The sequence below is a fragment of the Sceloporus occidentalis genome, unplaced genomic scaffold (genome assembly GCF_023333645.1).
Source record: "Sceloporus occidentalis isolate IW3139 unplaced genomic scaffold, rSceOcc1.0.p SCAF_1, whole genome shotgun sequence".
NCBI lineage: Eukaryota > Metazoa > Chordata > Lepidosauria > Squamata > Phrynosomatidae > Sceloporus > Sceloporus occidentalis.
In genome coordinates this window covers 217,064,173-217,134,558 of record NW_028316981.1, presented here as the reverse complement: position 1 = coordinate 217,134,558, position 70,386 = coordinate 217,064,173, and the positions used below count along the sequence as shown (strand labels likewise).

General features: G+C 45.1%; 3 protein-coding genes across 6 annotated transcripts in view; 2 read left to right on the top strand and 1 right to left on the bottom strand.

The window, feature by feature from the left end:
- The window catches only part of NOP2 (NOP2 nucleolar protein), a 24,927-nt gene extending 11,497 nt beyond the window's left edge, over positions 1–13,430 (top strand). Inside the window, exons 7-16 of the mRNA XM_089488915.1 lie at positions 966–1,165; positions 3,026–3,115; positions 3,209–3,296; positions 6,334–6,474; positions 9,156–9,295; positions 9,951–10,040; positions 10,666–10,788; positions 10,899–10,996; positions 11,093–11,223; positions 12,878–13,430. Coding sequence (XP_089345041.1) covers positions 966–1,165; positions 3,026–3,115; positions 3,209–3,296; positions 6,334–6,474; positions 9,156–9,295; positions 9,951–10,040; positions 10,666–10,788; positions 10,899–10,996; positions 11,093–11,223; positions 12,878–13,212 — 1,436 coding nt within the window. The 3' untranslated portion in view covers positions 13,213–13,430. The remainder of the gene's footprint in view (positions 1–965; positions 1,166–3,025; positions 3,116–3,208; positions 3,297–6,333; positions 6,475–9,155; positions 9,296–9,950; positions 10,041–10,665; positions 10,789–10,898; positions 10,997–11,092; positions 11,224–12,877) is intronic.
- A 6,667-nt stretch (positions 13,431–20,097) lies between these two features.
- On the top strand, positions 20,098–46,577 carry IFFO1 (intermediate filament family orphan 1). 3 transcript variants are annotated; one of them, XM_089488914.1, is made up of 9 exons: positions 20,098–20,999; positions 36,926–36,986; positions 37,073–37,168; positions 38,292–38,432; positions 39,381–39,565; positions 41,198–41,318; positions 42,686–42,781; positions 44,629–44,759; positions 44,986–45,447. In XM_089488914.1, the coding sequence occupies exons 1-9, from the start codon at positions 20,182–20,184 to the stop codon at positions 45,020–45,022; spliced, it is 1,686 nt and encodes a 561-aa protein (XP_089345040.1). In that variant the 5' UTR covers positions 20,098–20,181; the 3' UTR covers positions 45,023–45,447. The 3 variants fall into 3 exon arrangements, with proteins under 3 accessions (XP_089345040.1, XP_089345039.1, XP_089345038.1); XM_089488913.1 differs by lacking the exon at positions 44,986–45,447 and adding an exon at positions 45,456–46,577 and having other exon boundaries at positions 20,100–20,999; positions 39,405–39,565; XM_089488912.1 differs by lacking the exon at positions 44,986–45,447 and adding an exon at positions 45,456–46,577 and having other exon boundaries at positions 20,100–20,999.
- A 6,981-nt stretch (positions 46,578–53,558) lies between these two features.
- Positions 53,559–63,874, bottom strand: GAPDH (glyceraldehyde-3-phosphate dehydrogenase). Of its 2 annotated transcripts, none has more exons than XM_089488910.1 (12): positions 63,832–63,874; positions 62,341–62,406; positions 59,450–59,549; positions 58,458–58,564; positions 58,263–58,353; positions 56,900–57,015; positions 56,441–56,522; positions 55,735–55,886; positions 55,551–55,629; positions 54,639–54,722; positions 54,121–54,218; positions 53,559–53,781 (listed from the first exon to the last, which is right to left on the bottom strand). In XM_089488910.1, the coding sequence occupies exons 2-12, from the start codon at positions 62,361–62,363 to the stop codon at positions 53,712–53,714; spliced, it is 1,002 nt and encodes a 333-aa protein (XP_089345036.1). In that variant the 5' UTR covers positions 62,364–62,406; positions 63,832–63,874; the 3' UTR covers positions 53,559–53,711. The 2 variants fall into 2 exon arrangements, with proteins under 2 accessions (XP_089345036.1, XP_089345037.1); XM_089488911.1 differs by having other exon boundaries at positions 62,341–62,400; positions 63,832–63,870.
- Between the last annotated feature and the right edge of the window lie 6,512 nt (positions 63,875–70,386).

Below are 70,386 nucleotides of genomic sequence, written 5' to 3'. Positions count from 1 at the left end.
CCCTGTGCCACAAAGGGGTGGGTATCTTATCTTAATTTGACAAAACTCTTTTAAGGATTGCTGAGGTTATGTATATGTAAATTTTTGGAATATTTATTCTCTTTAGCATGGAGGGCAAAATGCAAAGTACAGGTTGCATGCAGCTCCTTAAAACCATGTTCACTAAATTTTTCATCATTCCCTGTCCCCCTGTCCCCAATTTTAGGCCCCGGACCCAGGAGAGATTTTTTTAAAAGCAGAAATTTGCTTCCTGGTTTTAAAAAGGGCTATTTGAGGCCTGAAATAACAAAAGTCTCCACACTTCGAGGGGCGGGGGGGAGAATATTTTTAGTAATTTTCTTTAAATAAAAAACAAGGTTGGGTGGTGCTGTGTTGGGTCCAAGGTCCTGTGGTGGGTCCAGGCAATTGCCAGTTTCTGCTTTAAAGAATGCAGCTCCATAATAGTGTGACAAATCACTTTCTGTCTTGTGCAGAGTTTTCATAGCCCCTCCATGATTGTGTGATGAAGAGAGGACTAGAACTGTTCATAGCACAACATAGTTTCTAGCCCATGGTGTTACTTCACAGAGTGCATTGTGCACTGAAAATTAAAACTAGCAGTAGTCAGAAAGTTTGTTCTTTACTTGGGCAGAGTCCCATAGCTTAGTGTTGCCAGGCTTACTCCAGCTAAAATAATTTCTAGTGTTAGGACTATGAAAGACCTTCCCCTGAGGCAGTGCTTCTCAATTATTTTCTGTCATGCCCCCCCCCTAGGAAGAAGAAAACATTTCGCGCCCCCCGCGCGACTGTAAATAGTATCATTTGTGTATAAAATTGTTATAAGTACACCTCTGCATAACAGAGCCTCGCGCCCCCCCTGGGGGGCCCACCCCACTATTTGAGAAAGGCTGCCCTGAGGGAACAATCTATGACTTGGCATTAGGCTGCTTTGTATGTTTGTTGTCGCTCCTTAACTCCCGGATCACCTGCTCAGCCCCCTGATCTCCAGCTTATTCATCAGCGTATAAAAGACAACATAGAGGTACTTCAGGACTTCAGCACCAAGCGCGAGGAGGGGCATTCACGGCAGGATTATCTGGCTCTTCTGCGTCGGGATCTTGCTGCTTATTATTCTTACAGTGACTTCTTAATTGGGAAGATGATGGATCTTTTCCCACTATCAGAGGTATTTTTTGTGGCCTAATAGCGTTTTTTCCTGACTGTTTTCCCCTTTTTGTAACCTGTTCGGCAGCAAAACCACAAGCAGGCACAGACTCAAAATACCAGTCCCAATTTATACAAAATCTGTTTGCCGTTACAAGTTGGATGAAGCTGTTTCCATAGATAATTATGTTAAACCTTTGTTAAACCAGCTTGATGTGATGTCTAGATTGACTCATGCTTCAGTCAAAGGGTGCATAAGAAGCCCTGCTAGATTAGACAGAAGTCCAGTCTAGTCCCAACATCTAACATTCTCTCTCCCAAATCCACTTTGGATTTTTTGTTTTCCATTTGAGGTTTTTTTTTCCATCTCACTGTAATTGTTGTGAAGTAACCCCAACAACAAATGTATTGATTAGTCAACTGACCATATCAACAGTAGAGAGGAATACTTAGAAAATACTTACAAAAGTAAAACTGGATCACTCCTAAAACTTGTATAAAATTAGCCAGGGGGTTAAAACACATAAAAGTTGAATAAAAACAAATTTGATAATAGAATGTGAAGCAACCTTCCTACTGGAGCAGTCTCACTGGACAAGATCAGAGTTTCTTGCCCAGGCCAGTTGGCAAGTCAATCTGTTAAAGATTTGTAGTCATACGAATATATATTTCTGCTTCTCTCCAAAGGTTCTAAGAGATTACCAGATTGTCTAAAACCGTAAAGCAAAACAGTTAATTAATCATATTACAGAGCAGGGCCTGCCTCTGTCTCAACTCTGTCTCTTCATGATATTTTCCCAAGAGACTGCAGTTCTTGAACATGGCCCCCAGATATGCCAAACAATGCCTTGCTTTACCCATATCTCCAGTAGAGGCATAGCTGGTTCATTCTTCTGGATGTTGCGAATATGCACTCGTGTAGTTGGGGTTGCTACGTTATACTATGTGTGCTTGTATGTCATATTCACAACTTTTTCTTAAACATTATTGTACTTGTTAAAAAGTACATAACATTAATCAACTAGGATCTATGTAACTTGCTTTTGAGAACCTTATAACTTATTTTCCAGAGGTAGAGTAGAGCTCAATCCCCATACTTACTGTAGGGCAATTCAAGTTTCCTAAGGCTTCAGTCTTTGTTATGGAGACAAAAATATTTAAATATCAAAATTTACAAAGTTATTGCCCTGTGATTCAGTAGGAGCAAATTAGATGTTTGAATGAGGGGATACAGCAGGATGTGCATGCAGGAAAATCTATCTAAGGAAAAGATGAAAGAATGCAAAAAAATCTTCCAACACGTATGAGGAGGTATCATAAAGTTTTAATTATCACCTTTATTTATTTTTTTTGACAGAAAGTTTGTTTTGATTTGTAGTTGTTAACTTATCTCTACGTAGTCACTGTCCAGATACCCATTTCCCCCCCAGCATTTCTTGATCCTTCGAATACCATTATTGTAGAGGTCTGCAGATTGTGCCTTCATGAGGATCTTACACTTTAGGCACTTCTGGCACAACCTGTTACAAATATAAAGGACACAGTGAGCTGATTTTCTCAACACAATGCACTTAGGAACCAATGATAAATTTCAAGTTATTATACCATAATAACTTCCAGGGGATAATTATTACTTTACGATACCCCCTGGTAAGGTGCAATCTGCAGACTTCTACAATATCAGGTATTCAGAGGGTATTCGAAATGCTGGGGGAAAATGTGTAAATCTGGATGGTGACTACGTAGAGAAAAGTTAACTACAAATCAAAACACACTTTCTGTCAATATTTTTTACGGTGATAATTAAAACTTTACGGTACCCCCTTGTACATGCTGAGAAAGTTTTTCACCTCTTGTTCCTTTCCCTCTTTCCTGCTTTTAGCTGGTAGAGTTCTTAGAGTCTAATGAGGTTCCTCGGCCTGTAACCCTCCGCACTAACACGCTCAAGACACGGCGACGTGACCTGGCACAGGTGCGTACATCTGTGGCTGTACACCTCAATTCTTGTTCGCTCTTCTCCTTTCATAGTGATATTTCATCACCTTTTTTACCCTTTGTCCTGCAGGCCCTGATAAATCGTGGAGTAAATCTTGATCCTTTAGGAAAGTGGTCAAAAACTGGACTTGTTGTATATGATTCCTCTGTACCTATAGGTGAGTAAAAAACTGTTTGTTTGTTTGTTTAATCCAAGCCTCTAAGATTGTCAGGTGCCAGGAGTTCTCTGTTGGTAGAGAAGAAACCATCCAGGAATGGGTTAACCTCTTCTGCTGCTCAGGCAAGGCAAGGAATGGTGTAATCTATAAATAAAATAAAACTTTTAAGCCTTTTTGTCCTCTTTCTATCCACCTTGAATCCCATGGTGGAATACAAATCTAATAAATAAGTATATTTTTCAGTCACGATCCTACCCCCTTTCCTCCTTGCTCATCTTCCTTCACATAGAATCATTCACCTTTTGCTTTTAACCATGGTTCCCTTTCTCTTCATTTCTCTGTATACTATGGGGAAACATTCATGCTCCTCTGGGAAGCTTGGGGCCAGAAAGCCCCAAACCTGTCCACATCTCTAAAAACATCAGAGCTTTCTTAACTGCCTCCTCTGGGAGTTGTAAAGAGAAGCGTCCATTTATCTGTCTCTGTGACGTGGCTGTCTCCTCCGGAGCAACCTTCAATCATGAAGAGACAGAGGGAGGCCCTGATCTTTCTCCCATAGTTGAGAGTGCCTTCTCCAGAGCTGCTTCTGCTGGTGTATAAAAACATCTGGATCTCAGTTTGTCCTCTGATACTGAAACAGTTGAGAGAGCTGAGATTGCAGCGCCAGAGCCAGACACTGTTTTAAATGTTGATCCTGGGGTGAAGGAGGGAGAGGACATGCCACCAATAGAAGCAGCCATCCATTCTAGCAGCTTAACGAGTTTGTTCCCTCAGATGAGTGATTCTCTTTGTGTTAAATCTAAACTGCCTGGACAGCTTTCTAAGATAAAAGTGCATGCCTCTGGTGGTGGTGGCCATTTTGTGACTCAGACTCGTGACAGCAGCCATTTTAGCTGGCAAAGTGTCTTATTCCCATCTTTGCCTGCACAACTGGCCTATGCCAGTTCCTATGATTGATCAAAACAAATGAGTTCAAAGGATTTTGAATTTAGTTGCTGACAGGGTCAATTTTGCTAACCAGCTATCTCCTTGTAGAATCATAGTTGGAGGATACCTCAAGGTTCATTCAGTCCAACCTTGTGCCATGCAGGAATACACAATCCAAGCCTTTCCTGTGACACGTGGCCATCCAGCCTCTGTTTAGAAACCTCCAAAGAAGGAGACTTCACCACTCTCCAAAGGAGCATCTTCAACAGTCAAATGGCTCTTACTGTCAGGACATTACTGCTAAAGTTGAGATGGACTCTCTTTTCCTGTAGTTTGAATCTATTGCTCCAGCTTTTGTTTTCTGGAGCTGCAGAAAACAAATTTGCTCTATCTTTAGCACCCTCCTGCCAAGAGATTTTGTCCCTCGCCTTCCAAGCCTGCCTCCCTGCAGACTTTATAGCTATACTGCATCTCCTGGGTGTCATTCGGGGCCCACATAGCTGCTCTCAGTCACATCAAATATCTGATTTCCCAAGAGGTCAGAGCATCTCTTCTGTCTTGGAAAAAGAAGTTCACTCTTTCCAGAGGAGTTCCGATGTGGCTTGCCTTAAGTGGGACCACTTTTGCCCAAGAGTGTAGCAAATCAAACAATCTCTGTAGCTCTTTCTTCCATGCATGTGGGACAGATTTCTCCTGTTTTCTTAACATTTTTATGTTTTTGATTTTTTTACTTTTCTTGCTTCTTTTCCCCCAAGGTGGAAGCACAGGATGCCCTTTTCTCTCCTTGGCCTCCGGGTCACCTATAAGCCTTCATTTTCCTCTCATCTTGAAGGTTCTGAGAACAATCAGGACAAAGTGGGCATGGATAGTATTAGTTGCTCCTAATTGGCCAAGACAGCCATGTTTCTTGCAGCTGCCGCTGCCTCTGATTTCTACCATCTCTCCCTTAACTTTTGTCACAAGGCCAGTGGCTCTACCTGGCCTCTAAAGTGGAGTCTTGCAATAGATTGGGTTATTCAGCCAAGATAGTTCATGCTGTCCTTTCTTCTCATCATAAATACACATTAGGATTTATGAGTTAACTTGGAGAGCTCTTCACAAATGGGCTAGTAGAAAACCTCCAGGTGTGTCCTCAGTGAGGATGAAGGAAATTTTGGAGTTTTTGCAGTTAGACATGAGTCTTAACTGTAACATCCTTTATGGGCAGATTTCAGCTTTGTCCTCCATCTTACTTCATGGCAAAAAAGTCTCAGTTTATAAAATGTCATCCCTTGTCTTGGCTGGGCAGCCGAAGAGGTTAACCCAGTGATGCTCAAACATTTTAGCCTGGGATCCCTCCGTCCCTTTTCATGTACATGTAGACATCGTGCTCAATGTAGTATATGGATACAAATACTTCATTTATTATGTGTATTTTCATTTGCACATTCATGTATATTTATATTTTAACAGTTTATAAGGAAATTACGTTGTTCAATTTGAATAGTTTCATTAAATTAAATTCAGTATTTAATTCAGTGCATGTGTAGATTTTACACATTTAGTTTAGGAAGGTGAGGGATTAGAGTCTCTAAGGCCCGTTCTACACGGGCGAAAAGTACGTACTAGCTATGTACTATGGTTACAAAAGGGCGTCCCTTCCGGACGCCCTAACCCTAGTACGTACCTAGTACATACAAAATGCCAGCACCCTATACACATGGCCTTAGTGCCCGCACATTGCGGGCCCTCCAGAATGGCACGTCGTGGCTCACTTATGATGCCGCAAGTGCGCCATTGGCGCCTTGCGGTGTCATAAGCGTGCCGCAAAAAGAAGCCTCTTTTTGGGGCTTCTTTTTCAGCCGTCGGGAAGCCTTGCCGTTTGGAGGCTGAGTCTTCCTGGCGGCGGAAACAGAGGCACCGGCAGACCGCCCTTTTTGGGCGGTCTGTAAAGCACCCCAGTTTCCTCCCTCCTTTGAGTTCCATCTCACTTTTTGAGAACCACTGGATTATCCCATTTCTGGATGCCTCCTTCTCCTTGGCAAGAATGGGTCTTAACATAAGGTTCCCAGTGTACCATCCAGCAGCTAGTTTCTCATTGTTTTGTCTGTGCTTTCCCTTTCTTTCCTAGGTGCCACCCCAGAATACTTGGCTGGCCAGTACATGCTGCAAGGAGCATCCAGCCTTCTCCCTGTCATGGCTCTTGCCCCTCAGGAGAACGAGCGGATCTTGGACATGTGTTGTGCCCCAGGAGGCAAGACCAGCTACATAGGTACTAGTTGAGGACTGGGGTGGGTTTTATTGGTTTATGCTCTTCCTTCCTATGATCCAAAACATTACAGGAAAGCTCTTCTCTTTCTGCTAATAGGAAATTTCATTGAGAAAAGTGTCACAAGGTTGACTAGGCAGAAGCTTATCCAATCCCCCTTTCATTCTTCTGACTCTGTAATGAATGCAGTGAGTTCCAATTTGAAACATCTGTATTAATGTAATTTGGTTTTGACAAGCGTTTAGCTGGATATCAGGCCAAACAATACAAGAGAGAAGTGAGAAGACAAGCTGGGCTTTGCTGGCACCCATTACAGTCCTCTCTGATGACTACTGTCACATCCCCTAAAGGCCAGTTCCAGAAGGATGAGATGTACTGAGAGCCCATGCTTTTTGCTGGCCGTATTTCTGTGTGTCCCTTTCTGTATATCCATTTCCCTGTGTTGTACCAGTAGATTTAAGTGGAAAACTAAAGTTCCTCAGTGATGCCAGAAATGCCATATATAAGTCAATTTCATGAATAAATTGAGGGCAGATTTTGAGGCTGGAATATGGATTTTTATATAACCCGTGTATAAGTTGGGGGTAATATTTAGGGGCATATAACAAAGGATGTAAAGGATGAACAAAATGGAAAGGATGCCAAAGCATGTTGCTATTTTCCTACCCAGCCAGAAGTGGAACTACAGTGGAGAGAATAGATAGGGTTGGTGCTTCTTTTAGGTTCTCCCAGGATGAACTAAGCTCTTGTCTTTCGCCACTCTATTCACATATGTGGATGGTTCCTTTTTTTGGTAAGAGTTAAGGTACAGTTCTTACATTAACTCATGAATATGTTGACCCAAGTTCTTTGGGTCGATTATGTGACTAAAATTTCTAGACTTATTTATGAGTATATACAGTAAATCTCATCCTTCTGGAACTGCCCTGTAGTGGAAGCGACAGTAATCATCAGAGAGCATTGTCATGGGTGCCTACATGATGCATGGACTGTACACTGCACAGCCTAAAACAGGCTTACAAGAGTTACTTTGCTTGGAAGATAGTGAGCCAAGCAGAGTGGCCATGGTTCAGATATGAATATTCCAGCAGTTAAAGAGAACAAGACCACACAGTTTCCTTTGGGAACTAGCAAGCGTTGTTCCCCTTCCAGCCTTGTTGTAAGAAGTGTGAAGGGAAATCTTGCCATAACTGCTTCTGCTTGTGAGAGCTTACTTTGTTGAGTTGTCTGGGTGCCTGCATTAGCTCCTGTTTTCAGCCACACCTTTGGCTCCAGCTGTGCAAATGCTACTGGGGACTTGGTGACTTCCATAGGGTATAGCTTTTGTGGACTGGAGCCCTCCACAGAAGATGGAATGGAGAGCTTTCTTTAGTATGAAACAGCTTCTACAGCATTCATCACTAAATCTCTCTCAGTCTGGTAGTCCTCATTAGCCTCTAAAGGTTAACATTGTCCCTTTAACCTATTTCGTATGGGTCTGGAGATGTCAGATCTGGTCATAGTGGCACATGCCTTGAGTACATTCCAGTTGACTAAAGTAATGTACTCTTATGTGGCCTTTGGAAACTTCAGCAGCTCCCAAATGCAGCTGTCAGTGCTGGCTGGGCCTACATACAGGAAATAAATATCTCCGCTATTGAAACAGCTTCACTGGCTACTGGTTCATTTCTCAGCACAATTTGAAGTGCTGGTTATGACCTATAAAGCCTTATGTGGCTCTGGCAGAGAGCTTTCTCTCAGTCCTGTCACTGTCCTGGGCACATCTGGTAAAGACACAGAAGAAAGACTTCTTGGGGCTGCTATCTTTTCTGTTCTTTTGCTGGCAGATTAAAAATAACCAGCAATTTTATTTAAACAGAGTTTGATTGGTTGCACAGATGGGGAGGGGGCTATGCTGTATTTTTAAGTTATGTTTTTAAATAATGTATTTTAAAATAATTCATACTTTTAAAATTAATTGTGTTTAATATGATAATTTGTTTCATTATACTTTTAACTTTTTTTGGCGGGTTTTTAGCATTATCTTGTTTTAACCTTGTAAGCCACCTGGTAGGATGCCAGGCTATTAAATAAAACAAATAAATAAAGGCTGGAGGGAGAGAAGCCAGTGAAACTCTATGCATTTGCTGGATCTTAAGCAGAACATGGTACAAGTTGAACTTTCTTTTCAGGGAAACTACAGCCACCCTTCAGTGCCAACATCTCTCAGTGTGTTTGGACCATTGAGAAATGGCAAGTAGGATAATTGAAGACATGGACTTAAGTGTGAATTGTCCTTCAATTTGTTCAGCCAACAGTGGTCCACACCTTTTCCAGTTGGTTATCTTTTTTATCCTTCCTGGGATACTTTGGGGGAAATTCATTCCAGTTTTATACCAAGCCTTCCATTGGGGGTTAGATATTAGATATAAAGTAGAAGGTGCCTGTGTAGCCATTAGCTGAATTTTTCTTCAAAGATTTTTGTCTCCTACTGATTGGGGGGAAGAGGCACCCAAGTTTTTTTGAACCAATGAATAATTATATGGAGAGCTGCTGACCTAAGTTTCAAGTCTCCTGTTCAAGAGAAACGGGGCTGCATAAAAAGAGAATAGCAAAGAAAAGATATGTGAGATGGATTTAAGTAGGAGTACAAGTAATGTGCCTAACAGTTTTAATTTACCCCCATTTTTTTGTCACTATGACAGCCCAACTGATGAAGAATACTGGTGTGATCCTGGCTAATGACAGCAATGCAGAGCGATTACACAGTGTGGTGGGAAACCTGCACCGCCTAGGTGTCACGAACACTGTTGTGAGCCACTGTGATGGGCGCCAGTTTCCCAAGGTATATAGTTGAGACAGCAAGGAAAGGTGCTGGGGATGTTTCAGGGGAGTCTCTGAGAGAGAAGTCTCTCTTGATACTGAGAGCAGTTTCTATCCTGCCAACCTTAAAGTCTAGCAGTGCCACTCAGTTCTGTCATTTGTTTTATCCTTCTCCTGATGTGTCAAACAGGACATGTTGAACATGTCTCATGGACAGGCAGAGATAGATACTGCTGCCTTGTCTCTTGATGCGTTGTGAGGGTTTTAAGGTTGATTTTTTGGAGCTCTAGGTGGCAACCTGAGAGGGGATAGTATGTGCAACCAAGGGAGGAACTCTCAATGCTTTATTGATTTTTTTGAATAACACTCCCCCCACCCTGTGAAAACAGAGGCTTGCACATATTCAAGCCCCATAGACTTGAATGGGGTGCGCCGTTGGGCATGTGCGCCATTGAAAATTGCGGAGGTCACCCCTTCGCGGATATTCACGGTCATGGATCTCACATCCGCAAGTTAGGAGGGGCAACTGTATATATGGAAACTAGTTAATTATTCTTTTGTATGGTTTTTAATCTATCCTGTTTTTTAATAGTTAATGAATTGTCTTGAGTCTCATTACTGGGGAAAGAGTGGGATAAACATTAATAAAATAGTAAGAATTTCTCTTCTGTCCTAAGGTACTGGGTGGATTTGACAGGGTTCTGCTGGATGCTCCATGCAGTGGTACAGGTGTTATTTCAAAGGACCCCACAGTTAAAACCAATAAGGTAAGTTTGGTACAATCACTGTAGTGGGACATTAGAGAAGGTGCTCTACCAAAGAATTTGCACCCAGAATGTGGGGTGGGGGGAGGAAAAGAAGAAAAGCTTGAAACTACACATCCTCCTTGTTTTCATTTATTGTTATCAACATCTCCAGGTAGGAACATCTTTGAGGATATATGAAGGAGGTGAGAGAGACAGAGACCATATGGATGGGTTGATAGAATATTGACTTGTTTACCTTGTTGGCAGCTGCAATCGGAAGTGCTGTTCATAGAACTGATCGTAGGGGAAGTGAATTTCATCCTGAATAGTGCCCAGAATCTGTTGCATTTTGTTTTCACTGAAGATGCTGGAAGTTAAACTTGAAACTTTATGCAGGCAGAATACTTGTTCTGCCATTAAATTAGAAGCCTTTTCCTAAACTGCCTATGAAGGGCTGACAAATGTAAGCCTCATGTTTCGTCTCTGCCATGAATTAAGTAGGTCGCCCTAAGTAAACCTCATGGTGGGAATGATTATGGTAGAGCTGAATACTTAGTAGTAGCAGTATTATTCAATGCTTGGATTACTTTGATCATTTTGGACATATTAAGCTTTGCTGTTATCAATATCTTTCTCTCTGTTTCAGGACGAGAAAGACATTTTACGCTGTGCTCACCTACAAAAGGAGCTGATACTTAGTGCCATTGACTCGGTTAATGCTGCCTCAGAAACTGGCGGGTACATTGTATATTGCACATGTTCAGTCATGGTAAGTGTCTGCCTTTCTGTCTATCTCTGGTTTTTACTGGCCTAGACTGTGTAAACTATGCTATGTGGGGAACCTGGAGAAAACTGACAATACATGTTCTGTTTTGGCAGGTGGAGGAAAATGAATGGGTTGTGGATTATGCCCTGAAGAAACGCAATGTCCGCTTGGTGCCAACAGGCCTAGATTTTGGTAAAGAAGGATTCACCAGGTATGCAACTCTTAATCCAAAACCAGGAAATTGAGGTCAGGCATCATTCTAAGGAGAGCCATTGATTTTTCAAAAAAATTCTTTGCATTCATCCAGGTTTAAGGAGCGTCGTTTCCATCCTTCTTTGAAATCTACGCGGCGTTTCTACCCTCATACCCACAACATGGATGGCTTTTTTGTTGCTAAACTCAAGAAGTTTTCTAATGCCATTCCCAAGGCTGTGAAAGGTAATGATTCAGAGGGTTTACTTTGTCAGGAATGTTGTTTGACTACCATACAGATTCTGCCAGAATTCACTAGTTTCTCAAGCATTCTGCAAACACAAATTACATGGTTTTGTTGAAATGTTCAGTGTCTTTGGTCCCAGTTTCTATTAAAGTAGGGGTCAGCAAAGTGGGGCCCATGGGGCTTTGCTTGATATAGATTCTGGTTAACACTAACCGTGGTTATAAAGACTATGTACTTTATATTTGAAGTGAAACCCAAATCAACCTAGTCTTTCTTTATGAGAAAGAGGTCCTTTATATTTAATGGGGCTTGCTTACAAGTAACTGTGGTCAAAACTAGACGGCAGTTTAAGTAGTCTGGGAGAGGATTGTGCATTAAGTGTAACACTTGTCTTACAGCTGTCTTACATTTTGAGACTTAGTTCTGGTTTTAATATAATCAAAAATAGAAGATGATAAAGTTGGCTGTTCCTTTTAATGCTGAGAGGCAGCTCCAAAAAAAGCAACACGTTTAATTTGACTTTAGTTCTTTTTAGGCACTATGAAATGGGCAAAACAAACACACAAGGAAGGGGAGGTTGCATGGAAAACATCCAGAATGAAAAGAGCATTTCTTCTTCACAAAGTTACACTCCCTTTGTAGAAGATTAAACAGGTGTATAATGCCTGAATGGGGCTATTATGCAAATGTCTTTCTGTTGACTCAGTCTGCTAAAGTGGATTGGAGAACAGAATATTCTTGTATTGGTTGAACCTGTTGGGGAGGGAGAAGCAAATGGATTAATGCTGAAATTTGTTGTATAGATGCTGCAGACCCTACCTCAGTGGTAGGAGCCAATGCTCTCCCCTAGACATAAAAAAATGAAGCTATAGAAAAACCAGAAGTCACTTACAGTTTTAGCTTTGTTTTTGATCAATTTTTTGACTTTAAAAAGAAAAGGTTTACAGGTTATGAGATAAAATAAAGCCCAAGATGGTGCACTTTTTCAGCAACCATGGGGCAATTCTCTGGCTTCGTAAGAGGAGGAATCCACACAACACAGTTTTCCTGCCTTTTCCCCACAGAGCAGGACAAAGCTGATGGCAGCAGTTCAAGATGGTGGGCTCTGCACTGACACCCAAAATAGCTGCCATCATCTTTGTCCTGCTCTGTGGGGAAAAGGCAGGAAAACTGTGTTGTGTGACTTCCTCCTCTCAACAATCCATAATGCACCTTCATTGTAAGTATCCAATGTGGCATTCTCCATTTCTCAAAATGTGGGGGAGGGGGTTGCATGTGGCCCACAGGCCTATTTTGCTGACCGAAATTTAGTAGCAGCTGAGACCAAAGACTCCCTTTTTAGAAAAGAAATTAATCATTGAGTTGCCCACTCACACATTCTCTCTTGCAACACACACCACACACAATTTCACACCAGGACTGTGATGCTTGCCCCGTATGCCACCTATGAAGCAATTTGGGGCACTCCTGTGAAAGCAGGCAACGGTTCCAAACAGAATGTTCTCCCCATGTGAGCTGTGCCCTCCCTCCCTCCTTCCCTTCCTTCCTTCCTTCCTTCCTTCCTTCCTTCCTTCCTTCCTTCCTTCTGTCCTACCTCACCTCACCTCACAGTTGCCTCCCCTGTTTTGGCCTAACGCTTAGTTCTCTTTGCAGATGAAGAGCCTAATGGCGAGCCAGCGGTGCAGGCAGAGCAAGCAGACATTGCTCCAGCAGCAGCTGAGCCTTTACCTCAAGGGAGGAAACGCGTAGCCTTGAAAGCTGTAAAGAAACCAACAGCAAAACAGGAACCTTCTGCAGCAACAGAAGCTAAGGCACAAGCTAAAGGAGACCCCAAAGGAGATAAGCAGAAGAAACAACCCTTGGCCTCACGTCAGGGCTCCTTTCAGAAGCGGACCAGGCCCTCAAAGGCTGCTCGGCCCTCTCCTGCGGGTCTGAAGGCTCGACCAACCCCCAACAAGAAGCGCAAGCTGCACAGAAGCCACCAGTAGTTGGAGGGACTGATTTGTTTGATGATTCTCTGACATCTACAAGTCTGTTGGGAGATCCCATCCAGGACACTTGTCCTTGAGAGACACTTGCAGGGTTGGTGCTCAGGTGCTCTGACATGGCTGGGGCTGACCCAGTTTTTTAATTTACTTTTGGCCCTGCTTAAGGGCAGAGACTGTCAAGTTGAGACCTATCAGTCATTAAAAAAAATTCCTACTTGGTCATGTTCTTTCTCTTGTGTCTGGCACAGAATTTTCTTTTCCAGTTCCCACTTTTACCTGCTGGTGCCCATTGTTGGCCTTGGGTTTCTCCAGGTGCACATGTTTCAGGAGTTTGTTTCATGCATTGGTGTTATCCTCCCACTTCTTTCCTCTGTTTAATCTTGGGGTAGGGGAGAACTCACTTCAGAACTTATCTGGAAGGCAGCAGTATGGGCTGGTGTCAGAAGCCATTCTTTGGGTGTGAGGGTCAACGTTCATGAGCAGGATATGGTTTGACTGTAGAGTAGATGAACCATTCTTCAGAGGAATAACACTGGACAGTGTTTGATCAGAAATACTCACTAAAGGTACCATTCATGCCCTCCATGTCCACTGGAATGGATTGGCTTTCCTCTCCAAATCCTAGAGCCATCTTCACTTTTTCAACCCCACTGTGAGGATGAGAAAGAGAGGCAGATTGGTGTGCTTCATGTATAAAGACAGATTCTCTGCTCACACCCATTGCTGGATTGTTCAGCAAAGTGTTTTGTAGAGTGTGTAACATCATATATGTTGGGCCCTTCAGAGCCATAGAAGTTAAGTTCCACACCCCATGGATGCCAAAAAATGCAGATGAATCCACCACTCATATTATTAAATGGCAGTGATGTGAATGCACACTCAAGTGTGTCTGTGTTCCTATTGCCACCAATTAATAATACAGATTGTGATGATCAGTGGACTGTGAATTCTTGGATCCAAGGCCCACTGTACCAGTTTCACACCACCTCCTCCCTGGTATTTTGCTTTTTAAAAAATTTAACTCACAATGCCCTCCTAAAGCCTTGGTAGGGGACATAGGTTCGGTTTTGCCATAGGAAAGCAGACCGTCTTAGGGCTAGATGATTTATTTTTTTAAAGAAAAAATCAACCAGAAGTAATTCCTGGTTATTATCTTTGTTAAAATTAAACAAAAAATTGGGGTGGAAAAATCTCCTTCAAACAGCTTTGAGACACTGCATGTGGCCTGCAAGTTGCTTGTTTCCCATTCCTGATATAACTATTTTCAGTACAGCTGAAAAAGAATATCAATTAATTTTATAAATAGCTTAATGCAAGAGCTGGAGCTTTTGAAAGTGCTGCGACAATTTTGAAATATGAGAATCTCAGTTCTTGATAAGTTTCTAAAACTATACCATTGCTATATTACGTGTGTTATAAATGCAAGCCTCTTAGGATCAGGAGAGTATGTTCTGTCATTTAATGCAAGAGTTCTCCAAAGTTCCTTACAGTTTATTTAACGTTTGTAGCCATATCAGTTCTGTGATGGAGGTTGGTTTCAATCATAGTTACTGGTTCCTCATGAGGCTGGTCTGTGGGTTGTGCTCTGAAGGAGACACTAGCTAGACTCAGTATCTGCAATGTCAGCCTTTCTGCCATCTGGGACAGTTATCACAGAGCCTCTTTTTGTCCAGCCTCTTTTTAAAAAGCTGCTCATGCCAGTGGTCCTTAGACATTATCCACTTGGGGAAGAAGCACGTATCTGTCTTCAACCTCCTGCCAGTTTGTTTGTTTGTTTGTTTGAACTGGATGACTAAGTTCTGGCATTATGAAATAGTGGGGAAGTTCTCACTTTCTTCACATCATGAGTGATTTGTGAAAAGTTCTGCCTGAACCCCTCCTCTTTCTAAAATGCCATTTTTCATTATAATACCCCAACCTCATGTCAACCTGGGTTCCCTTCATCTGTGCTGAAAGGGGATGACAGATTGTCCATGGTCTTCCAAGGCAGTAATACCATAAACTTGGACAAGGGAATTAAGATTCTGTCAGGTTTTATTTTCATCCCTTTTCTGTACTAAATCCCTACCGCCAGATTTTCATGTTTCATTTTTTAACTGTTATATAACAAGTTGACTCTGGCACTGGGCAGCTATCGCTGTGCTTCTGTCAGTGTTGGGCCAGTATTGAAAGAAAAAGAAAGAAAGAAAGAAAGTCTAGCTTCTTACTGGGAACAGCTCTTGCTGCTGCATTGCTTGTTCACATACTGTAGTGAGTTTTCCATCTAGGGAAAGGTAGTTTCTTTATTGTTTGCTTACGTTTACGTAACTCCTAGTTATTTATGCATAAGTTCAATAGCATCATTTTAAAATGCAAAAATGGGATTTAAAAGCTGGGGGGAAAACCCTGCAAAAGCGGGTTGATTTTCACACGCGTTGTTGTTAAAGTGGTGTTAATCTGAATGGAAAGTAGACAAAAGTCACTCCTTTTTACTTTTGGGGTTTTCTAAAAATAAGGAGTGGCTTTAGTCTACTTTCCGTTTGGGTTAACACTACTTTAACAACAATGCTGTGTGAAAATCAACCCGCTTTTCCTGTTTTTCCCCTGATTTAAACCCCCTGTGTCTGCATGGGATATCCCCTGTGTGATAAACCCCTAGGATTGGTGTCACCCGGTGTCACCCCTCCATCACTCTCCTCCCATTTCACACCATACAGACTCCTTAGTTATGTTTGTTTGCCTTAACGCTACTCATCAGTCATCAATCCCATACACCACTGAATGTCATGCTAAAAGCTGCGACAGAAACAAGTAGTGAAATGAGCACTAGACCTCCAAATGACAATATCATCCGCGTAACCTAAATGTAGTCGGCCCTCCTTATCCATGGGTTTTTTTTATCCACAGATTCAAGCATCCGCAGAGTGAAAACATGCAAAAAAAGTATACATTCCAAATAGCCAGGCTTGATTTTGCCATTGGATATAAGGGACACCATTTTGCTATGCCACTGTATTTAATGGGACTTGAGCATCCATGGATTTTGTAATCCATGGGGTTTCCTGGAACCAACCCCAGCGAATAACAAGGACCCACAGTATTAACAGGTATGTAGTGAAGATCTGGTTTTAAAAACATGATGTCCTGGGGCCTCCTGCCGTTCCTCCTCTCACTTGACCCCACTCCCACCATCCTTTCAAGGGTTTGCAAGGGGAGCAGCTGAATGCCACAGCCCAAAGGCAGCTCTGTTTAGTGACGCACACTCTCCTTGGTGCCATTGGATTTGCCCCCCCTTCTTCTCATCCTCCAAATGGAGGACCATTGAGGGGATTCCTCCTGGACAGAAGGATGGAGGTGGAGGGCCTGTGCGGGGAAAGGATGGAAGAGGACACGGAGGACATGTCCGGTGGAGGGGGAAGGACGCCTGTGTCACCCTATAATTGTAATTGATGTATTTTATTGTTGTAACCCGCCTGATTGGGTGGGCTATAAATAAATCATTATTATTATTATTATTATTATTATTATTATTATTATTTATAATTACCTTCCACACATTGTAAACTACTTAGGGAGTGCTAAAGTGCACTGAGAAGGGGATCAAGTCTAGTGGTTCTTCTCTCCCTCTGAGGCCTGGATCATGGCACCAAATGGACCGGAGGCAGGGCCCTGCTTCTTAGGCCAGGCCAGGCCTGGTGGAACTAGACCCACATCTCCCCCTTCGAGGCTGGATCATGGCACCAAATGGACCTGAGGCAGGGCCCTGCTTCTTAGGCCAGGCCAGGCCCGGTGGAACTAGACCCACATCTCCCCCTTCGAGGCTGGATCATGGCACCAAATGGACCGGAGGCAGGGCCCTGCTTCTTAGGCCAGGCCAGGCCCGGTGGAACTAGACCCACATCTCCCCCTTCGAGGCTGGATCATGGCACCAAATGGACCGGAGGCAGGGCCCTGCTTCTTAGGCCAGGCCAGGCCCGGTGGAACTAGACCCACATCTCCCCCTTCGAGGCTGGATCATGGCACCAAATGGACCGGAGGCAGGGCCCTGCTTCTTAGGCCAGGCCAGGCCCGGTGGAACTAGACCCACATCTCCCCCTTCGAGGCTGGATCATGGCACCAAATGGACCGGAGGCAGGGCCCTGCTTCTTAGGCCAGGCCAGGCCCGGTGGAACTAGACCCACATCTCCCCCTTCGAGGCTGGATCATGGCACCAAATGGACCGGAGGCAGGGCCCTGCTTCTTAGGCCAGGCCAGGCCCGGTGGAACTAGACCCACATCTCCCCCTTCGAGGCTGGATCATGGCACCAAATGGACCGGAGGCAGGGCCCTGCTTCTTAGGCCAGGCCAGGCCCGGTGGAACTAGACCCACATCTCCCCCTTCGAGGCTGGATCATGGCACCAAATGGACCGGAGGCAGGGCCCTGCTTCTTAGGCCAGGCCAGGCCCGGTGGAACTAGACCCACATCTCCCCCTTCGAGGCTGGATCATGGCACCAAATGGACCGGAGGCAGGGTCCTGCTTCTTAGGCCAGGCCAGGCCTGGTGGAACTAGACCCACATCTCCCCCTTCGAGGCTGGATCATGGCACCAAATGGACCGGAGGCAGGGCCCTGCTTCTTAGGCCAGGCCAGGCCTGGTGGAACTAGACCCACATCTCCCCCTTCGAGGCTGGATCATGGCACCAAATGGACCGGAGGCAGGGCCCTGCTTCTTAGGCCAGGCCAGGCCTGGTGGAACTAGACACACATCTCCCCCTTCGAGGCTGGATCATGGCACCAAATGGACCGGAGGCAGGGCCCTGCTTCTTAGGCCAGGCCAGGCCTGGTGGAACTAGACCCACATCTCCCCCTTCGAGGCTGGATCATGGCACCAAATGGACCGGAGGCAGGGCCCTGCTTCTTAGGCCAGGCCAGGCCTGGTGGAACTAGACCCACATCTCCCCCTTCGAGGCTGGATCATGGCACCAAATGGACCGGAGGCAGGGTCCTGCTTCTTAGGCCAGGCCAGGCCCGGTGGAACTAGACCCACATCTCCCCCTTCGAGGCTGGATCATGGCACCAAATGGACCGGAGGCAGGGCCCTGCTTCTTAGGCCAGGCCAGGCCCGGTGGAACTAGACCCACATCTCCCCCTTTGAGGCTGGATCATGGCACCAAATGGACCGGAGGCAGGGCCCTGCTTCTTAGGCCAGGCCAGGCCCGGTGGAACTAGACCCACATCTCCCCCTTCGAGGCTGGATCATGGCACCAAATGGACCGGAGGCAGGGCCCTGCTTCTTAGGCCAGGCCAGGCCCGGTGGAACTAGACCCACATCTCCCCCTTCGAGGCTGGATCATGGCACCAAATGGACCGGAGGCAGGGCCCTGCTTCTTAGGCCAGGCCAGGCCTGGTGGAACTAGACCCACATCTCCCCCTTCGAGGCTGGATCATGGCACCAAATGGACCGGAGGCAGGGCCCTGCTTCTTAGGCCAGGCCAGGCCCGGTGGAACTAGACCCACATCTCCCCCTTCGAGGCTGGATCATGGCACCAAATGGACCGGAGGCAGGGCCCTGCTTCTTAGGCCAGGCCAGGCCCGGTGGAACTAGACCCACATCTCCCCCTTTGAGGCTGGATCATGGCACCAAATGGACCGGAGGCAGGGCCCTGCTTCTTAGGCCAGGCCAGGCCCGGTGGAACTAGACCCACATCTCCCCCTTCGAGGCTGGATCATGGCACCAAATGGACCGGAGGCAGGGCCCTGCTTCTTAGGCCAGGCCAGGCCCGGTGGAACTAGACCCACATCTCCCCCTTCGAGGCTGGATCATGGCACCAAATGGACCGGAGGCAGGGCCCTGCTTCTTAGGCCAGGCCAGGCCCGGTGGAACTAGACCCACATCTCCCCCTTCGAGGCTGGATCATGGCACCAAATGGACCGGAGGCAGGGCCCTGCTTCTTAGGCCAGGCCAGGCCCGGTGGAACTAGACCCACATCTCCCCCTTCGAGGCTGGATCATGGCACCAAATGGACCGGAGGCAGGGCCCTGCTTCTTAGGCCAGGCCAGGCCCGGTGGAACTAGACCCACATCTCCCCCTTCGAGGCTGGATCATGGCACCAAATGGACCGGAGGCAGGGCCCTGCTTCTTAGGCCAGGCCAGGCCCGGTGGAACTAGACCCACATCTCCCCCTTCGAGGCTGGATCATGGCACCAAATGGACCGGAGGCAGGGCCCTGCTTCTTAGGCCAGGCCAGGCCCGGTGGAACTAGACCCACATCTCCCCCTTCGAGGCTGGATCATGGCACCAAATGGACCGGAGGCAGGGCCCTGCTTCTTAGGCCAGGCCAGGCCCGGTGGAACTAGACCCACATCTCCCCCTTCGAGGCTGGATCATGGCACCAAATGGACCGGAGGCAGGGCCCTGCTTCTTAGGCCAGGCCAGGCCTGGTGGAACTAGACCCACATCTCCCCCTTCGAGGCTGGATCATGGCACCAAATGGACCGGAGGCAGGGCCCTGCTTCTTAGGCCAGGCCAGGCCTGGTGGAACTAGACCCGCATCTCCCCCTTCGAGGCTGGATCATGGCACCAAATGGAGTGGAGGCAGGGCCCTGCTTCAAATGAGTCCAGGCCTTGTGGAGCTGGGCCTGCATCCCTCCCTTGGAGGGAGGGCCCCAGATCGATTGAAGAAGGGCTCTGCTTCTCCCGGACAGGGGTGGAGGACGCGTCCGGGAAATGGAGGAGGCGTCCTCCCTTGGCCCCAGAGGCGGACGTGCAAAGCGCAGCAGCCCTTGGAAGAGAAAGAGGAGGAGGAGGAGGAGCATCTTCAGCAGCAGCATCCTTGGTCCTCCTCCTCCTCTGGCTGTGCAGCATCCCTCCTCCTTCCTTCCTTCCTTCCCAGGGAGGCTCCTCCTCCTGCGGCGGCGGCGTTGTCCTGCTGGTGTCCGGAGCCTGGCCAGGGCTGCCATTGGCCTTCCCTGCTTGCCTTCCTCCTTCCCTCCTTGGGCCAGAGTCAGCCATGAACCCTCTGCTCCTGGGCCCCAGCCTCTTCCTCCTCCAGCAGCAAGAGCAGCAGCAAGAGCAGCAGCAGCAGCAGCAGCAGCCGAGGGGCTTCCCCTTCTTCTTCCCCGCCTCCTCGCCTCTTTCTCCGGGCAGCGAGGACCCCCTGGCCCCCTTCTCCTCCTCTTCTTCTTCTCCTGCTGCTGCTGCTCCTCCGGCGGCCATGGCCCTCCGCAACGACCTGGGCTCCAACATCAGCGTCCTGAAGACCCTCAACCTGCGCTTCCGATGCTTCCTGGCCAAGGTCCACGAACTGGAGCGCAGGAACCGGCAGCTGGAGAAGCAGCTCCAGGAGGCGGCCCTGGCCCAAGGCGGCAGCAGCGGCGGCGGCAGCGGCGGCAGGGCTCCCCGGACCAGGAGCCAGGCCGTCCAGACCGGCTTCGTGGCCCCCATCCGGCCCCTGGGGCTGGCCCTGGCCCACCCGGCCTCCTCTCCCCCGAGGCTCCTGGGCTCCCCCGGCTCCCACCCGCCCGGGGCCCCCGGGTCCTCCGCAGCCCTGGCTCCGCAGACACTGCAGCACCCGTCCTCCTCCTCCTCCTCCTTCTCCTCCTCCTCCAGGTTCCTGCCAGGCTCCGTCTGGTCCTTCTCCTCCTCTTCCTCGCAAGGGGGGCCCCGGAGGTTGGAAGGGGGCCCCCCCTTGGTCCAAGGCCCCGGGGTCTCTTGGCTCCACCACCCGGACGGCGTCGGGGTCCAGATTGACACCATCACCCCCGAGATCCGGGCCCTCTACAACGTCCTGGCCAAGGTCAAGAGGGAGAGGGACGACTACAAGAGGAGGTGAGCAGAACCACAACCGCAACACACACACACACAACACACACAGACACAACACACACAACCGCAACACACACAACCGCAACACACACAACCGCAACACACACAACCGCAACACACACAGACACAACACACACAGACACAACACACACAACCGCAACACACACAGACACAACACACACAGACACAACACACACAGACACAACACACACAACCACAACACACACAGACACAACACACACAGACACAACACACACAACCGCAACACACACAGACACAACACACACAGACACAACACACACAGACACAACACACACAACCACAACACACACAGACACAACACACACAACCGCAACACACACAGACACAACACACACAGACACAACACACACAACCACAACACACACAGACACAACACACACAGACACAACACACACAGACACAACACACACAACCACAACACACACAGACACAACACACACAACCGCAACACACACAGACACAACACACACAACCGCAACACACACAACCGCAACACACACAACCGCAACACACACAACCGCAACACACACAACCGCAACACACACAGACACAACACACACAGACACAACACACACAGACACAACACACACAACCGCAACACACACAACCGCAACACACACAGACACAACACACACAACCGCAACACACACAACCACAACACACACAACCGCAACACACACAACCGCAACACACACAACCGCAACACACACAACCGCAACACACACAACCGCAACACACACAACCGCAACACACACAGGACAAACCCCCCCCCCCCCCCAGGGCCTCCACTCAGCCATGCCCTCCACTAACAGGATCTGGACCACCTTCTGCCCAAGAGGAACCCCCAAAGGTCCTCCATTCAGGGTGACCAGATGTTGTCCCTTTCCAGAACCTGTCCTCCATTTCCATCTTCTCTCCAGAAAGAACTCCAAAAGGTCCTCCATTCAGGGCAACCAGCCATGTCTTCCTTTTCCAAGACATGTCCCACATTTCCACCTTCTCTCCAGGAGGAATTTGCCCTCCTCTTCCAGGATCTGGCCCACCTTCCCACCTTCTGCCCATGAGGAACCCCCAAAGGTCCTCCACTCAGAGTGACTAGGCATCCTCCTTTTCCGGGACATGTCCCCCACTTCCACCTTCTCTTGGAGTTCCTCCACTCAGATATGTCTTCCTTGCCCAAGATCTGTTCTACCTTCTCTCCAAGAGGGACTCCAAAAGGCCCTCCATTCAGGGTGACTAGGCGTCCTCCTTTTCCTGGACATGTCCTCCACTTCCACCTTCTCTCCAGGAGGAACCCCAAAAGGTCCTCCATTCAGGGCAACCAGCCATGTCTTCCTTTTCCAAGACCTGTCCCACATTCCTACCTTCTCTCCAGGAGGAACCCCAAAAGGTCCTCCATTCAGGGCAACCAGCCATGTCTTCCTTTTCCAAGACCTGTCCCACATTCCTACCTTCTCTCCAGGAGGAACCCCAAAAGGTCCTCCGTTCAGGGTGACCAGCCATGTCTTCCTTTTCCAAGACCTGTCCCACATTTCCACCTTCTCTCCAGGAGGAACTTGTCCTCCTCTTCCAGGATCTGTCTCACTTTTCCACCTTCTGCCCAAGAGGAACTCCAAAAGGGCCTCCATTCAGGGTGACCAGATGTTGTCCCTTTCCAGAACCTGTCCTCCATTTCCACCTTCTCTCCAGGAGGAACTCCATCATAAGGTCCTCCACTCAGACATGTCTTCCTTTCCCAAGACCTCTCCCACATTTCCATCTTCTGCCCACTCAGGGGGACGAGGGACATCCCACTTTTCCAGGACCTATCCTCAACCTCCATTTGTAGTTTGTTGTGGCCCCAGAGCTGAGCTCTGAGAGGACCACCCCAAGAGGAGAGCAGCACTCTGGTGACACAACAGACTACACTTCCCAGAATTCCACAGCATGGAGCCATGGCAGGTCAAGTGGGATCAAAGCAGGATTATGTCTGCAGTGCGGATGCAGGGTCTCTCCCGTTGTGACCTGGGAAGTTTGGCACTCTTTTCTGTGGAGGGAGCACTGTGATCCAAAAACCCTTTCTGCTCTTGAATTGGGAAGTTTCCAAAGGTCCTGCTGTCAACAACCTTGACCTGACAAAGCAGTGTTGCCACCCCAGCCTAAGAGTGAGAGAGATGTATATAAACAAGTCTGCATCCAGTGGTGTCATCAGGGGGGTGCGGACAATGCCGGGTGGCACCCCAGAAAGGGTGGTACAACCAGTGGGGCAGCACACCTGGGGAGAATGGCATGGCTACTGGGCAAGCACAAAGGGGCACTTTCCTACTTGCCCAGCAGCCACACCAAACCCTAAGTGGGTCTACCAGAAGCCATATTGCCACCTCTTTTATTTTGGGACTCCTATGGAAACATGCACGGTGCCCACATTGCTATCCGTTTAGCATCTTCTCCTGAGTCTCTGATGTGAGACCAGAAAAAAGTGAGCACTCACCTCAAGGACAGTATCCCAAATAACAGAGCAGTGGAACGATGCTGACAAAACTCCTTGTGTGTTTACAAAATCACATTACCAACTTCGATATACATTTCACATTTTAAAAAAATGAATAGCATGTAATAATGCAATATAACCAGTTGCTGTTCGAAATTCTTGGAAAGGTCCTCCACATATGCTCTTGACATGGGATGTGTGGAAGGAGTTCTATGTAGTCCAGAGATCACACAGAGACGGCAAATATGGAATCATTCAACCGCAGTTGGTTATATTGTATAATCAGATGGTACGAAAATAACTTTGGGTTATTGAGATGTAAAATGTGTGTCTGACTCCTACAAGGAGTTGTGTTAGATTTATTCCGTTACTCTGTTATTTGGGATCTCTGAAGAGAGAGCCATCTTGGATGGCTTCTGTGCCACATCTCTGCCGCCAGCGAAGGCTGACTCAGCCGACTTGGAGGGGGAGGCAGTGCGGAAACCCAAGCCCTTTAAAGACCTGCGTTTGCAAAGAAATATTATTTGTAGCTGTAATGTCTTATTTTTGTAGCGCTGTCGGTGCACATTGCGCTCTACAGACAAAAATGGTTTTGGTCTGTCTAAGCAAAAGTCGGGTCCTCAGCTTGAGAAACTTGCAGCCTACATTTAGACGGTTGCAGGGAGTGACAAGGGAACAAATGTACAGTGAAGATGCTTTTGGGAGCCAGCATGGAGTAGTGGTTTGAGCATCGGACTATGACTCTGGAAAAGAGGGTTCAAACCCCTGTTTTGCCATGAAACTCGCTGGGTGACCTTGGCCAAGTCACACTGTCTCAGCCTCAGAGGCTGGTAGTGGCAAAAACCCTCTGAATAAATCTTGCCAAGAAAAGCCCCGTGAAAAATTTGCTTTAGGGTTGCCCATAGGATGGAAAGAATTTGAAGGCACACAACAACAACAACAACAACAACAACAACAACAACAACAACATAGCTTTTGTGTATTGTTTCTTCCTGAAAATCTCAAGCTCAGGGGCTCCTTTTCACTTTTTAAGAGAGGTATGGAGTTGTATAAAAAGTGTCCTTCAACCATAAGGAATTAAGGCAAAGTTTTGAGGAGAGGTTCTCACTTCCAAAACTGCCTGGTTGCTAAAATGTTCTGAGAAGCTTTTGTCAGCCCACCTTCAGAAATGAGGAAGGCTGTAACCAGACCAAAAGGCCTTCTCTGTTACTGCACTTCAGTTATGAAGGAGGCAGGCTTGTCTGATTTCTTTCCTGCCACTTTCCTATCTTAAAGGTGCCTCTTTTTCACCTTTGAGATGTCTATCTGCCTTATAATGTGGTTGTTTTTTTTCTTTTTTATAGTGGTGACCCTACTGGGTTTTTCTAGGCAAGATTTCTTGAAAAGGGGTTTGCTGTTGTCCTCTTCTGAAGCTGAGAAAGTGTGGCTTGGCTAAGGTCACCCCTGCACCTAGTGACACCAGCTTCAGGGATGGCACTATCTGCAGCATATGGGCTATGATTTGAACCCTGGTCTCCAGAGTTCTAGCCCAACACTCAAACCACTACACCACACTAGCTCCACCTGCCTATTTCATATCAGCTGTTAAGCATCAGAAAAACTTATTATGGGGCTCAACAGACGGGTAGCTTTGTGCCGCCTGTCCTTGTCCCACATCACAGCCACCAAACAGCATGACAAGTGACAATGTACTGCCAAAAAGAAGCTGCCTAGAGCTGCTTCTTTTTTTGCAGCGCAGTAAAGAGGAAAGGGTGCCGCCATGACACCACTTCCTGCAAGCGACGTCTGCTTGCTGCATGGCGTGTGCGTATCATGGCACCCCTCCCATGTGGATAGGAGGCCATGATGGCATCACGGTCACTCCGCACTCCCGAACCCTAGTTTTGGTCCCAGGGCACCACAAAGCGCCCATTTGTACCAGGCCAAACTGATTTTGAAAGTCTATTAGACTAATAGGCTTTCTCCCAGTCCCACCACCATCCCAGGATCACTTGGTGAGGACACAAGAGACAGGGCCTTCTTGGTGGCTGCTCCCACCCTCTGGAACTCCCTTTTACAAGAGGCTAGGCTGGCCCACTCCATGCTTTCCTTTTGCTTGCAAGCAAAGACATTTTTGTTTAAGCAGATTTTTAACATGTAATCGCCTGCAAGGAAGCTTCTTATTGGAGTGTGTCCATCCGTCCATCCATCCATCTATCTATCTTTTGTATACTTTTAAAATAGTTTTAGACTGTTTTAATATAATTATGTTAATTGTTTTAAATTTTTTATTGTTCAAAACAATTTATTTTATTTATATATATGCTGCCATTCTCCCAGGTCAGGATGCAAGGCAGCTTCCATAACACATTATACACACACACACACACACACACACACACACACACACTTTATTTCAATCAAAGACCAGCATAAAAGAAACAAAAAACATTAAAACAGTAAGGTGAAAAATAATGCATTTATAATAATAGATTAGTATTACATTAAAAAGCAATGCAGTAAAATCATGCATACTTAGGGTTGGTTACATAACTGGGCGCTTTGCTTTTAAATAGCAGGAGAATAAAATCTGCCCACTGAGATTAAACATTAAAAGGTTTACAAAAAGTTTTAAGACAGATTTTTTAAAATAAAATGTCGCATTTTTTAAAATGTCCCATTAAAATTGATTTTTTTTAACTGAGTCCCTCTCCATGAGAAAAGTAGTATAGAAATGAAAATAAATCAATAAACAGAATATTAAATGCTTACAGGAAATACAGATATGAAGGGTGGGAAAGCAGGAAGATCTGCAGTGTGTGCAAAACATGGGGTACTTTGAAATATTCTGAGAGTGCAACTGTCTTTAACACTGTTGGGCTTCATTGATGGGAGGCAGGTTCAAATGTGGACTTTATTACACTGAACTTCACCAAGTGGGCCAGTTGTCTCATTATTCATATTTTTGAGGCTTCTGGTTGGTAAGAACTGGCATGCACTCGAAATGGGAAAGGTTTTGAATATAGATATAGATCTAGATCCAAATCAATTGTAAGATAATCATATATATACTAGTGAAAATCTGTGATTGTGGAGAGAAATCCCTCATTCTGACAAATTTTACCAGTGAGATGGATAGGGAATGAGCATTTGCCAAGAAGTAGTATTTGGAGTAAATACCAATCAAACCTTAACACTAAGAGCTATTCAGCTGTAGAACAGAATATCTCCAAAAGTGGTGAATTCTTCTTCACTAGAGATTTGTAAGCAAAGGTCCAAAACACACTGCATAAATAATCCAGTCGGAGACTGCTTTAACTGCCCTGGCTCAGTACTAGGGAATCCTGGGAATTGTAGTTTATTGTGACTCCCTATCATTGGGCCAGGGCAGTTAAAGCAGTCTCAGACTGTGTGTTTTGGACCATAGATTCTGTTTGGTGTCATATTCCTGCCTTGTCAGGGGATTGGAATAGGTGGCCTTTTGGGGTCCCTTTTAACTCTTCAGTTCTGTGATTCCATGTGGCTATTGCTAACTCATCAGGTTTGAGCATGAAAAAAATTCTGGATGGTTGAATCACATGTTACCAAATGTGACAGCAAGAAATGGGAATTCCTTGTGTGTATGTGGATTTTACTCATGTTGCCATGGGGAAGATCTGTCTTTTGCACAAGTGTGAAGAAAATATGTACATCACACATATTTCTGTCGACGCTATTTCCTTGTAACATGCAAAGTCACCATTGATACTGGGTCACAGTCATGGCAGAGCAGGAAACAAAAAGTTGTATGTATTTTGAATGAAATACTTTTAAATGAAGCCGCTATTGCTGTTTTGTAGATAAATGCAGTAGAGAATTTGAGGTTAGACGTAGAATCATGAGGTTCATGTAGGATCATAAGGTTAGATGTAGGATCAGTCTTTAATTTCTGAGAGTGAGTTGTACAAAAAATATCTGGTGACGTCTCAGAAATGAGTGGGGATGTGTGTGTGACTAGGGTTCAAAACACACTACAGAAATAATCCAGTTTGAGACCACTTTAACTGCCCTGGCTCAATGCTAGGGAATCCTGGGAACTGTAGTTTTGTGAGACATTTAGCCTTCTCTGTCAGAGAGCTTTGGCACCGCAATACAATACACCAGAATTCCCAGGACTCCCTAGCACTGAACCAAAGCAGTTAAAGCGGTCTCAAACTGGATTATTTCTGCAGTGTGTTTTGAACCTAGATGGAGAGAAGATAGCAGGGCTTTGCAGGTATGTAGATCTTACTCATGTGCTGCAGACTTCCCTCTCCTTGTCCATGACTGGAGTTGAAAAAGATGCAGAAGAGGAAGGCCAAAGCGATGATGCAGTTGTACTGTCTTCCCTAAGCAGAAAAAACAAAGTGTTGGGAGAATTTCTTTGCTTGTGGAAAAAAGACAAGCACTAAAACAGATGCAATATGGAAAGTTGGTAACTGAATCTCAATTTTTTATTTTAAATGTAGCTGTAGGCAGAGTGATCAGGTTAAGTGAAGGGTTGTTTGAAATCACATCCCAGTCCCCATTACTATTAACCAGGATTCCATCTCAACATTAGGAGGAACTTCCTGACAGTAAGGGCTGTTCGACAGCGGAACAAACTCCCTCAGAGTGCAGTGGAGTCTCCTTCCTTGGAGGTCTTTAAGCAGAGGCTGGATGGCCATCTGTCGGGGATGCTTTGATTTGGATTTCCTACATGGCAGGGGGTTGGACTGGATGGCCCTTGCGGTCTCTTCCAACTCTACAATTCTAAGGTGCGTTACAGAGTGCCCAAGAAGGGCGCTCTGCTGCCGGCGCCGGTTGCTGCGTCCAGGAACCGCAGCAGCCAAACCGCGCGGTTCCCGGGCGCAGCAAGGAAGAAGCGCTGAAATGGCCCCGGAAGTGGCGCCATGAGGCACTAGTTGTGCACTCGCGGCGTCATTTCCGCCATGCGACGTCCGGACGCTACACGTCCACGACATCAAAATGGTGGCTACCATGTGGACGGGCGCCGCCATTTTGTACGGACTCAGTCCGTACTAGAGTTGAGGGGCGTCCGGAAGGGACACCCCTTCTCAACCCTAATACGCCCCTTCCTAACCCTAGCATGCCCCTTCGGCGTGTCTGTAACGCGCCTATGATTCCAGGAAAAACACAGATGGTATATTTTGGGTTGTCCTCTTTTCCCCATCCAATGGAGCTTCAAAACCATCAGTGGACTGGGATGATGGATTAATTTAGGTAAATTGTTATGGAGCCAGCATGGCATAGTTGTTTGAGTGTTTGGACTATGACACTGGGGGACCAGGGTTAGAATCCTAGCTCAACCTTGGGAAGGCAATGGCAACCCACCCCTTCTGAAGAAACATGCCAAGAAACCCTCTGAAAATTTCACCATAGGGTTGCCATTAGTCAGAAACAACTTGAAGGCACACAACAACAGCAAACAATAAATTGGTTTGCCCCCCCCCCCCCCCAGCACTAGTGCCCAATACCTGTTGGGCCACTTCTAATTTCTTTTTCAAAAATCTGGGCTTGAATCTCCTTTGTCATGGCTCTTTTGACCTAAGATGGATGGAGGGGGGTGTTAAGAGAAAGAACCATCAGCCTTGTGGATAATGCTTTCTTCCTCTCCATACAAGAATGTGGGCCCATAAAGCTGATGGGCAGCAGATTCAGCACAGGCAAAACAAAGTGCTTTTAAGATATGAAATCCACTGCCTTGAGATTTGGTTGTGACCACTGCATTTTAAAGTAGAGTAGACAGATTCGTAGAGTCAATCTGTCAATGCTATCCGCTTTTTCAGTGGCTAATAGTAGTTGGTAAACTACGTGCAAATAGTTGCTTTTTATTCCCTGAATGTTGCTTTCATTTCCAGAAATGTCTGGCTGGGTAGCCCTTAGGAGACCTTCTCCTACAAAATGCACAAGCAAACTACAAATGCAGGACTAAAAGTCCCAGGCCCTAATCCTGTCACTGTGGTTTTTTGCTATCACTGCTGCTGCTTGTAGCAAGGCTACACGAATGTGCAAATGTGTTGTAGGATCTTATGTTGTGAGTTTCTCTCTCATTGACTATTTTAATGCTTATCTAACTGTCCTTTCTCTTATAGTTATGATCATAACTTGTCTTTCAAAAAAACCAGTGAAGCTTCTTTCCCACTCCTCTGCCTTATCCTCATCCAAGATAAGTGAGATGCCAATGGATAGTCATTCTTGATATAGCTATGTCAGAAAAGTGCTTTGATGAGATAAAGCCAAGTTCAAACCACTGAGCCACCCTGGTTTCTTCCTGAAGCTCTGTAAAATACCAGAGTACCCTTTTTTCTGGTAACCATACTGGTTAGGTCCTTACACCTGCCTTTACAGCTCTTAGTTCTAGAAAGACAGTGCTTAGGTACAGTTGGATTTATGTATCCACAGATTCAACGATCCACTGCTTGAAAATACTTTAAAAATAAATTCCAAAAAGGAAACTAGGGGCCTGAACAGACAAGCCAAAATAAAGCTGCTTCGGGTCACTTTGGAGGTATGCTGTTTAAATGCTGCCAGCTTCCTAAGAGGCCAGAAGCCATGCCAAAGCCATGCTCCAGTCCCAAGGACTGTAGCTCAGCTTTGGTGCAGCTTCTGGCCTCTTAAGATGCATGCGTCATTTAAACAGCATACCTCCAAAGTGACCCGAAGCAGCTTTATTTTGGCCTGTCTGTTCAGGCCCTTAGATTTTCCCATTTTATTTAAGGGACATCATTTCACTATGCTATTGCGTTTAATGAGACACGAGAATCCATGGATTTTGTACCCACAGGAGGTCCTGGTACCAAGAGCTCACTGTATTTCTTCTTTAATGTGTGTAGATGCATCTGAGGGGAAAATAAATCTTTTAGAGGGCACAGTAGCGGGCAGAGAGGTTTCTGCTGCTTTTACCTGTCTTCGCCCAGCTGATTCTCTGCTCCAGATGCTTCTAGATCTCTGTCTGCTGTTGCAGACATTTCTCTTGCATGAATCTGGAGTGGAAAAATGGCAGATGAAGAAAGGATCAAGCATCATCACCACCTACTCCTAGCCCACCAAGTCTCCTTTAAACTCCTCTGTCTTTAGTATCTTATTAGTCATGGTATGTGGAAATTGGTCCAGCAGCCCAAGGCGTATTGGAACAAAAGGCAAGAAAGAAATCAAACTGGATCTTCTCTTCCACTAGTGAACATTCAGCAGATTCTACCAGGAAGGAGAAGACTGTAGAAAGTAGTATAGTATTTCTTTTTTCTTTTTCCATGCTCCCCAGCCACAAACCCCTGACTCTCCTTTTTTCCTGTGTCCTTCAGAGCAGCCTAATCCACTATTAAGGTAGTGGCTGAAGCTTTTCTTGATATGGAGAGAATGTCATGGGAAATATTCCACTTGTTTTGAGTCCCCTGTGCCTGGCTCTTATTAAAATACAGGAAAAGGGCCAGTTCTCAACTGTACTGAATCAAGTATGTGGGGAATTCAGATGCCTGTGCCTTGTGGGTGCACAAGAGAGGATGTTTGTGGTGTATACATTTGGATTTGTGCATTTGGTGGCAGCACTAAATAAATGCTAAGTCTCTAAATTGGCAAGTGGACACCCCACCATGATTCCAGGGAGCAAGTGGCTGCTGAAGTAGAAGGAGATCCTTATTACTGAACTATGGGCCCACACAGACAGGCCAAAATAAAACTGCTTCTGGTCACTTAGGAGGTATGCTGTTTAAATGACATGCGCAACTTAAGAGACCAGAAGCTGCGCCAAAGCTGCGCTCCTGTTCTTAGGACTGGGGTGTGGCTTTGGCGTGGCTTCCGGTCTCTTAGGACGCATGCAGCATTTAAACAGCATACCTCCAAAGTGACCCAAAGCAGCTTTATTTTGGCCTGTCTGTTTGGGCCCTATGTTTGTTTGTTTCTCCTTCCTTCCCTTTTCTCACACATACCCAACATAGATATCTTGAGGAAAAAACATCCTAATGGCAGGAATCAATAAATGTTCTAGAGAGGGCTTGAATTCTCAGAAATGAAGTGGTGTTGGAGTAGCAAATGCAGAGACGAGATGACTATGTAGTTATACTGAGTCCCACTAATGGCTGCAGAAAAACGCAGTTTTGGAGACTGGGAAGGCTTTTGCAAGGACTATCTGATCCGCCTTCAGTAAATTATACCAGATGTAGTTTCCATAAATTATGCCCAATGTAGTTAAAACACACATTTGTTATATGTTTTAAAAACATGTTCCCTCTTTAGTCTTTAATTCCTTTTTAATTCATTAAATCTGACAAAAGTGAAGAGACATCAGTTCTTTGGCTTTCCTTTTCAATGGAAGGTGTATGTGCACTGCCAACTTGTATTAGATTTATACCAGTCTTACTATCATGGCTTCTTCTAAAATAAAAATTAGGAATTATTTGTTGAAAGCACAGTTAATCCATTAGAGTATTTTCATATCCCTCTGACCTATATAGAACTACAATTCTCAGGTGTATGGCTGGGGGAATTAGCGGGGCAGCTTACAGCTGGGGTGTAGAAATAAGTCAGAAGCCTCCTGGTTAGTCCCAACTATGTCAGTCAACATGTAGGTAAATATCCTCGAAGCAGTGGTCCTAACTGCAGTTGGATTAATAAGGCTGAGAATTTTCCCCTTGATTCCTCCTAGTGGATCTGGGTGTGCAGGGCACATTAAGAATCAAGGAGATCTATTCCTTTCATGCTCTGATGTGAGCTTCCCTGAGGCTTGTGCTGGAGACAAAAAAGTAGGCCATAACATGATATGGCAAGAACATTCTTCTCTTTAGCCTGGGGTGGGAATCATGCAGCCCTCCAAATACTATTGGGTTGCAATACCCGGCGTGGGGAGTAGTGAAAGATGATGGGACTTTCAATTCAGCAACATTAGAGGGCCACATGATTCCCATCCTTGTTTTATCACATCCATGTAAGTGAGGCACATCACAGGTGTCTTGGTAGGGAAAGCGTGGGCATGCTTGCTGTAGATATAGGTTGTATAGTGGACCTTAAACCAGTGTATATATACTTTGTGAGTACTGTATTACTCTGGATCCCAAATTAGCCCTCTGAAATCTGGTGCTCTCACGGTTAACACTAAAAGCAGGTTGAGTCGGGGGCTAGGAAAGAGCTCCCAAAGGAACTAGGCTTGGCAACCTAGGCTGGATTGAGCTGCTTTCTGAAGACCTCCGAGAGTACCTTGTCCATCATTTCTCTTGATGTTGTGAGTCTAATATCTTTAGGGCAGGGACGGGTGGGAATCATACAGCCTTGCAGATGTTGTGGCACTGCAATTCCCAGCATCTCTAGCCAATCATGAGGAATGCTGGGAGTTGCAGTCCAACAGTATCTGGAAGACTGCAGGACTCCCATTCCTACTTTAAGGAATGAAGGTTTATTGCCCTGCGGGAAGAATGGCAGGAAGGTTTGCTGCTGGCCTGGTGGTGTTTCGGTGACGTGGCCTCTTTGGAACTGCGTTGTTGCACCTCTTCCTTTGTTTCCCTTTGTTGTCTTCCATCTTCAGAGCCACTTGCTGGATGGTGGGGTGGGGAGGGAAGAGCTATGGGGTCACTCAAGGAAACTGTGCTAGATGCTGTCTGCTTGCCTGAGCTGTGTGGAGTGAGGAGGAGGGACTCTGGCAGCTGGGAGCCTATTATTAGGAAATGGTGCATTGCAGATGAGAAGGGAAAGATGTTGGCCAGGTTTTGGGGAGGGGGAGCAGAGAAGGCCGCCGGGTGTGAAAAGGATGGGAAGGAGGTCTTGGATTTTTCATAGTTCCCAATAGTCACATCAGTCTTGCTCTTTCTGCAGCACTTAATATATTTTTACCAGTTAGCAAGGAAGGAAGGAAGGAAAGTGATGGTGTAGCTCAAAACACCATACAGGGTTAGAGCTGAAAGGCTAATGGCATGGAGATAATACGGAAGAAAAAGGTTGATTTCAACCGGGTTTCTCAGTTTGTGCATAAGAAAACCATCTCCCAAGCTTAAGCATTGTGACCAAGAAACACAAGCCAAGACCAAAAGTGGCTGGGTGGGTAGGTGAGGGTTTCTGCTTGCTCTGTGTTGAATGCCATAGCAGATTATCGCACTCAGGACAATGTTGCAGATTTGCTTTTGAGTAGATATACATGTGATTGCAGCTGGAAAAATTGTTTTGACACTTCACAGAGGTAATGAATAGTCATGCTTGAGTGGTGAGCATGAAATAATGGTGTGGGATTTCTTAAAAGATTGCTTAGATATTTGTGTGTGTGTGTGGTTTCAAATGGTTGTTCAAGCGATGTCAGCCTTCTCCTTCTCCACCTATAGCAGACATGTCAGAACTACTGACGTGGATGGAACAGGACAAGATGACGTTATGGACAAAATGCAACAGCCCTTCACAGTGTGGAAGACTCTGCATGCTGGAACTGGGATTCTGCATGCGGCTTGGAGCAGAGGAGCAATGATTTATTAGAGAGAGGAACCACCCATCTGAAGGCACCTTGGAAGGCTTCCCAGTAACACTGGAGTGTGGATTCATTCAGGCCCCAGTCACCCAGGTTTGATGGTCTGTCAGAATGAAACAAAGGTACAAAACACACTGCAGAAATAATCCAGTTTGAGACATTTTAAACTGCCCTGGCTCAGTGCTAGGGAATTCTGAGAATGGTAATTTTGTGAGACATGGAGCCTTCCTCTCTGTCAAAGAGCTCTGGTGTCGCAATAAACTACAATTCCCAGGATTCCCTAGCACTGAGCCAGGGCAGTTACAGCAGTCTCAAACTAGATTATTTCTGTAATGTGTTTTGGACCAAAGTCACAGGTACAATATGATCTTTGGCTAAATGCAAAGATGGTTCAAATTGGACGACTATCCATACTTCGGAATGGATAAGTGAAATTATATTTGATAGATCTTACTTCTTCTTGCATGACAGTCAGTTAACTAGATGGCCGTTATGACCCCTTCCAACTCCAAGATTCTTGGATGCATGGTGTGAGACAGTGTGGTGTAGTAGTTTGAATGCTGGACTACAAGGCTGGAAACCAGGGTTTGAATCTCTGTTCAGCCATAGAAACCCAGTGGCAACACTTCAACCAGTCACTCACTCTCAGCCTCAAAGGAGGCCAAAAGCAATACCCCTCTGAACAAATCTCACAAAGAAAATGTTCTGATAGGTTCACCTTATTGTCACCATAAGTCAGAAATAACTTGAAGGCACACAACAACATGGTATATGGTCTCAAAAACAGATTTTTAAAGGGGTGGGAATGCTGGGACACTGAAGGGAGGTAACTGTATTTTGCAGAAGTGACGCATTTAATGCAAAAGTTTAGTCTGCCCCTCCCTCCTCATGCCCACTGCCTGAGTCATTCCTTTTTTCTCATATTCTGCTCCATTTTATGTGTTTTCCCCAAACAGTGAGTAATCACCAATTTGTTCTTGCCCTGTAAGGTCTGGTAAGGAGACGGACTCTTCTGGCATACAGAATGTTTGGCTTGGGGCTTGCCAGAGGAAAAATTCCACTTATTTTAGGCAAGGCAGGGTGGCAACAGAGCTGTTGCATCTGGAAGGAAGAGGGCTTTCTTAAGTGCCCTTTGTTTTGTGCAAAAGAAAATGAAACAAAACAAAAAATTAAGGCTGTAAAAAGGAGGCAGAAAAGGGAGACTGTGCCTTATCCCACTTCAGCTACAGCTGTGTACAGAGTTCTTCTCTTCTCTGTTTCCCAACTTGGGACTTTGTCTGTTCAGTTTAGTGGAGAGGAAGGATGAATCCATTAGCATTGCAAGGCAGATGGTGATTGGCAGATGAGATATGCATTTTGTAAAATTGGGGGCTGATCCAATGGGGCTGTTCTTGTGTTCTCTTTGCACTAGTTTCCTGTTGTCAAGGCATTCCTTTGTACATTGGGCCCTTGCTTTTCACTGGGGTTTGGTTCGGGGACCCTCCAGGGATACCAACATCCATGGATGCCCAAGTCCATACCAACATTGATAGCCTTTAGGGCTGAAGGGTGGGGTATAAGTACTCTAATAAATAAATAAACAAATAAATATATTATTATTATTATTATTATCATCATTATTTTTACAGTGTGCCTTTGTATCCACTGGGGTTTGGTTCCAGGAACCCTCATGGATACTAACATCCATGGATGCTCAAGTCCTATTAAAGACAATGGTGTATTATTATTATTATTATTATTATTACTATTATGAATACCAGAATCCATGGATGTTCAAGTCCTATTAAAGACAATGGTGTCTTATTGTTTGTTGTTGTTGTTGTTGTGAGCCCTTGCTATCTGCTGTGGTTTGGTTCCAGGACTCCCCCGGGGATACCAAAATCCATGGGTGCTCGAGTCCCATGAAATACAGTGCCATAGCAAAATTGCATCCCTTATATAAAATGACAAAATCAAGGCTAAGGTTTCCAAGTGTGCATATGCATAATATTTTACACACACACAGATAAATATAAAAGATTTGTATATAATATTGTATATAATATAATATAATATAATAAAGAGGGCCAGGGTAGTGTAGAGTTTTGGGCATTGGACTATGATTCTGCCAAGAAAACCCCATGGTAGGTTAGGGTCACCCTAAACAGGAAACAACTTGAAGGCACACAAGAACAACAACATTTTCAAACCGTGGATGGTTGAATCTGTGGATTAGGAATCTGGGGATACAGAGGGCTGACTGTACTGCAGTTGATTGATTATAATGTTATTAACTTTTTAAAATTGTTTAATTGTTTTTTAAACTTTGTATCTACATTTTAATACCTTATATTGTTATTAACTTGTACTGTTTTAAATTCATTTAGGTGCCTTGAATCCCTATACTGGGAAGAAGGCAGGATATAAATAAAATAAATTGATGGCAGTGCAGGGTGGTGGAGTCACTTTGAACAGTGGCAAAGACTATTGATTTAATGGTCTGTGGAGAGATGGATCTAGCAGTCTGGCAGTAGGAAAATGCCACTCCATAGGCCAAAGACAGCTGGTTCATGCATAGTTGTGTAGGACGGAAGAGAGAATGCTACCTATGGCTGCTCCAAAATTGATGAAGATAGACATTCCCATTGGCCTGATCCAGCATAGCAGGGAGGAGAGGCTGGAGTCATCTATCAGTGTGGTTTATTCTGGGCCAGGGAGTGTTGCAGTTGCTAAACATAGGTTGTGGTTACTCTCTTCCCTCTACGCCTGGTAGGATGTGAATAACAGGCATCACATTCAGAGCAAGAGGAGTTATATCTGTATGGCAGAGCCTCCCACCTGTCATTGCAACACATTCCAGAGGGTGTTCCACTGTCCTTGCCAGTTTCTTTTGGATGTGACCAAAGTTTCTTGTACCAGGGCCAGATTTCACCCAATGGGAAGGATCCTTCAGGTTTCAAAATGACTGCCATGTCTTTCGTCCATTTGTCTTGCCAGGTGGGAAGAGGAGTACACCATGCGTGTTCAGCTCCAGGACCGAGTGACTGAGCTAAATGAGGTGAGGGCCTTTCCATTTATTCTGTCACATACAGATTTGTCCTTTCTCTCTCCACATTATTACTTGTATGTTTGCCTCCCAAATAGGAGGCTCAAGAGGCAGAAGCATGTCAGGAGGAGCTGGCTATGAAGGTGGAACAACTGAAGGCAGAACTGGTTGTTTTCAAGGGGCTGATGAGCAATGTGAGTATATATCCTTCCCACCATCTGCATTCATACATCTGCAACCTTATGTCAGGGCCAGAGAGAGATGGCAGTTGTGTAATTGCAGACTGACATAGGGCATGGAGGATGCTCTAGTGCAGGAGCGAGCAATTGTGGAAGGCTGGAACGGACACCTTAGCTCCATGGGAGACAACAATGGGCACCACAATTCGAAAAGGATGTTGACAAGCTGGAGTGGCAAAGCCAAAATGGTGAAGGGTCTGGAACCCATAAAGCCCAATGAGGAGAGGCTTAGGGAGCTGTGTATTTTAGCCTGGAGAAGAGAAGGTTAAGGGGTTATATAATAGCCCTGTATAAGTATTTGAAGCAGTGTCACACTGAGGATGGAGCAAGCTTGTTTTCTGTTGCTCCAGAGATTAGGACCCAGAACACTGGATTCAAACTAAAGGGAAAGAGATTCCACCTAAACATTACAAAGAACTTCCTGACTAAGAGTTGTTCAACAGTGGAACAAACTCCCTCAGAGAGTGTGGAGTCTCCTTCTTTGGAGGTCTTTAAACAGAGTCTGGATGGCCATTTGTTGAGAGGGCTTCCTGCATGGCACAATGGAGTTGAACTGGATGGTCATTGTGATCTCTTCCAGCTCTATGATTTTATGAGACCTTGGGGCACACATTTTCCACAGCACCCCCCCCCCAAAAAAAACCCAACAACAGCACACACACATTGTATGCAGTCTTGGAGCTCTGGGAGGACATGCTTGTTAGAACCACTGGACCATTTTAGGCCTATACAAAGGCATTTTTCAAAACAAGTAGTCAGAAGTCATTTCTGGTTTGTAAAAAAGAGGTCCAAAATGTTCAAGGGAACCTCCAAAACCTGGCAAAAATGGCTCCATCTTGATGCAGAAAAATGATGCCTGGGTGCCACATAAACAACCCTAGGGGTCACATGTAGCCTACAGGCCACAGTTTGCCCACCCCAGCTTTAGTTCCTAGCTGTAAAATATGATGTCAAGAATACATTTCACACTGAGATTTAATGTGAGATTTTATTCATGGTGGGCATAATTTGTACTGGAAACTTTATTTAGGCCCTTATCTAATTCCCATCCTTTCTTCATTACTTGGTGCTGGATCAGAACCTTACAGAATTGGATACCAAGATTCAAGAAAAAGCCATGAAAGTGGACATGGACATCTGCCGGCGCATAGACATTACAGCTAAACTTTGTGATGTGGCCCAGCAGCGCAACTGTGAGGACATGATCAAAATGTTTCAGGTGAGAGTCCCCAGATGTGCTTCCCATTGGGCAGAAGGGAGATACTGAAAAACCAACATGCATCCCTTGCAAGGGAAAATGTCCTGTTGCTTCCACCTTATTTCATGTGTCCACCTCAGTTTCTCATGGGAATCACAAAACACAAAAGTCTTTGTGTCTGAGGACAGCCTGCACAAGATCTCCATGAGGCTGTAGGGAGGCCCTGACACTATCTCTGCAGCTAGAGCTGGTCGGCCCACTCAAGGAAGCCACTGCTGGAGAGGGAGACATAGTTCACTGTGGGTGTCTCTCTCTAACACCATCTCTCCCTTCTCCTCCCCACCCCCTTTTTTCTCTCTCTCTCTTTGTCTTATTCACTTGCTCACTATCTTGCACTTGCTGTCTTCTTTCTCTTGCTTTCCCTACAGAAGCAGTTGGTTAGTTGTTGTTTTTTCTTTGAGCTGGAAAAGATATGCAAGTTAGAAGCTTTTCTGTAAAATGGAACTTAACTGTAAATCCTGGCATTTTTTCTCCCTCTACTACTTAATACGTCTGTCTTTCTGTCTCCCTGCCTCCATCTTTGGTGTATGATTTGAGTTCCCTTGTTGTGAACCTTCATCAGATTGCATCTTCAGCTGCTTAGTTTTTACTTTAAAAATAGAGGTTTCTAAAACTGCATTTTAGCCAACATACCATCTTTAACCTGGTCATAATAAGCCCGTCTTTCTTGTCCCTTCCCCACTTTCTGTCTTTCTCCCCACCCCATCCCATCTTTCTTTCTTTCTTTCCTTCTTTCTTTCTTTCTTTCTTTCTTTCTTTCTTTCTTTCTTTCTTTCTCTCTTTCTCTCTTTCTCTCTTTTTCTCCCTTTCCCTCTCTCCATATCATTCCACGTCATCCCATTTTCCCTCACACCTCTTCTCACCTGCCCCCTCCCCACTTCTGACTTCCAACCCAACCTTGTTCTGTAGTCTCTGCACTTATCTCCCATTAAGGTCCCAAGTACAGTGGGGCGGAAGCGGGAGAGAAAGCTGGTCAGTGATGAAGACACCTCCATGTCTGAGAGCGAGGCCTCCAAAAAACCTGAAGAGGAGGAGGAAGATGAGACCACAGCCATGAGCATAAATGAGGAGATGCAAAGGATGCTCAACCAGCTGTGAGTGTAGCCAGCATCATGTGCAATGGGGAGGAATGAGACAAGCTACTGATGAAGGATTTGCTAATCCAGCTAATCCTCTATAGAGAAGTTTTAACTGGTTCTCACTGGCCCTTCTAAATTTTAAGATGTGATGGGTTATAATTTCGCAACAGCAAGCATGGTGTAGTGGTTTGAGTGTTGGACTAGGACTTTGGAAGACCAGGGTTCAAATCCCTATTTAGCCATGGAAACCCACTGGGTGACCCTGCACAGGTCACACTCTCTCAGGGTGACCACAAAGGAGGACAAGGCACCACAAAATGTAGGATATTCAGGAAAATGTAGACAAAAGCTAAAAACCTAAATATAAATATAAATTCATGCTTCTTAATCATTCTCAAAATGAGTTACATTTTGAAATTCTTCCTGGACAGAAGGTGGAAATGTAGGACATGTCCTAGGAAAGGAGGACCTCTGGTCACCCTGCGGACTCTCAGCCTTAAAGAACAGCAATGACAAACCCTCTCTGAACAGATCTTGCCAAGAGGACTCCAGGATAGATTTGCCTTAGGGTCACCATAACTTGGAAATGACCTAAAGGGACACACAACAATAGCAATTTTGTTCATTGTAGTGGTTTGTTGAGGGTTTGGGTAAATAAGTGAAGGAATGATTCTGAGAGTATTTTGTATAGACATATACCTTATTTCATGTGGATTCTGGAAACATTATAGTACCTTCAGACCTCCTATCCCTACTGACTAAATAAGACTATCCAAGCTTCATGAATATATACGGTATATTGTTATGTGAAGTCAATCAGTTGTCTGCATGGTAGCTGTGGTGGCAACAATAATATTTCCAGCTATTTCAGCCCCTGGACTAGGGTTGGGCCAGCAAGAAGACCAATGTTGGCCATCTCAGAACAAGAGGTGTCTGAAAGCCTCTCCTTTAACCTGATCTTCCCTAGTAGCCAGTGGAGCTTGTGCTCCTGTTCCTCACATGCTCCTCTCCTTTCCTACCTCTCCTCTGGATAGGAATGTACAGTCGGCCCTTCTTATACACTGATTTTTTATACACGGATTCAAGCATACACGGTTTGAAAATGTTAAAAAAAAGTATAAATTTCAACTATCAAACCTTGATTTTCCATTTTTTATTAGGGACACCATTTTGCTATGTCATTATATTTAATGGGACTTGAGCATACACGGATTTTGTTATACACGGGAGATCTTGGAACCAAACCCCAGCGTATAACAAGGATCCACTGTAATATGTAATCTGTATATATAGTTGGCCCTTCATATTTGCAGCTTTGAGTTTTGCAGATTTAATTATTTGCAGTTTTGATTAATATGTTCTCTCTAGGAATCCCTAGGTCCTCCAGCAGAACTCTGCCAGAAGTTGACCATGGAATTGTGCTGGAGAACCTAGACGTCCTTATAGACAACACTGCTCTAGGCAGATGTTGACCATAGAGTTGCACTGGTGGATCAGGAGATTCCTAGAGAGGTGTTCTTTCAGGTAAAAACAATAGTGGGTTTTTTATTTGTGGTTCTTCCACATCCACAGGGGTCCTTCACAGCGAATGTGGAAGGACCACTGTAAAATGTAATGGGGTTATCTGACACCTCCTTCTGTCCTCAGGAGGGAGTATGACTTTGAGGATGACTGCGACAGCCTCACCTGGGAGGAAACTGAAGAAACGCTGTTGTTGTGGGAGGATTTCTCTGGCTATGCTATTGCTGCTGCAGAAGCCCAGGGAGAGGTAACAGACAGCCTCTTTGTCTTCCAAGCCCATCTTGTCAAATCCACCCTTAAGCCCTGTATATGATTGCAGAGCTCTTTCTTCCCCAGTTGCTTAGGGAGCTCTTGGGCTCACTTCTGTGTTCCTCGCGTATATATTATTAGTCACACTCCTGTACACAGAAGCTTTGTGTCCCCAAAAACAAAACAAAATAGTGGGAAAATACTAGACTAAGAAAAAGTTGGACATAGATAGAGTATAGATTTCTTGGAGCCCGGAAATAATGATGCTACAAATAATGTTACTTGCAATGCAATGTTCTCCTTTATTTTTCAATGGGTTAGGTTTGGTTTGATCATGAGGGGATAATATTACTTTTAAAATGTAACCTGGACAATCTGTCACACACACATCCTTTGCTGTAGCCTAAACTACTACTTGGAAAGAATTTCAGGGGATTTGGGGCCATTTTAACCTATTTAAAAAAGTAAATGTTTCACAAACCAGTGAAGCACAGCCGTCCTGATATTGGGGCTGCCCAGTCATCTTAGATCATTCCTCAGAAGTAAAGGAAGTTTGGGGAAGAACATTTATATGTGTAAATAAAAGGATTTTATTCATATGTATGTATGTATGTTTTAAAAACCACCTAAAGGGGGAGAGAGTGCTACAAGGGATGCCAGTGAATGTGGACTAGAAGTAGGAGTGATATATTTTGTATAGCAACAGCAGCATTTTGCAACAGCTAAAGCTTGTAAGTTGTCCTCAAGGACATCCCCACACAAAGCAGATTGATGGAATCAATGTGTTTATCATCTAACAAAGAAATAAAATCATGATTGGAAACTATCCTACAAATGAGAACTCAGTGATTAAAGAATAAAGTAGTTCCTTCAGTACTCTTCAGGTTTCAAGAAACACTTGAAGAAAGAAAACAGGGAAGGCAAAAAGAAAACAATTTAAAACCCTGCAAATAACTCAACTTGCCAACTCTGAGAGGTAAATCACTATTGCTATTCACATATTTAGGGCAGCTAAATAGGAGAGTGAGAGTTCCCTAAATCCATTTACTGATATGACATTGGATGCAGAATTCAAGCCAGGAATACTGTGATTTGTACTGTCTAGTTAATCAGAATTAATTGTTAACTTAGCTAAGACTACATGCTGGATGCATGTGCTATAAATGATGTTTTTGGCCTGAGTTGTTCTGCTGTCCCCTCTGCTTTTGCCTCTGTCCTGCTGTGGTGATGCAGGGTCCTGTAACCTTTTTTCTAACAAGTGACACCTGCTCTCTCTCTCTCTCTCTCTCTCTCTCTCTCTCTCTCTCTCTCTCTCTCTCTCTTTTTTCTTCCCCTATTTTGGGGCACCTCCACTTATCCTTACAGCAGCCAGATGACAGTTTGGAGAAAGTGATCAAGGACACTGAGTCGCTCTTCAAGAGCAGAGAGAAGGAATATCAGGAAACCATTGACCAAATTGAGGTGAGAGAAGAATAACAGAAGGGAATAAAGAGGGACATGAGATAGAGAATGAGATGCAAGCAAAGATGGGATCTTTAACTGACTAGTTAATATTCATGGTGCAGGAAATGTACATATGAGTGGGACCAAAGTTGCTTGAGGAATGGGTGTAGGCATTTTAATTGACTACAGCTGATATTCTGTTTGTGAATTATGATAAATCCAATTTATGCCATTGCTAGTCACTTTCTCAGTTGCTGCAGAGGTCAGAATTCTCTACCAAACTCACAAAATGACCAGACCAGCTCCCAGATCCACTTTTTTGTTGCCAGAGACCCTTCTCTGTAGCTGTTTAGTGACCTGCAGATAGTGAAGGTCCATCGGAGAAGCAGGCACAGAGTAGTGACATCCTCCACTGAGACCTCTGGGCATGTTCTGGAAATCTTGATGGAGGATGTCCTTATTCTGTGCCTGGCTATAGAAGCATAGCCAGTCACTTCTCCCATGCCCTCTTCTCTCCAGTTGTCACCAACTGGCTGTGGTGGCTGTCATGCAGCTAAAGGATGGGATGGGGTGAGAGGGGAGGCACAGCGTAACTCCTTATGCAGAGCCTTTGTACTACATTTTCACAATGCAGGACCCTGTCCTACAATTCCAAAATTCACCAGACACCAAAGTCAGTTGATTCTGAGAGCTATAGTTTTCCAAGCTCTAGGCCACAATGCATTTTTGTAACCAAAGCAACTTTTGGACTTGGCGGGATCCTTATAATGTAAAGATAGTAGTCAGCCAAATATGCTGTACAGTATTAGCAAATTTACCAATTGTAAATAAAAGAAAAGATAATGAAAGAAACAGTGACATTTTCCACAAAAAAGAGAGTTGCTGGTGGCTATTACCAAAAAGGAGAGTCTCTGGTGAAGTGCATGTCCTGCTTAAACTAGAAACACACCATGACTCTGGATGTTTTGTATCATTCTTCATTGATTATACAGTACCTTACTGTTTGGGCTTTAAGATGCTAATTAACATTTCTTAGTCCATCATTATTCCATGGTAAGTGAAGAGTACAAAATTGGTTTTCCAGGAAAGATGTCTAGTCTTTCCCCCAAAGTACTGTGGCGCTTTACTTTTTCCTATAAGGATGAATGATAGCTGTTTGCTGATGTGAGAAAAGATGAAGGGCACACCTGGAGACACTGTTGGGTTGGTGATGAAGTGCCCTCCTCCTGCTTGGTCACTCCAGCCTTTCAGAATTGTGCCAGCTCCTTCATTTGCAAGGCCCAGTCTTAGGTCCTGGGTTTTTCCTTTTGTCACATAAGAGCAAGGGAGGTAATGATGTACTTCCCAGATCTTGTTGTACTGCAACTCCTGGCATTCTTCACTTTTGGCTATGTTGGCTAGACCTGTTTGGAGTTCATGGATACCTGGGGAGCTACCCACTTCCCACACCTGCACTAGAGTGTGATAGAGTGAGAACTAGCTTGTACATGTAGCAAGGGAGTGGAGAGGATTGCAGTGAAGGAAGGCATAGTGATTTACTCAAACTATGGACTATGACTCTGGAGATCAGGGTTTGATTCCAGTTCAACCATGAAACCTACTAGATGAACTTCCTCAGGGAAGGCAATAGGAAACCTCCTCTGGACAAACCTTGCCAAGAAAACCCCATAGTAGGTTTGCCTTAGGGTGTCACCATAGGTTGGAAATTACTTGAAGGCACACAATGGCAACAAGAACAAGGCCTCCTCTCGCTATGTATCAAACCATTTGCTCAGGGCAGAGGCAAGGAGGTGATGATGTTCTTGATGAGGTGGCTTAAATGTGGCCAGCAGGATAACTCTCTCTGTTGCTCCTCTTTGACCTAGCTGGAATTAGCAACGGCAAAGAATGACATGAACCGGCATCTTCATGAGTACATGGAGATGTGTAGTATGAAGCGTGGGCTGGATGTGCAGATGGAGACTTGTCGGCGGCTCATTACCCAATCTGGAGATAGGTGAGTGCTGGAGAAGCAGGGCCACTGACAGGTTCTAGTCGTTGTGGGGAGGCAGTGTGGGCTTCCAACCATTAAAGTTCTTCTTATAGCACTAGGAAAGTCAGTGGGGTCAGCCAAGAAGAGTGAAGAGCTGACCTTGGGCTTGTGGGTCCTCTTTTCATTTTTGGGGAAGAGAGGGTTCATCAAAGGCTGGATTCCAAGTGATTGGCTGTAACCCCCCTTACAGACTCGCAGGAGTTGTGTTTCGTGCCATGTGTCTCTAGAAGGTGTTGCAGTTTTGACAGATGGAATTGCTGTTGAAAAAGAGACTCTCCACTGGACAAAAGAAGCATCGCTGACCTGCAGGGCTTTTGCACTAGCTTATAGGACAAGGAATTCAGTGCAGTGCTGGGCTGGGGAGGATGTCCACACTGCCCCCCTCCTCATGCCCAGGCAACCCCAGGCTTGGCCAGATCCCAAGAAAGCATCCTTGCCCACCTCAATCTCTGCCCATACCCACCAACAGGCTCCCAGTGTAGCTGCCAAGTGACCCTGCCTGTGTCCCAGTAGTTTTGTTCTGCTTTATGGTACCAGAGTGCCTCCTCAAGCCCCATGGTTTTCTTGCCCTGTAAGACTTGTATCTGCCTTCCCCCATTGGACCTCCCCCCCACCAAGCCCTAGTGCCCATGTGACCCCCACGCCCTTCTTTTCTTTCAGAAAATCTCCTGCTTTTACTCCGGTACCGAACAATGAATTGGCCCCAAACGCGGAGACTGAGGAGTCCGATCACGACCTCCCAAGTGATGCCTCCATAAGATAATGGGGGAGGCTCTGCCCAATCTACATCTCCCGCTTCCTGGTCCAGGAGTGTGAACATGGTTGTGGGGAGCCCATGTCTATGAGGGGCACAAGGGGGCAAGAAGCCACCCCTGGCACTCTGCCATGTCAAATCCCTCCACCTGTGGGGGGCAGGCTAGATAGAGGCCCAGGGAAACCTGGTCTCCAGGACTTCTCTTTCACTCTTTCCTTACAATTGCCTTTTGCCTTGCCTCCCCGTGTTTCACCTGCTCCGTCCCCCATACTCTGTGGGGTTTAGCAGGGAGGCTCCTGCCTTATTGTAGCTGCCCCTCCCCAGGGTTTGCCTTATGATGTCCCACCCTTGCTGCTTCCTAGTATATGTGACTCCCTCTTTCTCATGCTGCACACAAACAGAACGGGATCTGTTTACCTCTGCAAAACTTGAACCTTCTCTGGGTGCCAAGTGGGCTTGAAGGCTGGACTCCGTGATTTCTGCCTGCTCATTAGAAGACCTCTGAATCCTCTCCCTGCCCAGGCCACATTGTACGCCACAACCGTGAGAGCCTCTCCTTGTGGGGATGAAGAACAAGCTGCCATCTCCTTCACCCCAGCTGTGTCCTTGCAGTTTGCTTATTCGTGCACCCGTGGCACAGAAAAGTCCTATGTGATGTGCTATGTCTGGAAATGAGAACATTAAAGAGAAAAGTTCCTTTTCTATAGCTACTCTGTGTGTGTGTGTGTGTGTGTGTGTGTGTGTGTGAGATTGAGAGAGAGAGAGAGAGAGAGAGATGGGTGTCTTGTGGGTCCTGCTGACAGAGAAGCTCTTTGTGCATGAGTTCTAATCCTGACACTCTGTGGAACACTGGGTTGATCATGCGTTCAGATTTATTTATTTATTTATTTATTTATTTATTTATTTATTTATTTATTGTGGAAATTTCAAACATGAAATTAAAACAAAAATTAACATAAAAGCATAAAAAACAAACAACATACACTGACTCGATGGTAAACAAAAACATCCTTAAAATATACTATAACCATTCATCTCTCATTTTCTATCCTAATACATACAACTTACATTCTATGCTTTCTTATGAAAAGTACTGTATTATTTTCATGTCTTAAATCAAATATTTTACAACTTTTAGTATAACTTTAATCCAATAGGTTAATTTTTATTTTAAAACAAAAATTGTGTTTTACTTTTAGCATTCATTATTATCTAAATTCTTAATCACAATTAATCTCTAAAGTCATTAATTATATATATTTGATCACTTTATTTATTACTTCTATCATCTGAATTCCTTACACATTATTCTAATAACATAATAAACTTACTCTCTTTTCCTTCCTTTTGTACACAATTTTTCCAGGAGTCCTTGTCTTTATAAAAATTTGTTAATGAACCTTTTTTTAAATTAAACTTGTTAATTTATCCATTTCCTATAGATCATAGAGTTTAAATTTCCATTCTTCTATTTTAGGTATTTCTTCACTCTTCCAATTTTTTGCATAAATCATTCCTGCTGCCACTATAGCAAGAAATAATAATTTCCCTTCATTTCCCCCCCTAAAGATTGGTTTTCTACCATATTCAGCAGATACGTTTTGGGGTCTCCACGTTCTGTGAATTTAAATATTTTTTTTCATTTCTGTGTGAATATTAGTCCAAAATACTCTAGCTTTTTCACAATTCCACCACCTCTTTTTGACCCTTCCAACATACATTTTTAGTATTTTTAAACATTTTAGATCATTTATATGGGGCCAAGCTCTCACACAAGCTTTCAGATTTATGAAGAGTTGTGACAAATCAAATCAAATCAAAAGCAAAGCACTTCAACAGGATTCCACACACACCCCCAAAAAAAACCCAATGGAAAATTCAGCTAAGTGTAAGCAAGTAGTTTCGGGATCTGCGGACCAGGAAAGGGAAGAACTTGCTGTATGTGGGGTTTTTATTTGGGGGGGGGGGGGGTATAGTGTGTGTGTAAACTTTCATCATCCCACTCTTTCAGTTGTGAAAGAGGCAAAACTCCTTTACCAAGAATTATAAGGAAAAAGATTGAACAAGGAAGCAGCTAGTATTGTAATGCATTGTACAGATCTATAATGCAGCATAACTTGAAATATTGCATGCACTTCTGGTCACTTTGCCTATGATAGAGCTGTAAAAGGGGCAGAAAAGGGAAACTCAAATGAAGGCGATGCATTTCCATAATGGTTGGGGCTGGGTTTAATCTAGAAAAGGTACAGCTAAGCAGAGGCATGGTAAGGTCTTATGCATGGTGTGGAGAAATTTTAAAAACTTAATATGATTCAGTGACACTGGCTGGTGGTAAACCCAAGACAGACAAGGAATATTATTTCACACAGGCTGTAATACATTCAATTTAGGGTTTCAAGTTGCTCAAGTAGGTTGCTTGATTAGATGGCTTGAGGGGAGGCATTAAAGGAAAGGCTGATAACTGACATGGCTGTGTCTAACTTGCAGGTTTTGAAGCCGGCATGCTAGTATTTGAATGGTGAGCAAGAGCAGGAAGGGCTGTCTCATTCATGTCCTGATCATGGCCTTCCCCAAGGCAGCTGGTTGGCCAGAGGAAAACAGGAGTTTTCTAGGTAAACTTTTGGTCTGAGCCAGCACAGTCTTTAATGTCTGAGACATGGTACTCTTGGGATGGTTGACTGGAAGTGGCAATACTTTGCCAAGTGTCCACTCAAGCTTGGTACCAGCTGTGACCAGAACTATAGACTTTATCGCACAGGGCTCCTGGGATGCGACAAGAACGGTCCCAAAGGAGCCAGGAAGGGAATGGAATGAGTGGGGGATGCATTTTACTGCACACAGAGTCCCTCACTCATTCCATCCCTGCCCTTCTGTTCCCAGTTCATTCCAGAGAGGAGATTTTTGAGAACTGTTTTGAACAGTTCTCAAAAATCTCCTCCTCTGGAACAGATGGGGAATGGAACGGAAGGAGTGAGGGACTTGTGTGTGTGATAAAATGCGTCCCCCACTCGTCACTCATTCCAGGCCCCTTCCATTCCATTCTGAGAGCGGTCCCTGGGAGCCCTGTGCAATAAAGGAACCCTTCTCTGTGTGATGGCAGTAAAGTTCTAGAAGGGAGAGACAGAATTTATTTTAATTAATGAAAATCATTAATTTGATGATTTACTTTTCATCCCTCCATATTTGTGGATTTGATTATTCATGGATTTGATTAATATGTTCTCTCTAGGAATATCTAGGTCCTCCGGTGCAACTCTATGGTTAACTTTAAAAGCTGCACTGAAAGACCTAGAGATTCCTAAAGTGAATACAGTGGATCTTTTTTATATGCTGGGGTTTGGTTCCAAGATCCCCCCGTGGATAACAAAATCCATGGATGCTCAAGTCCCATTAAATATAATGACATAGCAAAATGGTGTCCCTTGTAAAAAAAATGAAAAATCAAGGTTTGATATTTGACATTTATACTTTTTTTGAACATTTTTTAACCGTGGATTCTTGAATCCATGTATAAGAAATCTGTTTATAAGAAGGGATGACTCCTCCAGTGCAGTTCTTGGTCAGTGTCTATCGGACGTTGACCACAGAATTGCACTGGAGGACCTAGAGATTCCTAGAGAGGGGTCCTCTCAGGTAGAAGCATGGTGATTTTGTTATTTGCAGTTTTTCCACATTCACAGGGGTCTTGTGCCCCTAACCCTAGCGAATATGGAGGGACAAGTGTAATTATTTTACAAAATAATTGTCTCTGAAGCACCATTGCTACTTCCCAGGTAAGTGGTTAAAGAAAGTATGCAGCAAACCTCACATGGAAAATTAGCAAACCTGTCTTTAACAGTTAAAATCCATTTAGTGATCTGTATTTTGCATCATCCATGTTACATTTATGTGGAAGGAATTAGGACTGTTTCCTCCTTCAAAATGTCTTCCAAAATTTCTTCTGGACACGTTGGATGTTGCTTTTTGCTTCCAGACTAGACAACAGGTGTCAGGACCAGGATGATCATTCTGCTAAGGACAGTTGGGAGAGGTTCTTTCCTTCCCAGTGGCTGCTGCATTAAGGTCCAGATTAGCTAGCAACTGTATTTCATATCTTTCAGTAGTTTAAGCAGCAAAGCGCTGCACAGTAATGTTTTCACTGCTTGCAGAGTACCCACGCGTTCTCCGTACTTTTTATAACAAATCTATTTTGTCATTGGGGAAATATTGTCATTCACTGAGGCAATACACCTGCTGCCAGCGCTCTCTGGCATGTGGTTATACAGATGTCATATATTTCATTTTGGTCAGCTGTTGCTTAAGTCACCAATACCAGATTGCATAGTTACTATGTCTTTGAGCAAAGAGCATCCTACATGTTGGTTCTGCTCATGTGCAAGACTCCCTTTGGCCACATACTAAAGTGATTTTTAAAAGCAGGAGGACCTCCTTGGACCTCCACTCCTTTTGTGCAATGAGGACCAGTCCCAGCTATTCCCACTCAGTTCTTCAGCTGCTGACCTGGTGATATAAAGAATGGTAACTGGTATAGTCTTGTCTTCTAGCCTTTAGCTTTTAGTACTGCCCTCTTTTCCTGTTTTGCTTTTTATCTTCTCTTGTGAGAGAATATGTTAGCTTCTGCTAAACAACAACTTCAAGGTGGTTTAAAAATAATAGGGCCAAGCACAGAGCTTATTACCATGCTAAGGTCTTAGGTGGTGTGGTTATTTTGCATTCCCATTCTTGGTTTTGCCAGTGCTCTTATTACCAAACACATCTTTCATGTGGAGGAGATGGGGGGGTGCCCCTGCACAAAACCAATGATTCTTCAAAATGGTGCCTTTGACTCCCTCCCCAATTTCCCAGCACCAACCATAGTACCACTAATGTTTAGAAATCCACTAAGGCCCTGCAAAGCAGCCTAGCAAACCATCACAACAGACCTTGGGATTATTGCTATTATCTGCTAGGAATGCAAAGCAGCATTCTTATCTCCTGCACTGGTTAGGCCACCTTCAAACTATGTCACCATCCCTTCTGCTTCAGAATGTGTTTCTCTCCCATAAATGGAAGCACTTGAACTAGTCCCACACAGGGAAAAGCCTTGGGTATTATTCCCAGTATTTTAAACTTTTCAAACCGGGTGGATGCTTACATATACCTCTAGACCTAAGATCTGAATTTCTACATCACCCCAGAGCATTTCAGGATAGTCTCCTGGCCTGATAGTTCATGACAGTGTCCCTTTTCTCCTCTTAAGATGGCAAGACTGGCTCAGTGGCATAATCTTTGGGATGCATATTTTAACAGTCATCAAACCAAAGTACATAAAATGGGCAAGGTTCTACAATCTAGAACCAACTAATGGATTCTGTGGGCAGAAATATGTGCAACCACCACCTAAGACTTTGTAATACCCAAAATCCACAAAACAGTGATACCTTTATTGGCCCAACTAAAAATGCACAAAATACATCATGAAAGGTTTTGAAGTTCCGCTGGTTTCTTCCTTAGACAAAAGTGTTAAGAATCATACAGGAGAGAAAAAAAGACCTAGAGTTTGTCAAGATGTTATTTTTGTTGTTGTCAGTTAAGATGACCTGACGGTATATCAATGCAGGCTCTGGGAGAGAAAAAGTCATAAAATCCAGGCAGTCAAATTTAAACTCCATTAGCATCAGAGATCCAGGTTGTTTCTGTCCATGGTTAGGCTACCAGCTTCTTTCTTAGGCAGAGAATACTGAATTTCTCAAGAAGCCTCTGACTGCTTTTGTGACTGGAGTGCCCTCTGGAGGGAAGATCAAAGATGTTTTAAAAGTACAGTGGTACCCCGGGATACGAATGCGCCACCTTACGAAATTTCCGGGTTACGAAAAAAATCCATTTAAAAACATTTTTCCGGGTTACGAAGGTTATTTCGGGTTACGAAAAAAAAATTTGGTGCTTTTCGGCGCGATTTCACACGGAATCACGGCTTTCGCTATTAGCGCCTATGGGCATTTCGGCTAGCGAAAGTTTCCGGGTTACGAAAGCGGCGGCGGAACGAATTAATTTCGTAACCCGGGGTACCACTGTACCTTGTGGAAGTTTTCCTAAGTAGGAACAAAGATGATGTGAGGACAGTAGTGTTAGCTATTAAGATTCTTTCTGTCCTGAAATGGACTGGACTTGCTACACATTTGGAAATGCACTCACCAGCTATGATTCTATGATCTTCTGACTTATGCTTGGGTAGAAATCCATTTTCCCAAAGTGGCTCCCTCAAGCATGTTCTGATGCAGCAGTATTTCAAATAATCTCTCCAGGAGGATACTGGTAGCCCCAATGACCAATTTTCCCATTCCCTCCCTTTCCTCTGAAGAAATCTTGCAAAATAATAATAATAAGTTTGCCTTAGGGTCCCCCTAAGTGAGAAATGACTTGGAAGGTGCACAACACATGCTCCATTGCAGAGGAGGCTGCTGCCTGCTGGAACTAGCTATTTATATAGCACATAAAGTTAATAGCTTGCTTTTATAAAAGCATATGGGGTGGTGCTACATTATCTGCCCCAATAGCAACAGGCAAGGGAATGGCAGGCAAAAAAAGAGTTCTTATCCTGAAATGCATTTACATCTGGTAAAGTATTTTTCAGTGTCTAGAAACTGCCATATGCTTATTCCCATCAAAAAGATGTCAGGGAGCTTTTCACAGTCACAAGTGGTTCCATATGGACTAATTATCTGGAGTAATTAAGATGCAGAAATTACAGCAAGCAGCTCTGCTGCACAATCCATTGGTGCTAGGATTGTACCTGCCTATGTAGGGTATCCATATACGGTACCTTCAACTGCTGTTAGTGGCACCATTGCAAGTGAACAGATGTTGCTTTAAAACGGCTATGTACATAAGCCCAGAGTGCACAGTCACAAAGTACTGTGACAAAATCTCTTGAACGTTAGGCTGGGACTAGCCAAATTCAGACTATCTGTACAGCGGAGGACAGGATTGGAAGCTGAACATGCCACAGCTGTCATCAGTTATTAAAGACAAAAGAGCCAGTGTTCAATGGACTAGATACCCAGGACATCTGCTTATGTTGACAGCTGCTGCTTGGATACCTTTCCATGGTGAAAAAGCTGTGCTTATTCACCCGTCCTAGCAAAAACTACTGTACACATATTTTGGTTTCCTCTTACGTTGGCTACCAACAAGTTAGTTATTTCCCTATTGGTTTCATATACACATTTAACATACATACAGTAGTAGGGTGAGAAAAAAATCCTGTTTATAATTTTAATAAACTTTTTATTAAGTTGCATCCCTCAGTTAATAGATGGCTATTCCATAGGTATGCACATTACTAGGATCCCTTTACTAGAAGCCGTGACTCTTGTTCACCGGCACAGGGAGAAGTGCGCAGCTGCCAGTATTCCCTTGCCACTGGCTATGTAGACTAGGCCAGATGGGCATCAAACCCCAGTACTCCATAGGATGCAGCCATGACAGTTAAAAGTGGAATGAGTGCTAGGTTTGTATAGTGCAAAAGGGCTTCTGGAAGGTGGCATGGTTCCCTGCCTTAGACTCAGCTCTTCAGCTGATGGCACTTTTAGCATTTAAAGCTTTGGCGTGGTTAAACCCCCTTCTTTCAGTCACCCTGTCCCCAAAAGAAAGAACTATGGGGGCAGGGAGCCTTGTACAGAGTTCACTCTAAAGCATTTAATTCCATTTATTATCCACAAGAGTAAAGCCTTAATACTGCAGAAATGGACATCCCTACTGACCTCTCTCACTCTTCAAAAAGCAGTGCAGTGCAATGCTGCAGAAAAGAGGGGACCGAATAATGCAACCAGGCAATACAGGTAGGCTCTAACAGGATATTTTCATGTGGAAGCTGTCATGTTGCTTGCAAGAAGTGTGTGTTTGTGTGCGTGTGTGTGTATGAAAGAGAGAGAAGGCGAAGAGAACAAACATTCTCAAATGCATATTTTAAAAAGTGGCTTTTGTCTCCACACCCTCACTTTCCCCACAATAAAAAGCAAGCGAGAAAATACATGAAACAGTGATTACTTTTATTGAGAGGGGAGGTGTTATTGAAACCCATGTTTCTTCCAGCCTCTCCACTTCCTCAGAGGCAGATGGAACAAAGGGAGCCTCTACTGCAAGTTATGCAGAGCCAAGTTGACAAAAAATAATGCTCATCTTTACTCCTTGGATGCCATGTGAACCATTAAATCTACCACACGGTTGCTGTATCCAAATTCATTGTCATACCTGGAAAGGAAATCATAGTAGTAAGCAGCATGTAATTTCCACCAGAAGATAAACATTGGGTTCACTTTATCTATTTTATTGTTTTTATGTACAGCGCTGTCTAAATCTACAGTGCTATATAAATAACGCATAATAATAATAATAATAATAATAATAATAATAATAATAATATATAAGAGAGCAGGAATGCAACACCATTATCCCATCATATATTCTTATATCCACTCCAAGTGCTGTTTCCTATCCCCCATAATTAAGAAATGACCAGAATCACTCAAATATCATCGATTTCCCAGTTTGTCTAGCTCTCTAGAAAAGTCACCCAGACCCATCTCTTACCAGGAGACCAGTTTGACAAAGTGATCATTCAGTGCAATGCCAGCAGCTGCATCAAAGATGGAAGAGTGGGTATCGCCATTGAAGTCACAGGAGACAACCTTGGGAATAAACAGAATAGCATCACAGGACTGAACAACAATCAGGTATGTGTTGGCCATGAACAACCCCATCCATTTATCCAAGTTAAGGCAAAATGATGGCTTATGCAACATAATGGCCAAGTCTCATTGGACATCAGGGAAAACAAAAGGGACCACATTCCTTTTGAGTTCTATTCAGCCACATATTTTTGTATCCTCATTATGGTAACAGAAATTGCTATAAAGTGTCTCAATGCTTGTGGCAGCACTTGCTCCTTAGAGGTAGAAAAAAGTGTTGCCCTCTTAGCTGCTATTGAATGCAATTCCCTGCATTCCTAAACCATTAGCTATGCTAGGTGAGGCTGCTGGGACTTGAGTCTTAACATCTGGAGGGATGAACAATTCCTAATTTTGTTATTCCTGGAGAATTCAGCATACCTGGTCCTCTGTGTATCCAAGGATGCCTTTCATGGGTCCCTCAGAAGCTGTCTTCACAGCCTTCTTAATGTCATCATACTTGGCCTATGAGGAAAAAAGAAATAGAGGTGTGAAACTCTGGGAGTCAGATGTCTAAGTGTAGTCGCTAATGTTTAAGTCACTGTGACAGGCTAGAAAGGAAGTCTTGATGCAATTACACCAGCCAAGGGGTGCTGCTTTTCTCCTACATTTCTCAATCTTGCTGTACTTTTAGCTTTTTCTTGAATTGGCTTTATGATTGGTCCCTCTCACCATCATCATAACAGAACAGGTTAATTCCCCAATTTTCCAACTGCTGTGGCCTCTGAAGGAGAAAAGAACAGCCTGCCTGTGCTGGGCTTAATCCCTTCCCCACTGCCTTCCCCTTTTCTTTGTGTGTCCTGTCTTAATTAGACTCTAAACCCAAGGGCAGTGAACTGTCAAACTGATGATTTGGAAACCACTCTGGAAGCCTTCTTGGCTGAGGGGAATAAATGATCTGTATAGGACACACAGAGCTCCTGACAGATCTTGGAAAAGTTACTTTTGGGACTGCAACTTCCAGATTTCCCCAGACACAGCATAGCCAATGGTCACAGTGGCTAGGTTACTGAAGTTGCTGTCCCCCAAAGACTTTTTTTCAAGCTTTGGTTGCTGCAGTCCTGCTTAGTTGAGGTGGAATGATCATGGAATCAGGCTGATGTGCTGAGGCACAGGCAAGATACAGTACATGCATATCTCACACTGCCAATGTTTATCTGGTGGATATGCAAACCTGCAACTTTGTTTGGTTGGGAGGAAGGGCATAATCTTTCTGCATTATCAAGTAGTCCTCATAGCTACAAGGGAAGATATTCTACACAACAGTAGGCTCAGAGGCTTCTAGATACTCACTGGTTTCTCCAAGCGGCATGTTAGGTCCACAACAGACACATTTGGAGTAGGGACACGGAAAGCCATTCCTGTGAGTTTCCTGCAGTTATACAAGATGACTTTGGTTACAGTGCACATACACTTCCTTTCAGCAGCCCATATAAATCCTATACCTCATGCATAAAGACTGGGAAAGAGGACTCACCCATTCAGCTCAGGGATGACCTTGCCAACAGCCTTAGCTGCGCCTGTGGATGCTGGGATGATGTTCTGAGCAGCTCCTCTGCCATCTCTCCACAGCTTCCCAGAAGGACCGTCCACTGTCTTCTGTGTGGCTGTGATGGCATGGACTGTGGTCTGGAGCAGAAAGAGTAGGTTATCCCATGTCAGCAAGCCCAAGATACATCTTTTACATCAACTGTTGTCTTGATGGCCCAGGGCACACTGAACTGTACCACTCTTTCATTGCAGTCTCCTTTCCTGTCAACACTGTGATCAGGGCAAATTTGCGGAAAGTGGAAGTTCCACTAGCTCTAGTTCTTGAAGGTGCTCAGCAGAGCTATAGCCAGAAATCACTGGGGAAGGGGGCTCAAACAATAGATGATAGATAATCTTAAATCTAGGTGTAAGTACTTTCTTAGGTATAAAGCTATTTAATGGTATTATTTCAGTGTGAGCAACTGGAAGGAATATTGTTGCATGCATACTTTCCTTATAACTCCACACAAGTAAGAAGGGTGAGTACACGCATCTTTAAGAACTGGTTTTCTCAATGTTGGTCTTTGAAGAGATCAGAGGAGAGCAGGCCTCTCAACTCCCATGTTAAATACTGCACTGATATTTTGCAAGAAGGGCCCAGAGGGCACTGCCGGAGAGTAGGTTGAGATGTTACAAGCAAGTAGTTCACCTACCATAAGGCCTTCCACAATGCCGTAGTTGTCATGGATGACCTTGGCCAAGGGAGCCAAGCAGTTGGTGGTACAAGAAGCATTGCTGGAAGGAAAGAGATCATCAATAGCTGAACCCATGACCATACACCCCACACACAAACCTTCTAGGAAACCCCACAGACCCATATTAATAGGATACTCTGCTTCTATAGCAATAGCAAGTGCATTTCTATAGCAGTGCACTTAAGCACTCCCTAAGTGGTTTACAACGTGTAAGCTAATTGCCCCCAACAAGCTGGGTACTCATTTTAGCAACTTCAGAAGGATACCAGGCTGAGTCGGCCCTGAGCCCATGGCTGTTATTGATCTCACAATCTTGTGGTTTGTAAGCGAGCGGCTGCTGGACAGGCATTTACGCACTGCACCATCGGGGCTCATTCGTCTTATTGTCTATTATTACAGTTCCACTTGCATATTCACCTGACAATTTTCAGAGACTTGTCATATTTCTCATGGTTGACACCCATCACAAACATGGGAGCATCAGCTGATGGGGCAGAGATTATAACACGCTTAGCACCACCCTTCAAGTGAGCCTAGAAAGAGAAGGAGGACAAGAACATTAGCATTTTTCAAAATTTCAAGAACATATAATGTACAGAACATATAATCTACTCTATACCACATACCTGTGTAACCCAGGATTGCGTTTCTATAGTGGTCAACTACTGCATATGCAGGGCATTAACGCTCAATTGGTACAGAGAGACTACTGTCTTGAGGGGGAGAGAGGCCTGGCCTGAAAGACTAAGAGCCCTCTTCCGACCACCATCTTGAGGGGGAGAGAGGCCTGTTATGTTTTGTTTGTTTGTTTTTTTACTTTGTATTGTACTTCCTGTTGTACACCGCTTTGATCTAATTTGGAAAAGCGGTATATAAATAAACATCATTATTATTATTATTATTATTATTATTATTATTATTATGGGCCACCATGACTAGTAGCAATATGCAGACTTGTCCTCCATCTATTTATTTTATCACCTCTTAAAATTACATTTAATTATTACATCTTTTGGTTCACTCTTTCTATGTTCTGTGTAAATAAGTACTCTCTCTTCTCTGCCCCAGATCTTTAGCCATTCAGCTTCACTGGGGGGAAAAAACTATTCTTGACAGCTCCCACACCATGCATTATGCATGAAGGGTTGCTTCAGGACACAAAGACAACCAGGACAGGTTAGTCCATGGAAAAATGGCATTATTCAATTACAGCTGCAACAGGGTATGAATCACTTTTCACTATTTTCCTTCCCATGCTGCCATGGTAATGTTTGGAAGCCTGTGACTACAAAAACTGTGCAAGTCCTTCAGCACTGATCATTGCCATTAGGTAGATAGAGAGACTCTAGAGTGGGAAAGAATGGCGGAGAGGAATTGTGCTGCTCCCAAGAAGTACCTATGGACAGAATAATATTGGTAGAGTCATTAGACTCACACATTCTTCACTGGGTTGTAGCAGAGCATGGGAACATAATTTTTTGGACAACAATATCCAGAACCCAACGTCAGCATGATCAGTGACTGCATCGGCTGGAGGAACTCTCACACCTAGGTCCCAAAACGAAGTTTTCCAAGTATTGTGACTTGTTGGTTTTTAAACAAATGGTTGGTTCTCATTCATTTGACTACTCTGTTGATTAAACAGTAGTTGCATTCAAGTCTCAACATTTTTCTTCAGAGCAGTAGCAGCAGCTAATTACATAAATTTTCTTTTTGTCAGCCTCCATTTACTGTCTGTTCCCTCCCCCAGAAACTCCTCCCAGGTACATCAGCCACTTACGCTGGCCTTCTCTGTAGTGGTGAATACGCCAGTAGACTCCACAACATACTCTGCACCAGCATCTCCCCACTTGATATTGGCAGGGTCACGTCTAACAAAGAAGAAGAAAAGACAGGCAGTTAATAACTATGTACTCATGTCAGAGCCAACCCTGACCCAAAAGGGACAGTTGGGAGTAAAAAGAACGTCACTTACTCTTGGAAGATTGTGATTGCAGTTCCATTGATCACAAGTTTTCCATTCTCAGCTTTGACAGTGCCTTTGAAACGTCCATGAGTGGAGTCATACTTAAACATGTAGACCTGAAGTCAATATACTTAAAATTAGTTTTGTTCTTTATTGTCTGGTTCCACTTTGATTCTGGTCTCATTCTTGTGCACCTTCTCCCTTCCAAAGCCAGTTTTATTACCCAACATACATAAATACATACAAACAAACAACTGCATGGAGAAAGTATGAGGGCAACTGAAATTACATAGTTTGTACTGCTGTGTTTGGGAATAAAAGATGTGAAATACTGTTGCAATCCTAGAAGCTCCACAAAAGGGTATTTAAATACTGTTAAAAACAGCATTTTCTCCTCATAGTCTTAGATGCAAATGTGCACAAGGATAATTGTATGGAGCTATTTTGGTGTCACACCAAATACTCTAAAGGCACTAGACCATGTCTGATCTTGGAAGCTGAATAGGGTCAGACCTGATTAGTACTGGGAGACTACCAATTAATACTGGGTTCTGTAGGCTATATTTCAGGGGAAGCAACTGATAAAACCTTCTCTGAGGATTCCTTGCCAGAGAAAACTATGAAATTCATAGGGCCATCATAAGTTGACATGCAACTTGGAAGGCACACACACACACACATTTTGGTGTAAAAAGGAGTATTAACTGACCATTTGAAATCTGCAGCTAGAGACTGTCTTCAAATTCATTTATACAAGGATGGCATGATCACTTTGATCATATTCCAGTTGGCTCAGACCTAACAATTTTCAACCTGGGGTGGGGTGGGGCTAATGTCCTAAATGCCCTGCCACACCCAATGTCAGGACCAATAAGCCTAAAAAACTTTAGAGGAGAATAGTTCGGTGACACAAGAATGTTTGCGAGCTAAAATATAGTGCAGTTTTGCCCTAAATAACGGACAGGTATTCAGGCTTCACAAAGGCAACTGTGGGTGCTCACCATGTAGTTCAGGTCAATGAAGGGGTCATTGATAGCCACAACTGTGACTTTATCATTGGTGAATGCAGCTCTGGTGACCAAGCGGCCAATACGGCCAAATCTAGATAAATAGAGAACAGTTAACACAGTCATAATCTCTATGATGAAAAATAAAACCTACTCTTTCTAACTGTCCATCAGTCTGCAAGTAGTAGATAACAGAAAAAAGCCTTAGGTTAAGAACCATGGAAGAAAAACTTTAGGCAGAGTGAAGTAGAGATAGATTATCAGTCATGTCACAATGCATCTTGCAGCCAAATGGCAAACACTAAGACTGGTAGTGATTTAAGTTGTGGAATCTAATCCCATTCTGGACAAAGCAAGGCAGACCGTGACAGATTGTCTCTATTATTATTATTATTATTAACCTTTATTTATAAAGCGCTGTCAATTTACACAGCGCTGTACATAGAAACTTTTAGTTAGACGGAGTTAAACTTTTAGTTCCTCTACCTTAGGAACAAAGTGCTCAGCCATTAAGTAGCACTGGGTACCATCTACAGGGATACAAAGTGGAATCTTCCTTGAATTACTTTCCTCCCACTCATTCCACATTGGCGCAAGACCTTCCTGGAAGACTGTGCCAGCCTGTTAGAGCTTGTCCTATTATGACATCCTTAAGATCATCCAAACCAGAGGCTCAAAGCAGCAGCAGAAGCAGCCTCAGGCTGGGGCTGCCTTTAACACAGCGTCCTCCATCACCCACTGAGTGCTGCTGGGGGAAAAGGAGGGGAAATTTCAATCCTGCTGGATGGCAAATCAACAGCCACAGAGCTGAAAGTCTTGGCAATTGGTTTTTTTTTTTGGGGGGGGGGGTAGGGGGGAAAGTGCCAGTCATTTGGGGAATGCTTTGTGCTTGAGTTCAAAGAGCACCTTCACATGAAAAGTGAATGCACCCACTGCTAACCATTCTTTTTTCCAGTCACTCTCCTCTGAAAGCCTTTCTTCCCCCTCACTTGCAAAGGGTTGCCCCCTGCTAGGTCAGTTTAAAATTTCTGCTCCATGGTAAGTGCATCCGCTTGAACAGTTGCTGCCTTTTACAGATCCACAGGGCTGTTTTGAAGATCAGCCTTGCAACCTGAGATCCTGGAGATGCAGGGCCTGAGCCCAAGACCTCCTACATGGAGGTATGCTTCTCGCCAATAAACAGGGAAAGGGGGCTCTCAAAGGGAGTTGTTACTGGGAGCAGCTTCATGATACTTCAATGTGTGAGGGGGCCCTCTGGAGACAATCCGCCTTCCCTTTCAGTTGCATCTGGACCAGACTGCCCATCTCTACCTCTTCCCAGGCCATCCTCCTCTTTGCAAACCTCTCCTTCTTTGCACCCCCTTCCTGTCCTGCTACAGAAAGGTCAGGCACTAACTTTAGCCTAATCTCTCTCACTTGCTCTCTCTCTCCCAGTGATTGGAAATGCTACAGTGATCTGGTTACACTTTTTCAGTTTGCAGAAGGTCACATTCTTTGTGGGTCCTCCAGACCGACAGTTATGCAGCCCTCCCATCCTAGTCCTTGTCTCTAAGGGGTAAGGGAAAGCTGGGTGACGGAAATGCAAGTGGGGATTTGGGAAAGGAGAAAGAGGCCCATGCTTGCGCACGTTGCCGCCGCTGCTTCCTGCTGGGTGTGACTCAGCAACCAAAGCTCAGGAAAGTGAGTCACCACCATCACTGCCGCCTCTCCTCTTGCAAGACTCCTCTCTGCACATCCTTCCTAGTATAGAATCATAGAATTGGAAGAGACCCCAAGGGCCCTCCAGTCCAACCCCCTTCTGCCATGCAGGAACTCTCAATCAAAGCATCCCCAACAGATGGCCATCCAGCCTCTGTCCAAAGACCTCCAAAGAAGGAGACTCCAGTACAGCAGCTTCTCCCCATGTGCTTTCCTTGCCCCAGGAGGGAGGAGGGGAGAAAGAAAAGCTTACAGCATGGCAGCTGCACAGAAAAAAAATCCCCCCTTGCCTTTAAGTTGCATTAAAGTTGGACAAAGCAAAGCCTGTTGGAAAGAAACAGCTGCCTGGCGGGGGTACAAGGTGACCACAATATGTCCTTGTTGCAAAGGAGGGCTGGGGAGCCGCAGCATGTGGCACCTTCCAGAAAAATGTAGGGTATTAGCAACAACAAAAAAGAAGCTATAAACTCATAGAAATATCAAGGCATGCTTCTTAGTCCTGTTCCAAATGGAAGACAGTTTTGGATTTCCTCACGCTTCTTAGCCCTGCTCCAACTTCCTGACAGTAAGGGCTGTTCAACAGTGGGACACACTCTTTCCTCGGAGTGTGATGGAGTCTCCTTCCTTGGAGGTCTTTAAGCAGAGGCTGGATGGCCATCTGTCAATGGGGATGCTTTGACTGAGAGTTCCTGCATGGCAGGATGGGGTTGGACTGGATGCCCTTGAAGGGATCTCTTCCAACTCTAGGATTCTATTAAATGGAAGGCAGTTTTGAAATCCCTCCTGGGCAGAAAAGGCTGGAAGGTAGGGCATGCCCTGGCAAAAGTGTATGTGGCCACCTTGAAGAAAGGAGGGCATTTTGGAGTCCCTCCAGGAGAGAAGACTGGAATGGAGGAGAGGTCCTGGCAGAGGAGGAGGAGGAGGAGGAGGAGGAGGCAGTGGAGGCCTGGTCCCTCTGGGGGCAATAGGGTGACCTTGGTGTGTCCTTGCAAGTAGGGCTCCTGTCTCTGTGCCTCTGGTCCTCCCCCAAATAACTGGCCCGAGCCAGGAGGGAGGGCAGAGCCCCATTGGCTGGGAGGTGCTGCTGCCAGGGCTGCTCCAGGGCCTGCCCCTCCCCACCCACCCCCCAGGCCCTCCCCTCCATGGCGGGGCTGCTTCCCAGCACGTCCTCCTTCGGCCCAACTCACCCGTTCACGCCGATTTTCACCATCTTTTGTCTCTGGAAAAGGCTGCTGCTGCTGCTGCTGCTGCTGCTCCTGGGGAGAGGAAAGAGGGGAAGGGGGCACCAGGCTCAGCATTGCGCCCCACAAACCCTTTCTAGGCTTCCCCCCCCCCACCTCCACCAAGGGCCCCTTGCCTCCAATTCAAGCCCTGCGCCACTTCCTCCACCCTCTTCCCCCCCCCTTTTTTTTTATTCATGGAAATAAAACTTTTCTTATTGTGTAAGTGTGGTTTGGTCTGGCTTTTGGGGAAACTGGTTTGATAATAAGGCCCCTCTCTCCTTCCCTCCCTCCCTCCCTCCTTCAGGGAAGCCTCGCCTCCTCCAACTTCCTGGGAAACTTTGCCCCAGGCCCAGGGCTTCTGGAGGGGCTCCTGGGGGCCAAGGCTCCTCCTGGGGCTCAGCCTTCCCTCGCCACAGCACCCTCCCCGCCCTTCCCTTCGGCCTCACAGCCACGAAAAAGCCCCGCCGGGGATCCCGGACCAGCTCCCACGCCAGCCTAGCCTCCCTCCCTCCCTCCCTCCCTCCCTCTTTCTTTCTTTCTTTCTTTCTTTCTTTCTCCTTCCTTCCTTCCGCTTAAAGCCCCTTCGGCCACCACAAGCGAACTCCAAAGCCACCTGCGAATCGGGCCTTTACTTGCTTGTCTTCCTCTTTCTTTCTCCCTCTCTTTTCTTTCCTTTCTCCGAACCTTTTCTCTCATTCTTTCTCTCTTCTTCTCCCTCCCTTCCTCTATATCTCATTCCCTTTCTTTTTTAACCTTTTCTTTCTTTTCCTTCCCTCCTCTATTCCTCTCCTTCCCTCCCTCTCTTCCATTCCTCTCCTCTCCTCTCTTACTTTCTTCCCTTCTTCTTTCCCTCCTCTCTTCCTCCCTCCCTCCCTGTTTCCTCCTTTCTCTTTCTTCCTCCCCCCGTTTCTTTCCTTTTTACGTTCCTCCTCGCCTCTTTTCTTACTTTCTTCTCTTCTTCCTTCCTTCCTTCCTCTCCTTTCTTTTCTTACTTTCTTCCCTTCTTCCTTCCCTCCTCTCCTCTTTTCTTACTTTCTTCCCTTCTTCCTTTCCTCCTTTCTCTTTCCTTTCCTTCTTCCTTCCTTCCCTTCTTCCTTTCCTCTTCTTTCCTTACTTTATTCACTTCTTCCTTCACTCCTCTCTTCCTCCCTCCCTCCCCTTTCTTTCTTTCTTTCTTTCTTTCTTTCTTTCTTTCTTCCTTCCTCTTACTTTTGTTACTTTCTTCCCTTCTTCCTTTCCTCCTCTTCCCTTTTCTTTCTTTCTTTCTTCCCTTCTTCCTTCACTCCTCTGTTCCTCTCTCTTTCTTCCTCCCTCCCCTTTCTTTCTTGCCTTCTTCCTTTCTTTCTTCCTTCCTCTTACTTTCTTCCCTTCTTCCTTCCCCTCTCCCTCCCTCCTTCTTTGTTCCCCCCCTCTGGTTTCCTTCTTTTTCTCCTTTTCCTTCCTTCCTTTCCTTACCCTGGCTCAGCTCCGCGTGCAGTGAAGAGGAAGAGGGTGAGGCGAAGGGCCCGGAGCCCGGCCTTTATAGGGCCCTTCGGGGAAGGCCTGGTCCTGCCCTCCGCCCGGGCGCCGAATCACAGCCTTCGGGGCGGCTCCTGTTCCCTGGCTTGGACCAGTCCAAGGGGGAGACCCTCTCACGTCCCTCCAAGGCCCCTCCTCACCCACCCCTTACCTCCAAAAGGGCTTTCTTTCTTTCTTTCTTTCTTTCTTTCTTTCTTTCTTTGGACAATCCCCCCCCCCCCGGTTGTCTCCAGGAGCCAGAGGGGCTTTGTCTGCCTTCAAGTCCTTTCCAACTTATGGGCACTCTGCCAGGGGGCTTTCTTGGCAACAGTTGTCCAGAAAAGGTTTGCCCTTAGAGTCATAGAATCCTAGAGTTGGAAGAGACCATAAGGGTCATCCAGTCCAGCCCCCTTCTGCCATGCAGGAGCTCTCAATCAAAGCATCCCCATTGACAGATGGCCATCCAGCCTCTGTTTAAAGACCCCCAAAGAAGGAGACTCCACCATACTCCAAGAAAGGAGTGTGTTCCACTGTCAAACAGCCCTGACAGTCAGGAAGTTCCTCCTAATGTTGAGGAGGAATCTCTTTTCCTGCAGCTTGCATCCATTGTTCCGGGTCCTGTTCTCTGGAGCAGCAGAAAACAAGCTTGCTCCCTCCTCAATGTGACATCCCTTCAAATATTTGAACAGGGCTATCATATTGCCTCTTAACCTTCCCTTCTCTAAGCTAAACATCCCCAGCTCCCTAAGCCGTTCCTTGCTTTCCCCTGAGGCTGAGAGAGTGTGACTTGCCCACTGCTACCAAGTTCTTTCAGTCAGTCTCTAAGATGCTGTTGTTCTTGTGGTGGGCCTTTGAGTTGTCTTCTGACTTATGGCGACCCTAAGGTGAACCTATCATGGGGTTTTCTTGGCAAGAGTTGTTCAAGGAGGTTTGCCATTGCCTTCCCCTGAGGCTGAGAGAATGTGACTTGCCCAAGGTCACCCAGTGTGTTTCCATGGCTGAGCTGGGATTCGAACCCTGGTCTCCAGAGTCCTAGTCCAAAGCTGAAAGCACTATACCAAGCTAGCTTAGGTCTCCCCTTGAGCCACCATTTTCTCCTCCTCAGACCTTCCCAAGGTCCCTTTCTCCCCATTGGGGACCCTTGGGAGTGGGCCCTCCCAGTGACATAGCTAGGATTTTAGGAAGGGGGGGGGTTCCAGACTAAGTGCCATCATTATAATGAGGCTTGAGTGTGGTGGCGCAGCAGCACACACCATTAATTTTTCTAATGGAAGGGGGGGTCCGGACCCCAAAAACCCCCCCTTGGCTACGTCCCTGGCCCTCCTTTTTTCTGAGGGCGTTTCTGCACCTTTTGCCCTGGCATTGAGTTGGAGCCGCCATGCTCTCCACCAGCTCCATGGGTCCTCTGCTCCCAGAGACAGAATAATTATATTTTATTCCAAACATGGACCTTCCTCCTTTGGAGCCTTCCCATCAACCAAGACATTTTTATAGACTTCCTTCCTCCAGAGATTTATTTGCTCTGGTTTTTTGGCTCCGACTATCCAGCAGGACACCTCTTGTAATCCCTTGTAATAACCAAGTGGAATTTCCATGTTTGGAAACAAATCTCTGGTGGCAAATCCAGGACCCAACCCGGTTGGCATCAGAGGTATCAAAGCATGGAGATCCACATGGAGACTCCCCAACACCATTTAATAAAGTTGTGTCAAATCATTGTCACACAGAAGTAGGCGCTTCTTTTGAACATTATCACTGCCGGAATTGTTAGGAATGCTTGTATCTCATAGCGGTGGTCCAAGCTTCTTGTGGTTGTGTGCCTTCAAGACATTTCAGACCTCTGGTGACCCAAAGGCAAACCTATGTATTTATTACTATTAATTTTATTTAGAGTATTTATACCCCCCTCTTCAGCCAAAAGGCTATCAGAGCAGCTTACATTTTTTAAAAAATTAGACATCACAGGTTTTTTTGTGGGGGTTTTGAGCTATGTGGCCATGTTCTAGAAAATGTTCTTCCTTCGCCAGCATCTGTGGCTGGCCTCTTCAGAGAATGCATGGGGAAGAGCAGGAAGTGGGTCAGGGAGGATGGATGTGGATGGAGACACAAAGGCTTTTGTAAACCAGGTGGAGAAGGGGCCATTTTCAGCCCCCTTTCTCCCACAGTGGTGGGACTCCTGACTCTCAACCACAGAGCATTCGTGTTGTTTGTATGTACAGCGCTGTGTAAATCTACAGCGCTATATAAATAAAGTATAATAATAATACTAATAATAACTGTTGTGTGCCTTGATTTATCAATACGTAAAGAGATCTAGTCTACAAAAGCTCGTGCCGCCAATTTCTTTCTTTCAGTTAGTCTCAAAGGTGCTCCAAGACCGCCCTACCCCTTTGAGACTATTAAACTAGATGAATTTATTGTTATTTTAAAAATTATTGTGATGTTTCAATTAAGTTTTTTTTTTAATTTCGTGAGCTGGCATGGGTCCCTTTTTGGGAGAAAGGTGGCATAGAAATGAAATATAATAAATAAACCCATAAATAAATAAATTCTTTCTCCATCCCCCCTCAGAGGGAAGGCCTTCCTCACAGTGAATACAGGAGGGAGGCCCAGGCCAGCCGGGAACAAAAAGCTTCTGTCCCTTCCCCCAAACCCCAAAATGCCCGCATGTCACCCAAGCAACCAAAGGAGGGATTTGGAGTGGAGAACCTCTCCTTGGTTGGGTTGCTCTTTCCTTCTTCCTTTTAAAAGAGGCCTGAGCACCCCGTCCTGCTTTTTCTTTCTTCCGCATCATTTTAAGCAGGGACAACAGTCCAAAACACACTGCAGAAATGACCCTTTCTGAGACCGCTTTAACTGCCCTGGCCCAGTGCTAGTTGATTTTGGGAACGGTAGTTTTGTGAGCCTTCTCTGTCAGGGAGCTCTGGTGCCACAATATACTACAACTTCCAGGATTCCCTAGCACAGAGCCAGGGCAGTTAAAGCAGTCTCAAAGTGGACTATTTCTGCAGTGTGTTTTGGACCAAAGTTTCCGGTCCTTGGCTGTCTACCTGTAGAGTTAGGAAAGCCCCCAAAGTGCTCTCCGGCTTCAGAAGTCTCACTCAACCCTAGTCTCCCCTCAAAAACTGGCACCCTCTGGAAAGTTAAAAGAAGTGTAATGAAATGCTGAGTCATAGAATCAAAGAGTTGGAAGAGGCCACACAAGGGCCATCCAGTCCAATTCCCCCCTTCTGCCATGCAGGAACTCTCTATCAAAGCATCCCTGACAGATGGCCATCCAGCCACTGTTTAAAGACCTCCAAGGAAGGAGACCCCACTACACTCAAAAACATTTTGCACTTTTGGTTCATCCGAAGGAACCATCCAGGCTTAAACCCATCCACACAAAGCCTTTCCACCCGTACTGCAGGCATAAGCCAGTCTGACCCCACTTGAACTGCCATGGCTCCATGCTGTGGAATTCTGGGAATGACAGTATGTTGTGGCACCAGAGCTCCACTCTCCTCTCAGGGCTCTGCTCCGGTGCCTCAACATATTACCATTCCTAGAATTCCACAGCATGGTACCATGCAGGGTACCAAACTGGGTTATTTCTGCAGTGCGGATGCAGCCCAGGCAACACTTTGCAAAAACTTTACAAAACTCTCCCCTCTCTTTTCCTTCCCTCCCTTTTCAGCTTAGAAGTGAATCCCCCAATCCCTTTTTGGCCCTGGGCTGGACATCCCCCTTTCTCTCTCTTCAGGAGCCAAAAAGAGGGTCAGCCCCCCTTCCTCCCTCCCCCCCACTGGGCTTCTACTCGAGGAACGTGACAGCGGAAGTCCCGCCTCCTCCTGGCCATGGGGCCCAGTGGGGTGGGGACTGGGGAGGAGGCCAGACCCCCCTGGAAAAAAGCCCCTGGTTTGAGGCTGAGCAGCTGTGGGGGCTTTACAGCCTGGGAAAAAGCTCGAAAGGGTGCAGCCCCACAAGATGAAACAGACTCTCACTGAGCAGCAAATCCAGAGGCCCCTGAGGCTTCTCCAGAAAGAGGGCACACTAGGGCCTCTGGCCAGCAAAAGGGTGAAGGGTCTGGAAACCATGAAACCATATGAGGAAAGGCTTAGGGAGCTGGGGATGTTTAGCCTGGAGAAGAGAAGGTTAAGAGGTGTTATGATAGCCCTGTTTAAATACTTGAAGGGATGTCATATTGAGGAGGGAGCAAGCTTGTTTTCTGCTACTCCAGGGAACAGGACCCGGAGCAATGGATGCAAGATCCAGGAAAAGAGATTCCACCTCAACATTAGGAGGAACTTCCTGACAGTAAGGACTGTTTGACAGTGGAACACACTCCTTCCTCGGAGTGTAGTGGAGTCTCCCTCCTTGGAGGTCTTTAAACAGAGGCTGGATTGCCATCCTTCAGGGATGCTTTGATTGAGAGTTCCTGCATGGCAGGATGGGGTTATACTGGATGGCCCTTGTGGTCGCTTCCAATTCTCGGATTCCACGATTCTTGTCTTGTGATTCACTGTGCTCCAGTCCTCCCTGACCCATGGCCATTTTGGGGGTGGGACACCTCAAAGACCCCCTGTCCTCCACTGCGCTTCTCAGGTCCTGCAAACTCATCCCCATTACCTCCTTAATAGAGTCCATCCTTCCAGCATGGGGCCTTCTTCTCTTTCTACATCTCTCCACTTTTCCAAACATCACTGTCTTAGAATCACAGAATCATAGAGCAGGAAGAGACCACAAAGGTCATCCAGTCCAACCTCATTCTGCCATGCTGGAACTCACAATCAAAGCACTCCATACAAATGGCCATCCAGCCTCTGTTTAAAAACGTTCAAAGAAGGAGGCTCCACCACTCTCCCAGGAAACATCTTCCACTGTTGAACAGCTCTTACTGTCCGGAAGTTCCTCCTAATGTTCAGGTGGAATCTCTTTTCCTGTAGTTTGCATCCATTACTCTGGAGAAACAAAAAACAAGCTTGCTCCCTCCTCAATGTGACATCCCTTCAAATACTTAAACAGGGCTATCATATCACCTCTTAACCTTCTCATCTCCAGGCTAAACAGACCCAGCTCCCTAAGTCTCTTTTCTAATGAGTTGTGCTTTCTCATGATGCAGCCAAAATGTGACAGTCTCGGTTTGATCATCTTGGCCTCCAGAGAGATTTCTGCCTTATTCTGCTCAAGGACCCATTTGTTTGACATTTTAGCCATCCACAGTATACTCAGCATGCTTCTCCAGCACCACATTATGAATAAGTTTATTTTCTTCCAATTTGCTTTCTTCAGTATCCACATTTATTGATGGCTATGGGGAGTACAGTGCTTTGGGCAGTTCTAACTTTAGTGCTCAGTTGACTATCTTCACACTTCAGGATCTTATCTAGTTCTTTCATACCCACCCTCCCCATTTTTAATCTTCTGATTTCTTGATTGCAGTCTCCATTCTGGTCAATGTTTGCTCCAAGGTGTGGGAATGTTTTAACTATTTCAATTTCCTCATTGTCTATGTTGAATTTTTCTCATTTTTTGTGGTCATTGTTTTTCTTAAATATATTTATTGGGTTATAAAATATATAATATAAAATATAAAATTTTGTGAAATTATCATTATTTTTGTTTTCATTATGTTCAACATTAAACCTGCCTTTGCACTTCCTTCTTTTACCTTCTTTAGTAATTGCTTCAAATCTAGGATGTTTTTTGCTAATAGTATGGTGTCATCTACATATCTTGGATTGTTAATGTTCTCTTTTCCAATTTTCCCTCCTTCTGAGTCTAATCCTGCTTTCCTTATGATGTTTTCTGCATATACACTGAACAAACAGTATGATGAAATGCCACTTTCCTGACCCATTTGCCAATTGGGAACCATTCTGCTTCTCCAAATTCTGTTCCTTTCCTAAATACAGATTTCTCATCAGGACTATCAGATTTAGTGGCACCCTGATGTCTTTTAAGTGCCATTCATTGTTTTATCTGGACAACATGAAGTGGGAGGATTGATGTTTTGCTGAAGCCTAGTCTGCTATAAGGCTGTATGAATGGGTTGTGATATAGAGTCCCCACAGCTCTCTTGACATCATCCCAATGAACCTGTACATGATGCATCTGGCCCATATTGTACTTTTGGTCCTAGCATCAGTACCCAGAAAAAATTCGGGCAAGATATGCCTTCTAGCCAGACTGCTTGCATCCTTCTGGAGTGGTCACTGGGGTGAAATGCCTGCAGCCAGATCAAGTGTCCTCTTAATTCTACACAGATGAGGGTATCTGACACCGACAAAGGCCAAGGAGCATTGGCACTGTTCTGACTTGTAATGCCTTAGAAGCAATAGGTCATTTCAGAGAAGCCATTTTTATCTGCATAGCCAGTGTGGTGTAGTGGTTTGAGTAAGTCTTCTCTGAATTAATCTTGCCAAGGAAACCCTGCAATAGGTTTGCCATAGGATCACCAAGTCGGAAACGATTTGAAGGCACACAACAAGAAGGAGCTTGGTCCATGGTTATGAAGTACAAGCATTCATAACA

Bases quoted from the DNA above. Each gene is read 5' to 3' on its own strand.
- IFFO1 (XM_089488912.1), top strand. From the start codon at position 20,182: ATGAACCCTCTGCTCCTGGGCCCCAGCCTCTTCCTCCTCCAGCAGCAA. The intron at 38,433-39,380 runs GTGAGAGTCCCC...CTTGTTCTGTAG, and splicing joins ACATGATCAAAATGTTTCAG to TCTCTGCACTTATCTCCCAT. The intron at 39,566-41,197 runs GTGAGTGTAGCC...TTCTGTCCTCAG, and splicing joins CAAAGGATGCTCAACCAGCT to GAGGGAGTATGACTTTGAGG.
- GAPDH (XM_089488910.1), bottom strand. From the start codon at position 62,363: ATGGTGAAAATCGGCGTGAACGG. The intron at 58,354-58,457 runs GTAAGTGACGTT...CTTCTTTGTTAG, and splicing joins GCAATCACAATCTTCCAAGA to ACGTGACCCTGCCAATATCA. The intron at 53,782-54,120 runs GTAAGAGATGGG...TTTCCTTTCCAG, and splicing joins TTTGTCAAACTGGTCTCCTG to GTATGACAATGAATTTGGAT.